The sequence below is a fragment of the Hyperolius riggenbachi genome, chromosome 1, assembly GCF_040937935.1.
Source record: "Hyperolius riggenbachi isolate aHypRig1 chromosome 1, aHypRig1.pri, whole genome shotgun sequence".
NCBI lineage: Eukaryota > Metazoa > Chordata > Amphibia > Anura > Hyperoliidae > Hyperolius > Hyperolius riggenbachi.
Genome location: NC_090646.1, coordinates 274,151,846 through 274,208,078, shown reverse-complemented (window position 1 = coordinate 274,208,078; position 56,233 = coordinate 274,151,846). Strand labels below are relative to the sequence as shown.

At 45.3% G+C, this 56,233-nt stretch overlaps 1 protein-coding gene across 1 annotated transcript; it reads right to left on the bottom strand.

Moving 5' to 3' along the window:
* Positions 1-4,766: 4,766 nt before the first annotated feature.
* Positions 4,767-24,214, bottom strand: MBOAT4 (membrane bound O-acyltransferase domain containing 4). The gene is made up of 4 exons (XM_068233281.1): positions 24,201-24,214; positions 22,215-22,439; positions 7,685-8,594; positions 4,767-4,823 (listed from the first exon to the last, which is right to left on the bottom strand). Exons 1-4 carry the CDS (start codon positions 24,212-24,214, stop codon positions 4,767-4,769), a joined length of 1,206 nt encoding a protein of 401 aa, XP_068089382.1.
* Between the last annotated feature and the right edge of the window lie 32,019 nt (positions 24,215-56,233).

Sequence of the window (56,233 nt, the reverse complement as noted above, 5' to 3'; positions counted from 1 at the left end):
GCCCCCCTCCGCGGCGAAATCCTCCCCCTCCCTCTCCTACCTGGCCCCCTCCTGGAGATCCGGCTGCACAGGACGCTATCCGTCCTGTGCAGCCAGTGACAGGCTGTCTCCTGTCACATGGCGGCGATCCCCGGCCGCTGATTGGCCGGGGATCGCCGATCTGCCTTACGGCGCTGCTGCGCAGCAGCGCCGTACAAATGTAAACAAAGCGGATTATTTCCGCTTGTGTTTACATCTAGCCTGCGAGCCGCCATCGGCGGCCCGCAGGCTATTCACGGAGCCCCCCGCCGTGATTTGACAGGAAGCAGCCGCTCGTACGAGCGGCTGCTTCCTGATTAATTAGGCTGCAGCTGGCGACGCAGTACTGCGTCGCTGGTCCTGCAGCTGCCACTTTGCCGACGCACGTTATGAGTGTGCGGTCGGCAAGTGGTTAAACACTAACAATATTATTCTCATAATGTATTTCTATAGCACTGACACCTCCTTCAGCACTTTACAAAGTACATAGTCATGTGACTAATAGTCCATCAGAGGAGCTCAAATAATAGTCTACGGCCAATTTTGGGGCATCAATCAATTTACCAATATGTTTATGGAATGTGGGAGGAAAGAGGAGTGTCCAGAGGAAGCCCAAGAAAACATGGGGAAAACATATAAACTCTATGTAAGTACTGTCCTGGTCAATATTCACACCTGTGAGCTTGTCATTTGACGGTTAGTGTTAACCACAGTATTCGCGGTAGACGTGGAAAACGAACTCTTTTTGGCAAACCAGTAAAGTGAGTGAAAGTCTGTATCTCAAAACAATGAAATGCTAATCCGCCAAGTTGCCTTACCACATCCGCTTAGTTAAAATAATCATTTGTGTAGTCAAGTTTGGCGGGCATGCTGGCCAACTCATATATCCAGGCTTGTGTACGAGGAAGCCAGTAACAATGGAACTCTGGCAGCCAATGTGTGGAATGACACAGAGTATCTAGCTGAGTAATCACCATACAGGGCCTTATCCTGCATTGTCTTTAATTGTTGAAAGATGAGTCTGAACAAAAAGAATGAAGAAAATGATTTTTTCTAAAGTGCGAAGAATTAGTAAGGGACCAGAAAGGGTGACCTATTGAGAAAAGAACGCAGTTTCCTTTAGAAATTGAATGCCACTTAATTTAGGCTTTACTTAGACACTACTGACCATGCACTGGTAGGATGTGTAACCGCACACACTATGTGCTCTTCAGACTGAAAGAAAAATATTTTAAGAAGTAAACCTTATGGTAGTACCACAAAAATGACACACATGCATATTTTATTAACAACACAAAAACAATAAAGCCAACACAATGGTATACATTTTATTGGTTTTATTCTTTACATTAGTAGGGAATTACTCATTTACAATGGCATAACTACCATGGAAGCAGCTCCTACAGCTGCTGGGGGGCCACAGTGCTGGAGCAAGTAAACTGGCCATCTCTTTTATTCCCCAATTGAGGGGAAGGAGGAGTAGCAGAACTTTAACTTTGGAAACGGGGAAGGAGAGAATAACGGTGACAGTACTTTTTTGATAAGGAGGGGAGCATACTTGCTAGGGTGGGGGGATGGTTGCTATATTTGTCATGGGGGTAGGGAGGGGAGAAGCTTGCTGCACAATCATGTAATTAAGGCGCTGGGAAATTTGGGCACAGGGCAAAGCCAACAAACCGCTCCTGCAAAAGTTTGGGCGCTGACTTATGATGGCGGCCAAATTACTATCTGTGCACTGCTATAACCATAATTCACAATACAGTCTCTGGCACCGCACGGTGCACCCAAATTTTCCAGGCCCTTTTACTAGTCACTGCTTAAATATGAGGTGAGAGGGGGACTGTTCTTGGTACATAAGAAAGGAGGCTACAGTTGCTCCACCTGTTATGAAGGAAATAGTGACTGCACTTGGTATGAGGCAGATGGTGGTCACACTTGTGGGGGGTGGAATTGTTGTTGCGATTGCATGGAGGAAAGTGCAGTTGCAGTGGTTGCCCATGTTATGAGGGACATGTTATGAGTTACAGTGGAACTCAGATGTGACTCGGGGGACGCCTATCCACCTCCAGTACCGAGTGCTAACAAGTACCCAGACGGTGCAAGAGAGTTGCTGACGGGGTGAATTCACCACCTTCAGCTGCCAGTGTGTAATGGCCCGTACTCACGGGCTGCAGAAGTGGCCTGTCGCCAGCACACGTGAGCGTGTGGGCGACAGGCCGGCGACAGCTCCTCGCCAGGTCCCTCCACGTACACACGCGGAAGAGGGACCAGCGGCGAGACGGAAGCTGTCGCCGACGTTCCTCCTCCCCCCGCCAGAAGCTCCATTTACCACAATGGAGGTTGCTGTCGCTAGTCCGCGTACTCACGCGGACTAGCGACAGTTGCGGGGGAGGTGCGGCGGCGACTGTCGCCATGCGATTGAAACTTTCAATCGCATGGCGACATGAGCGACGGGCGACAGTTCGGGGTGCGCGCGCACGCGACGGCCCATACTCACGGGCGACCTGTCGCCGCAACACGCGCGCGCCGCGTGTTGAGGCGACAAAAGTCCCTCGTGAGTATGGGCCATTAGAGCCCTTATGGTGGTCGCACATTATGAGGAAAATGGAAGTTACAGTGGCTGCACATGTTATGAAGGAAAGGGGAGTTAGGCTTCCTTCAAGTGAACCTCCGGACTAAAAATCTACTCAGCAGCACTGAAAAGGCTTGGTGTTTCTTTAACAGTTTCACAGCATCAGAATTTTGTTTCTCTTATACAAGCCTCATTTTTAGCTGCACAGAAGAAAACTGCCTGGGCTTTTTTCCCCTGATGCTGTGCAAAGCATGATGGGATTTCTGATTTTGTGGTTCTCGTTCTGCTGTTTTGGTGCAATTTTTTTTTTTTTACATTTTGAATTTGACATTTGAAGCCTAGTGTGTGCAGCTGGGAGGGGTTATCAGGACACAGGACAGTTGGAACTGTGTCTCCTGCTCTTTGTCACCTCCTTTCAAACAAAAAGATGGCTGCCCCCATGACAAAGATGGCAGCCCCCATGAATCACAAACATTTGCCTGTTCTTTTAAAACAGGGTGGGTAAGAGATTATATTACCTATTTATTCTAATTAACATAACTAATGTAACTTGATGACAGTATGTTTGTTTAGGCTGAAGTTCCCCTTTCACATTGTCCAATGCAGATATCCATGCATTTACAAAAAGAGGTGGGGACCCCATAATTTACAGTTATGCCCTTTGATATTTTGTGTAATATATTTATGGTGTCATCCTTAGGATTTTCTTACTTACTAAAGAAATTAGAATCTATTAAATTAAATGTAAACTTAACTATCTGTGACATGCTAATTTATTTATACCTTTATTAGATCAAATAATGGCTAGAAAGTTAGAACTGTCGCTTTTTAATGTTACAAGCAAGGCGTGGTCTGCTGTTACTTATGAGATAGATCCAGGAACGTATTTACGAAAGTTGCTGTAGATATTATCTAAGCTATTTCATGCTGGCTTTTGCTGCTTCAAGGCATCTTTGTCAGGTCTGATGTAAATGGCTTGAAGCACCCAAAAGCCAGCAAGGAAACTCTGTAGTTAGTCTAGAAAGATATTATCTACTGCAGCTTGCTCTCTCGCCTTGCAGCTCTGGGTCCCTGTTTTGAATCCCAGCCAGGGCATTATCTGCAAGGAGTTTGTATGTTTTCCTCGTGTCTTGGTGGGCACTCCAGTTTTCTCCCACATCCCAAAACCATACAGATAAGTTAATTGGTTTCCCCCTTAATTGGCCCTAGACTATGATACATATGGGGGCCACATTTGTTATAAGGGGAGGGTGGGGAGATATGCTAGCCATACATGTTATCAGGGGGAAGGGGATGCAGGCCACAGTTGCGAATGGAGAAACATACTGGCTACACTGGTTATTGGAGGAGGGAGATATGGTGACAGGCAGGTGCTGAGGTAAAGGTGACCTAATAGGCACTTTGCTACAGTGTACCCAGTGAGTGTCTCTCTCTCCTCCATCTCTCTCTCTCTCTTCTATTAAAAGGTATGAGGGGTTTTTTTTTGTCTTCTGTTTTAGTTTGATGCACCAACATTTGTATAAAACAAATGTATATACTGTAAAAAAAATGTGATCTTAAGCAAGGTTAAAAAACAAAAGGAACACAGTTATTACAAAACAGAGTATCAACGTAATGCACTGCAAATGGAAACGCTAAAAGCAAAGTAAATAAACATTTAATAATTCAAAACCGAGCATGCATCTGCACCTGCATTTATCCCATCAGATGTCTTGTTTGTAAGTTATTGATATGTATAATCTCGGATCTATTTACAGCATTCGTTATAGCATAACTCCACATTTGTATATTTTAAAGAAATATATTATATTGTACACCAAACCTTTAACACACAAACTGCATTAAAAAAAATTAAAAGTGCACCTCTGCTCCCTAAAAAAAAAAAAAAAAAAAAAAGGCTAAGTGGACGAAGCAGGTCATTTAGGAACCAGAGGCGCCGGAGAAGTTTGGGCACTGCCAAAGGTGCCCATGTTTATTACAGTTGGCAGCTATAACTGGTAATTGGGCGCCTCTGGTGCTGGCGCCCCTTATTTATTTTAGCTTTGCATTATTTTTCATAGGAAATAGTAAGCACCATATCAAAATTTTCCCTAACACTTCCAAAAATTTCTGTTATCACTGTAGTGTGCCGGCTTTCTCAAGGCCCTGCCAACACTGCGGTAGTCTGGGACATATTCTACCTATGAGGCAGTGTATGTTTGGGTGCAGCACCTTTCTTCTCAGGCAACAGGAAGTGGCCAGCAGTCACATGACCAGGGTGTCAAGGGATTCTAAAAGGCATTTTATAGCAGATTTGAATATGAAAAATTAGCTGATATTGGTTTTGGAGCAGCCTTTGAATTATATGCAGTTCAAACAACATAAATAGCAAATTATATTACCATAGAAAAATATTTAAAAAATATGATTAATATAAATAAAGCTGAACACTTTTTCATTAATTTCTGTAGATGCGTATGTAGACCACAGCAAGCTTTTGACAATGATATAACACTACAGGTAAATTAAATGCCATATTTCAGAAGTATGACTTCTCGCCTCATAGGACAAGTTTTATGATTCAAATTTACTGACCTGACTTCATGCACATCTTCTAGCACTGAAGGGATTTTAAAAATAACGAAACTATTTAAGCTCTCATCTATGGCCAGAACGTGAAAGACAAAATTAACTAGCTTTTAACAGTAGAGTTATTATATTCCACATAAACCCTCCATAAAGCATTATTCTATACGAAAAAAATGTAGCTGTTTGCTCAATAGAACCAGGATATGAAAACTAAAGCATGATTTATTAATGAGAGCAAAGGTTAAACTAATAACACCATACTCAACAAATGTGTTATTTCAAGTCAAATGCTTCATAAAGTTAAACAATCATCAAACATGTTTCTGAACTTGTAGTGTTCCCCCCAAGCACATCTTGGCAATGTCTCATTGGTATCAAATGTTACCGATGTTTATCTAGCAAATAGCAGCTGGGTAACAAACTAATTTCATTGTTTGCCATTGACTTTTAGCCTTTCTAAAGCATAACCGAGTAAGTTGAAATATTATAATATGAATTTGTTAGAATTAGGAATCTGGGGTCTGTTAGATTTTCAGGTTTATTTAACCCCTTCATGTTTGCTCACTTTACCAGGAGGTGTTCAAATGATGTAAGGCCTAGTTCATAGTGCTCAGTTGCATGGCAGAATAATTTTGCATGTCAACTCACTGCCCATACAATTCTATGGGCCTGTTCACAGTACTGTGTTGTAACGGATCGCGTTATTTTAACTCGCTGCATGCAGGCTTTGTATTAAAGTCTATGTCCAGTCTCCATTGTTTTCACGCTCATTATAACGCGTGCGTTATGCAGCTGACCACTGTGAATCCAGGCTCAACGTATTAATAACGACAGAACAGGACTATCCAGCCTAACATAAACAGCCCACTGTATTAGCAAAAACTTCCCTTGGTGAACATACAGTATGTCTGCAAATTAGGACATAGCCCACATTTATTTCGGTAGTGGATGTTGAGGGCACTGACATGGTAAGTGGCCTAATGCTATTACTGCCCAATAAGGATGAGCGGGCAAACATAAAAAACTGAGCATTTGTGCAAACAGGCCGCTGCAAAGTAGGGTGAAGTGGTTAAATATTGGCAGTGTTGTTTACGAACATAAAATATACAGACAGGCAGTTCCAAAACCTGCCACCTGTCAACCTGTGATGTATTTAGATTTAGATATTTCTGTCGTTTCGCTAGTATGTGTTTATTTATTGCTTTAGGTTTATATTATATGTTTGTTATAGTTTACCAGCCAAGTACTGTATTTTTCAGAATATAAAATGCACTTTTTCTTCCCCAGAACTGTGTGTGTTTGTGTGTGTGTGTGTGGGGGGGGGGGGGGAGTGGGCGTGCCTTATATAGCAGATATATGGTAAAACGTTGTGCAATGCACGTTCAGGTCTTTCCCATCTATTGTGGCGCCCTACTCAATTCCCTGTGACCTCCATACATTTCCACATTTGTCCAGCTACTGAAATGCAAGTGGCACACATGCCCCCGGGTAATCACAAATACGGTACATTTTTAAACTTAACTATCCTATGGATCATGTAGGAAGAGGTTAGCTCTTTGTGAAATCTCTGCTAAACACATCACAATATCTGGACACTATATAGGCGGCATTTAAGAACTGCAGCAAGATTGTGATGCAAAAGCAAGAGTATCCCCAGTATAGTAGGAACCAGGAGTATTTGGCATAAACTAACAGGTTGCAGCTACCCTAGTATCAAACTGTGGATGCAAAGATCTATAATGCACTTGTATGATATAACTGATCAGGATCCCATTATTTTAGATAGATAGATAGATACATAGATAGATAGATACATAGATAGATAGTGAGACTATGTCTTCTATTAATTTTTGCACCAAAAGATGTGCTAGGGTGTATTTTCAAGGGAAGTCTTATATTTTTATGAACACACAAGTTCCTGTGCAGTGTATCCTCCTGCCTTTCCCACTGTGCTGCCTCTTCCTTTGCTGGATCCACCTCTTGTGTGCCCGTGTGTCTACCTTGTACTTTTAGTATCCTCCTGGTTACCCCCTCTATACCCATGTCCTCTTCTATCCCCTGTCCTCCTGTGTCCTCCGTTGTGTCCCCATGTCCTCCTGGTGTTCCCTGTGTCCTCCAATGTCCTCCTACATCCAGTTCCATGCCACGCTGTCCCCTGTGTCCTCCAATGTTCCCATGCACCCTCTTCTTTCCCCAAGCTCCATGCCGCTGTCTTGCCATACTTCAGCCTATGAGGAAGAAGTACGGCAACTTGTGTTTCTACTGGAGCCGATGGTCTGGACCATGGCCCATGAGTGGGCGATTCACTGCAGTTGCTGAGTAGCAGCGAGTGCAGCGATTGGCCCAATGATGGCGCCATGGTCCCGTCTGTGAGACTATGGGTTCCTGTAATTTCCAAAATACATTTACAGTTTAGGATAGTTTTATGTTCTGCTCTGCAAAATATTGATTAAAGGTATAGCTTATTAGCAAATGTATATTGAACTGGAAACAAAACTATTGTTTCTTTATATTTCCTATAAATATAAGTAATATACAATAGATAGCAGGAAATATAGTATTGTAAGAAAAGCAGAGGGCCAGCATAAAAGCCAAATTCTTCATTTCAACAGCTAGCATAATATATGCAATAATAAGCTGGGTCTGCAGCCAGGTAAGTGTATTGTACAGAACTCGGGGGAAGAAAGGTTTTGATCCATAGTACTTATGTATTCTGTAGTCAGCCTCAAGCATTACAGCCCAGCACAAGAAGCCAAAGATCTGTCCAGGGTGAAGCCCGTGCCACCAAGCCGAGAAGGCAAATGTGTACAGTGTGCGTCTTCTCTGGCAGTTTTGGAAGATGAGCCTTCTTAGCCACTTTGCAGTGCTTTTGTTCCATGTCCTGGCAAACACTGAGATTTTATTGGTTGTCTCCAAGGTGAAGATATTGCCATCGCAAACACTCATGTGAGAATATAATTCTGTGGAAAATCCAGCAGTGTGAAATAAGGCTTCATCCAGTAGCCAGTGGGAGTAATATGTCAGTTTAAATAACAGTGCTGTGCTCCACATTACATACACACATTGGAGGTTCTTGCAGTCCATGAGATTGCCTTCAAAGTTCACTTTCTTAATTAGAACAACTTGCAATGCCTGAAGCAACATGAATAACATGCAGCCTCTGGTGACTGTCCAGGCACGCCTTAGGTTGGTGCACATGGAAGCTCTACTAACCTGTTGCTGGAATTCTACAAATGAACACAGTGGACCGCCCAGAAGAGCTGGGAAAAACATTAAATAAGAAAGGGTGTAGAGAACATTGTTCTTCCATGGGATATGGGAACTCTTCTTCATACAGCCATCTGCTGTAAGTGCCACCTTCCTTTCATGGAGATCCATAGCAAGGGATGTGACTTTCTGAGTCAAGAGCATAAGAGATGAAATTGTGATGGTTAACCTAGAGAGAATGTACTTTGAGAGTATACAAGTACTGCATGATGTTTAAGCTGGTTTGAGCTCTATTTAGTTTACAACTCTATAAGTTTGATCGTGGAAGACGTTACTTTCTCAAAGTTTCACTTGATCATCTGTTTTATAATTTATGAATATTAAAACAAGATCAAACCTTTTGTCACGTTATGCTATAGATGATTCCTTACTGCTTAAAAACTCCTGGTAGGGGGTCTGAGTCAATGTTAATTAGTGCTAGCAATAAAGAGACACTGAAGCGAAAAAAAAAAATATGATATAGTGAATTGGTTGTGTACTATGAATAATTACTAGAAGATTAGCAGCAAAGAAAATTTTCTCATACTTTTATTTTCAGGTATATAGTGTTTTTTCTAACATTGCATCATTCTATAATATGTGCAGATTACACAACACTCAGCATTCAAAATGAGTCTTTCAGAGCAGTCTGTGAAGTAATGACATCTCCTCTAGCAGAGGAAAAGTAAATAGTCCAATAACACTTGAGATAATAAAAGTCAGATAACAGCCCTCTCCACAACTAAAGGCTCATACACACATCAGACTATAGTCTTTGGAAAATGAAAGATCACAGACCAATCTTACCACCCTTCATGTAGTATGAGAGCCATACTCTACACAGTCTTTTCTATGGAGCTGAACTCCACAACAAAAAAATCTTTGCAAGATGCTGCACACACAGATGCTGTACAGACACAATAGATCAGTATCTGCAAAAGATCCGTTCCTGCCAAAAATCCATTCCTGCAAATCGCAATGATAGTGTATGAGATCTGCAGATCATCATACACACATAATTTAACTGACATTCATCTGCAGATCAAGCAATCATCTGCAGATCTGAAAATCCATCCTGGTGGATCTGATCTGCAGATGAATGTCAGTAAAATCATGTGTATGATGATCTGCAGATCTCATAGACTATCATTGCAATTTGCAGGAATGGATTTTTGGCAGGAACAGATCTTTTGCAGATACTGATCTTTTGTGTCTGTACAGCATCTGTGTGTGCAGCATCTTGCAAAGATTTTTTTTCTGATGTGGAGTTCAGCTCCATAGAAAAGACTGTGTAGAGTATGGCTCTCATACTACATGAAGGGTGGTAAGATTGGTCTGTGATCTTTAATTTTCAAAAGACTATGGTCTGATGTGTGTATATGGCCTAAAACTTAGTCGGAGAGTTAATGGCTTGTTTGCATAGAGATAACAACTGGAGTTTCTTAACTCTTCCTGTACTGGAAACAATTAGACTGATGTATCTGATCTTAATGTTTTATTTCTTAGCTGTACTACACATACAAATCATAATATCATAATTTTTTTTTTCGTTTCAGTGTCTCTTTAAAGAGACACTGAAGCGAAAAAAAATATATGATATAGTGAATTGGTTGTGTACTATGAATAATTACTAGAAGATTAGCAGCAAAGAAAATATTCTCATACTTTTATTTTCAGGTATATAGTGTTTTTTCTAACATTGCATCATTCCATAATATGTGCAGATTACACAACACTCAGCATTCAAAATGAGTCTTTCAGAGCAGTCTGTGAAGTAATGACCTCTCCTCTAGCAGAGGAAAAGTAAATAGTCCAGGAACAGTTGAGGTAAAAAAAAAGTCAGATAACAGCCCTCTCCACGACTAACTTAGTCCTAGAGCTTAATGGCTTGTTTGCATCTAGATAACAACTGGAGTTTCTGAACTCTTCCTGTACTGGAAACAATTACACTGATGTATCTGATCTTAATGTTTTATTTCTTAGCTGTGCTACACATACAAATCATAATATCATCATTTTTTTTCTCGCTTCAGTGTCTCTTTAAGGGCTAGCAAAAGCCTTGTACAGAATGTTGGACTCCTGTCATCTGGCAGAGATTGGTACTGGATCCCTTGGGTGACAGTCCTGAGCCAACACTGTACAGGTGTACCACTAGCCTCTAGGCTAGCAACGCATATTTTGCTATGAAGGGAAGCGGAGAGACAACAAGCGGTGCACGATATAGCAGTTTTTGGTGGGCAATGCTAGTCTTCAGGGCCAGCATTCTATAAAGGCAAAAGGGGAAATTGCCCCAGAGCCTGCAGGGGCCCCCAAGGTGCCCCCCCAACTTATCTGGGCCCCTGAAATGTCTTTGGCAGAGAAGCGCCTCACCTGTCCTGGCTGGCGCACTCTTCTGTCATTCTGTGGCTCTGTGCTCCCTATCTTCATCCACCGCTGGATGTGCCCCACAGCATGTTATTACATAATAACATGCACCACGTCAAGAGAGGTGCTCCTGTGAGGATGGATATGGGTGTGTATGGAGCCATGGACTGACAAAGGAGTGTGCCCGCCAGGACAGTTGAGTCACTACTTTGCCAAAGACATTGCAGGGGTGCGCAGCTACGTTGGAGGTGGGGGAGGTGATGGGGGAAGGCTGTAGCTGGCACAGGGGCCCCAGGGATAAATTTGTTTGCAGCAAAGGGCACCTAATGCCACTTTTTGGTGGGGGAGTTATCTGTCAGGGGGGCCCTCCAGTTTAATCTTGCCCGGGGCCCCATTGTTACTAGAAACGACCTTACTAGTCTTGCGTTGAGGATTGCTAAAGATCCGGGAACTCAACCGAGGCTGCTGTTCAGGGCCTTCTTGGCTAACAATCTAGCGTATTTACAGCGCAGGGCAATGCCGATAAACCCAAATTACACTGTGTGCACCTCTATAGCCACTCATTTCATAGTGGCCTATAGTGGTGCCCAAATTAATAGACTTGTCTCACACTGTTTATACCCACTTCACTTTTCTCTTTATTCAATTGCTGAATTTATGCTTGGGTGGCATTTTTTAGACCAAAAATACCTCTCGCTAAGAAAGCGGTGCTAAATATAATTTTTCATTCTGAAAACAAGGTATTTGCAATAAATAATATGCAAATGATCTCTTTATGGCCCTGTATCAAGGCTGCACATCCAGAACTGCTGGTGTATAGTGAGCCTATGTATGCATACACCACTGTTTCGTACACAGCGCTGTATGCATATTCGATTGATGTATTATAAAAGAAGGATTTGCATATTCAGGAGTGATGTATCAAGGAAACACCACACTTGCTCACTTAAAGATTAACTATTGCAAATACCTTCTGTTTTAAGAAGGAAAAATTATATTATTCAAACCGCACATTAGCAGGCGCTGCAAAAGGGAGGAACAGCTACACTGTTGCTTTTGTTAAATAATAATAATATTAAAAAAAAAAATAAATAATATATATATATATATATATATATATATATATATATATATATATATATATATATATATATATATATATATATATATATATATATATATATTAGTTAAACACGAAATGATAAGTGAAAGTGATGTTTGTTGCTGAAAACCAATATAAATTATCCACCAATATGCCTAAATCACAGGGGCACCGCCAGCGTACAGGGGAGCTACCTATCTAACCTATACTGCATGCACTTACCTATCTAACCTATACTGGGGGCAGCTACATATCTAACCTATACTGGGAGTATCTACCTATCTAACCTATACTGAGGGGTACCTACCTATCTAACCTATAATACGTGCACTTACCTATATAATCTATACTGGGGGCATCTACTTATCTAACCTATACTGGGGAAAATATACTGGCTACCTATATTGGAGGCACCTACCTATCTAACCTATATGGGAGCACCTACCTATCGAACCTATATTGGAGGCACCTACCTATCTAACCTATACTGGAGCACCTACCTATCAAACCTATATGGAGGCACCTACCTATCTAACCTATACTGGGGCAACTATACGGGCTACCTATACTGGGGGGACCTATAGCTGACTACCTATACTGGGAGCAGCTAGATCTGGCTAATCTATACTGCGGGCACCTATACCTGTCTCCACTTTCGGGGGACGCATTTTACGCCCTCACCTTGGGTGCAATTTAATCTAGAAACTGCTAGTATTTGGCTCCACGTACATCGTGTTTTGGCCACGCCCATTTTTCCACAGCGGCGTCGCCGCTTTGTTTTGTGGTGTGGCTACCCATGCTTCTTTTATGGATGGGGGCCTCAAGTTATGGACTGCTTGGGGCCACCAAAAAACTCTGCACCCCTGCTAAATCAGATTCTGTTTTAAGGGCCTGTTTCCAGTGGCGTATCTAGGCAAGACAGCGCCCATGGCAAATAGTAAAATTGCGCCCCCCAGCCACCCCCCCCCACACACACACACCTACAATCAACAGCATCCTGTCTAACCTTTTTGGACAGGGTAACCCCATCATGCATTCAGAACACACACGCACAGTGTTGCCAACTCATCCCTTTAATTACTGACACATCTAAGTCATACAGGTTCTGGGGCAACTTACACATAATCAGTGCCTTACCTGCATCTACCTAGCCACGAAACCTGTATAATTCATATGTGTCAGTAATTAAAGGGATGAGTTGGCAACACTGCACAAGCACACACAAATACCAGAATGTATCAGTCACTATGAAATAAATGAGGCTATCCTTCTGATCCTCTGCCTCTAATACTTTAAGGCAGGGAACATACTTGACTGTTTTCATACGCGTTTTCTGCACAGAAGAACTGAAAACTCATGTTAATCAAGGGGCTAGTTCACACTTAATGTGTTTTTCTTGCAATGAAAAAAAAACTGACATTCTGCATGATAATTCTGCTCATTTTGTCAGTTTTCTGTATCAATTACATTAACTGTTGTGAAAAAAGCACACGTTTTTCTGCATAGAAACACACTTGGTGTGCAGAAAATGTGCGCAGAAAAAGCTGAGTTGAAAACTGAAAAACAAGTGTGATCCCTGCCTTAGCCATAGACCCTGAACAAGCATGCAGATCAAATGTCTATAACACATCTGACAAGATTAGCTGCATGCATGTTTCAGGTGTGTGATTTAGACCCTAGTGACCAGAAGGATCAGCAGGATTTCCATGCAACCAGTATTGTTTAAAAGGAAATAAATATGGCAGCCACCACTCTCATATGAATGAAAGCAATGAAACATTTGCAGTGACAATTATAACATAATAAAAGGCTGACAACCTATTAAATATCAGTAGATAGGTACTGAGCTAGAATATAATGCTTTTTAACCACTTGAGGACCGTGGGCTTTACCCCCTTTAAGGACCGGCCACTTTTTTTCCATTCAGACCACTGCAGCTTTCACGGTTTATTGCTCGCTCATACAACCTACCACCTAAATGAATTTTGGCTCCTTTTCTTGTCACTAATAAAGCTTTCTTTTGGTGCTATTTGATTGCTCCTGCGATTTTTACTTTTTATTATATTCATCAAAAAAGACATGAATTTTGGCAAAAAAATAATTTTTTTAACTTTCTGTGCTGACATTTTTCAAATAAAGTAAAATTTCTGTATACATGCAGCGCGAAAAATGTGGACAAACATGTTTTTGATAAAAAAAAACCCATTCAGTGTATATTTATTGGTTTGGGTAAAAGTTATAGCGTTTACAAACTATGGTGCAAAAAGTGAATTTTCCCATTTTCAAGCATCTATGACTTTTCTGACCACCTGACATGTTTCATGAGGGGCTAGAATTCCAGGATAGTATAAATACCGCCCAAATGACCCCATTTTGGAAAGAAGACATTCCAAAGTATTCACTGAGAGGCATAGTGAGTTCATAGAAGATATTAATTTTTGTCACAAGTAAGCGGAAAATGACACTTTGTGACAAAAAAAAAAAGTTTCCATTTCTTCTAACTTGCGACAAAAAAAAATGAAATCTGCCACGGACTCACCATGCCCCTCTCTGAATACCTTGAAGTGTCTACTTTCCAAAATGGGGTCATTTGTGGGGTGTGTTTACTGTCCTCGCATTTTGGGGGGTGCTAATTTGAAAGCACCCCTGTAAAGCCTAAAGGTGCTCATTGGACTTTGGGCCCCTTAGCGCAGTTAGGCTGCAAAAAAGTGCCACACATGTGGTATTGCCGTACTCAGGAGAAGTAGTATAATGTGTTTTGGGGTGTATTTTTACACATACCGATGCTGGGTGGGAGAAATATCTCTGTAAATGACAATTTTTAATTTTTTTTACACACAATTGTCCATTTACAGAGATCTTTCTCCCACTCAGCATGGGTATGTGTAAAAATACACCCCAAAACACATTATACTACTTCTCCTGAGTACGGCGATACCACATGTGTGGCACTTTTTTGCACCCTAACTGCGCTAAGGGGCCCAAAGTCCAATGAGTACCTTTAGGATTTCACAGGTCATTTTGAGAAATTTCGTTTCAAGACTATTCCTCACGGTTTAGGGCCCCTAAAATGCCAGGACAGTATAGGAACCCCACAAATGACCCCATTTTAGAAAGAAGACACCCCAAGGTATTCCGTTAGTAGTACGGTGAGTTCATAGAAGATTTTATTTTTTGTCACAAGTTAGCGGAAAATGACACTTTGTGAAAAAAACCAATAAAAATCAATTTCCGCTAACTTGTGACAAAAAATAAAATCTTCTATGAACTCACCGTACTACTAACAGAATACCTTGGGGTGTCTTCTTTCTAAAATGGAGTCATTTGTGGGGTTCCTATACTGTCCTGGCATTTTAGGGGCCCTAAACCGTGAGGAGTAGTCTTGAAACAAAATTTCTCAAAATGACCTGTGAAATCCTAAAGGTACTCATTGGACTTTGGGCCCCTTAGCGCAGTTAGGGTGCAAAAAAGTGCCACACATGTGGTATCGCCGTACTCGGGAGAAGGAGTACAATGTGTTTTGGGGTGTATTTTTACACATACCCATGCTGGGTGGGAGAAATAACTCTGTAAATGAACAATTGTGTGTAAAAAAATCAAAAGATTGTCATTTACAGAGGTATTTCTCCCACCCAGCATGGATATGTGTAAAAATACACCCCAAAACACATTATACTACTTCTCCCGAGTACGGCGATACCACATGATTGGCACTTTTTTGCAGCCTAACTGCGCTAAGGGGCCCAAAGTCCAATGAGTACCTTTAGGATTTCACAGGTCATTTTTGTTTCAAGACTACTCCTCACGGTTTAGGGCCCCTAAAATGCCAGGGCAGTATAGGAACCCCACTAATGACCCCATTTTAGAAAGAAGACACCCCAAGGTATTCCGTTAGGAGTATGGTGAGTTCATAGAAGTTTATATTTTTTTGTCACAAGTTAGCGGAAATTGATTTTAATTGGCTTTTTTTTCACAAAGTGTCATTTTCCGCTAACTTGTGACAAAAAATAAAATCTTCTATGAACTCACCATACTCCTAACGGAATACCTTTGGGTGTCTTCTTTCTAGAATGGGGTCATTTGTGGGGTTCCTATACTGCCCTGGCATTTTAGGGGCCCTAAACCGTGAGGAGTAGTCTTGAAACCAACAATGTCGCAAAATGACCTGTGAAATCCTAAAGGTACTCATTGGACTTTGGGCCCCTTAGCGTACTTAGGGTGTAAAAAAGTGCCACATATGTGGTACCGCCGTACTCAGGAGAAGTAGTATAATGTGTTTTGGGGTGTATTTTTACACATACCCATGCTGGGTGGGAGAAATATCTCTGTAAATGACAATTGTTTGATTTTTTTTTACACACAATTGTCCATTTACAAAGAGATTTCTCCCACCCAGCATGGGTATGTGTAAAAATACACCCCAAAACACATTATACTACTTCTTCTGAGTACGGCGATACCACATGTGTGACACTTTTTTGCAGCCTAGTTGCGCTAAGGGGCCCAACGTCCTAATCACAGGTCATTTTGAGGCATTTGTTTTCTAGACTACTCCTCACGGTTTAGGGCCCATAAAATGCCAGGGCAGTATAGGAACCCCACAAGTGACCCCATTTTAGAAAGAAGACACCCCAAGGTATTCTGTTAGGTGTATGGCGAGTTCATAGAAGATTTTATTTTTTGTCACAAGTTAGTGAAAAATGACACTTTGTGAAAAAAAAACAATAAAAATCAATTTCCGCTAACTTTTGACAAAAAATAAAATCTTCTATGAACTCGTCATACACCTAACAGAATACATTGGGGTGTCTTTTTTCTAAAATGGGGTCAGTTTGTGGGGTTCCTATACCGCCCTGGCATTTTACGGGCCCAAAACCGTGAGTAGTCTGGATACCAAATGTCTCAAAATGACTGTTCAGGGGTATAAGCATCTGAAAATTTTGATGACAGGTGGTCTATGAGGGGGCGAATTTTGTGGAACCGGTCATAAGCAGGGTGGCCTTTTAGATGACAGGTTGTATTGGGCCTGATCTGATGGATAGGAGTGCTAGGGGGTGACAGGAGGTGATTAATGGGTGTCTCAGGGGGTGGTTAGAGGGGAAAATAGATGCAATCAATGCACTGGGGAGGTGATCGGAAGGGGGTCTGAGGGGGATCTGAGGGTTTGGCCGAGTGATCAGGAGCCCACACGGGGCAAATTAGGGCCTGATCTGATGGGTAGGTGTGCTAGAGGGTGACAGGAGGTGATTGATGGGTGTCTCAAGGTGTGATTAGAGGGGGGAATAGATGCAAGCAATGCACTGGCGAGGTGATCAGGGCTGGGGTCTGAGGGCGTTCTGAGGGTATGGGCGGGTGATTGAGTGCCCTAGGGGCAGATAGGGGTCTAATCTGATGGGTAGCAGTGACAGGGGGTGATTGATGGGTAATTAGTAGGTGTTTGGAGGAGAGAACAGATGTAAACACTGCACTTGGGAGGTGATCTGATGTCGGATCTGCGGGCGATCTATTGGTGTGGGTGGGTGATCAGATTGCCCGCAAGGGGCAGGTTAGGGGCTGATTGATGGGTTGCAGTGACAGGGGGTGATTGATGGGTGGCAGTGACAGGGGGTGATTGATGGGTGATTGACAGGTGATTGACAGGTGATCAGTGGGTTATTACAGGGAAACACAGATGTAAATATTGCACTGGCGAATTGATAAGGGGGGGTCTGAGGGCAATCTGAGCGTGTAGGCGGGTGATTGTGTGCCCGCAAGGGGCAGATTAGGGTCTGATCTGATGGGTAACAGTGACAGGTGGTGATAGGGGGTGATTGATGGGTGATTGATGGGTAATTAGTGGGTGTTTAGAGGAGAGAATAGATGTAAACACTGCGCTTGGGTGGTGATCTGATGTCGGATCTGCGGGCGATCTATTGGTGTGGGTGGGTGATCTGATTGCACGCAAGGGGCAGGTTAGGGGCTGATTGATGGGTGGCAGTGACAGGGGGTGATTGATGGGTGGCAGTGACAGGGGGTGATTGATGGGTGATTGACAGGTGATCAGTGGGTTATTACAGGGAAGGACAGATGTAAATAATGCCCTGGCGAATTGATAAGGGGGGGTCTGAGGGCAATCTGAGCGTGTAGGCGGGTGATTGGGTGCCCGCAAGGGGCAGATTAGGGTCTGATCTGATGGGTAACAGTGACAGGTGGTGATAGGGGGTGATTGATGGGTAATTAGTGGGTGTTTAGAGGAGAGAATAGATGTAAACACTGCGCTTGGGTGTTGATCTGATGTCGGATCTGCGGGCGATCTATCGGTGTGGGTGGGTGATCAGATTGCCCGCAAGGGGCAGGTTAGGGGCTGATTGATGGGTGGCAGTGACAGGGGGTGATTGATGGGTGATTGACAGGTGATTGACAGGTGATCAGGGGGGATAGATGCATACAGTACACAGAGGGGGGGGGGGTCTGGGGAGAATCTGAGGGGTGGGGGGGTGATCAGGAGGGGGCAGGGGGGGGGTAAAAAAGAAATAGCGTTGACAGATAGTGACAGGGAGTGATTGATGGGTGATTAGGGGGGTGATTGGGTGCAAACAGGGGTCTGGGGGGTGGGCAGGGGGGGGTCTGAGGGGTGCTGTGGGCGATCTGGGGCAGGGGGGGGAGAAATCAGTGTGCTTGGGTGCGACATAGGGTGGCTGCAGCCTGCCCTGGTGGTCCCTCGGACACTGGGACCACCAGGGCAGGAGGCAGCCTGTATAATACACTTTGTAAACATTACAAAGTGTATTATACACTTTGTATGCGGCGATCGTCGGGTTAACATCCCGCCGGCGCTTTCGTATGGCCGGCGGGATGTTGCGGCGGGTGAGCGGAGACAGGCGCCGGCGGAGGATCGCGTCACGGATGACGCGAACGCTCCGCCCATGCCCCTACAAGGACCGCAGCCATTTGTCAATACGGCGGTCCTTGCGCAGTCCACTTCCCGGCCGCCAATTGTCAATACGGCGGTCGGGAAGTGGTTAACAACTGAGGTACACTGTACAAGAGAGAGGTTGTTAAAGAGAACCCGAGGTGTGTTTAAAGAATGTTATCTGCATACAGAGGCTGGATCTGCCTATACAGCCCAGCCTCTGTTGGTATTCCAAACCCCCCTAATGTCCCCCTGCACTCTGCAATCAGTCATAGATCACAGCCGCGCTGTGCGTGCTGTGTTTACATCTGTAGTGTCAGTCTCGGCTGCTCCCCCGCCTCCTGCATAGCTCCGGTCCCTGCCCCCATCCCTTCCCTCCAATCAGCAGGGAGGGAAGGGATGCAGGCGGGGACCTGAGTTCTGCAGGAGGCGGGGAGAGCAGCAGACTGACACTATAGAGATAAACACAGCCAGCTCTGACAAGCTGTTTGTCAGCAGCGTGGCTGCGATTTATGAGGGATTGCAGAGTGCAGGGGGACCTTAGGGGGGTTTGGGATAGCAACAGAGGCTGGGCTGTATAGGCAGATCCAGCCTCTGTATGCAGATAACATTCTTCAAACCCACCTCGGGTTCTCATTAAATCTGGCCACAGAGATGCCAGCAGTGTAATGGTTAAAGTGCAGAGAGTGTCATAAATAAAAGTAAGTAAACAGCACACTGAGATAAGGCTGAGGAATGAGATACGCGTCTGCCTGTTTCCACTACACGCAGATTGGATGCAGAATGGATGCAGAAAAACTGACTCCAATGTATGTCTATGGGAAAATCTGCATCAGAAAAATCGCGTTTAGTGGAAACAGGCCCATAGGCATTCATTGGAGTCAGTTTTTCTGCATTCATTCTCCATCCAATCTGCGTGTAGTGGAAGCAGGCTAACCAAATATGTCAATGTGCCTAGCAAAGTCATTATCACACCAGCATTGCAAGTCTTAGTTTGTTACTCATTTTTTTTTATTCCTTGAATTCAAAATGTATATAGTGAAGTATTTGGTGCAAATTGTACATCAAATAAAATGACAGTCAACGTATTACCATTGTTTGATGCATTTACAGCCTTAAAGTGAACCTGAGACGATCAAATAAAAAAGTTTTATACCTACTTAGGGGCTTCCTTCAGTCCCCTTTGCGCTGACTAGTCCCTTGTCATCCTCCTCCACTGCCTGCAGCCTCCGCAATCCGGGCCAATAATCGCAGGAGTTGGGGACTTACTGTGCATGCGCGGCCCGGCCGCACACACTCGCCCATCGCGCTCCGGTCCCCAGGAGAGTTCTACGCAGGTGCAGAAGGCTTCCAGACGGGGTAGCATTCTTGGCCGAACTGTGCCTGCACTGACTGTCTCCGAGTTGCTGAATTACCGGGCTGGATTGTGGAGGCTGAAGGTGGCGGAGGAACGCGATGAGGGAGGAGGGAGCGATCAGGCCGAAGGGGGCTGGAGGAAGCCCCAGGTATGTATAAAACTTTTTTTTCCCCTTGTCTCAGGTACACTTTAAAGGAATACTGTAGGGGGGTCGGGGGAAAATGAGTTGAACTTACCCGGGCCTTCTAATGGTCCCCCGCAGACATCCTGTGCCCGCGCAGCCACTCACCGATGCTCCGTCCCCACCTCCGGTTCACTTCTGGAATTTCAGACTTTAATGTCTGAAAATGACTGCGCCTGTGTTGCCGTGTCCTCGATCCCGCTGATGTCAACGACCATACTGGGCTTGTGCTATACACACCAGGTGACGTCAGTGAGATCGAGGACACGGCAACGCAGGCGCAGTGGTTTTCAGACTTTAAAGTCTGAAATTCCAGAAGTGAACCGGAGGAGGGACCGGAGCATTGATGAGTGGCTGCGCGGGCCCAGGATGTCTGTGGGGGACCATTAGAAGCCCAGGGTAAGTTCAACTCATTTTCTCCCGACCACGTACAGTATTCCTTTAAGTCTTGTACACACGTTGGATAAAAGCTATTTGAAACACATTGCTATTGCGTGTTCTACTGGATCCAACTGTTGGATCAATTCAGACTACTATTAGCAGATATCGTGCAGTAGCACAGTGTGTATACTGCCTTTTAAAATTAAATTGTTCCGGAGCATGCGAGCATACAGTATGTCGTGAGAAATGTCCCTTCTGCTTGCGCACACCGTATTCGAACAACATAATCATTTGCAAAGTGGGTGTCTGTGAAAAATGTAATTTAAACTACTTGTTGTTTTTTTCTGCTGGGAAATGTTGATGGAGTCATATCGCTGGTTTGTATACACCGACTTCTAATCTAGTGTTTTAGGAGCAATTGGTGAATTTTAAATGTTTTGTTTAGCAAAAAAAAAAATTTGCAGTTTGCTTCATGACCTATCAAATTCGTGCCCTTTCTCAGGTGAAGATAAGTGTACAGTATATTTCTGAGAGACATTGAATTTTGCCTTGCAAGTCCATCCCACTAACAAGTTCATAGAAGCAAGGTAGATAGAAATGTGCCCCCTTGAATATAAAATGGTGTAACATGATCCTGTTTGACTTGCTAATTCCCTCTGATTCTCTGCCCAAATCCTTCCTGTCATGTAAAGTAAACCTGTAGAAACATTATGCTTGTTAGTGTCTTATAACTGCTCTATATCTGGTTTCACATTATATCTTGAAATTGCCATTATGAGATGAGATTTTAGCCCTGAATTGTAGTTTGTGCCCAGCTGTTCCTCTCTCGCTAAGCTGTTTCCATTGGCCATCTGTCTCCATCTCTAGTCTTGTGATCTTAGGGAACAGGATTGGTGGGCTCCAGTGATCATTTAAAGGAACACTATCGGAAAAAAATAGGCAGTTAAAATCTGACAGAGCCGACAGGTTTTGGGCCAGTCCATCTCCTCAAGGGGATGTTTTCTACAGCATTTCTTGAACAGCAGTTTACCTGCCAAAATAGCAAGTTACCACCCAGCCTCCCTACTCACTTGCACACTATTTTGTCAGTTAGACTTTGCAACTGCTGTTCATGAAATGCTGTTGAAAACAAAGAAAACCCTGAGAATACCCCATGAGGAGATAGACTGGCCCAAAACCTGTTGGTTCTGTCAGATTTTAACTGCCTCCTTTTTTCGCGATAATGGTCCTTTAGCGTAGAAAAGCTTCATGTGTGGGAAGTATTTATGATTTTTGACATTAGCAACCATCATCTTTCTTGTTTTATGTGCAAATCAGCAGTGTAAAAGTAGCAGTTGGAAGCAGGACAAATGTATCTGAAGGACCCAGCCGCCCTTGTCGCATACACTGAGGAAGGCAAATCCAGGGATCTGACTTCAGGAAGGAGAGATTTAAAACGAGAACTTCCTGTGCAACTTTAGTCCATCTGTATTTATAGAAAAAAAATGTAAACCAGTAAAAATGTTTCTGTAATGATTGCTCCTTCATACTTACTTTATAGGCAGGGTCTCCTCTAAGTAGTGTTGTCTGTACATAAGCCATAGATGACAACCTGTTTGCCATGCCATCTGTAGCAGAAATGTCCACACATGGACAGACTGCCAGCTAACTGTATAAAGCAGTACCAGAGAGCCAAGAGCAGGGATGAAGATCAATACTGCATACTGCCCCATGGAAACACAAGCTAAAATAACTCCTCCAACTAAGAGATATGCCAGTCTGAAAAACAAACAAAAAGCAAATTCAAAGTTTAGTTAAATACTCGAAAGGATTTGCTAATGCCCATTAGATTTATGTCCATTCGAATTACGCCCATTACTCTATGTGGCCACATATGGTGCTTAAAAGTTTTGGATAAGAAAATGCACAATTGCCATAGCTGTCCCATTTTATTAGAAATCTGTACTTTGAATAAAGAGAACTACCAGCTTTTTAAAGTGTACCGAACCGAAGTTCAGGACCACAAAATCAGAAACTTGCCTAAAGAGAGGGAAGCCTGAGGATCCTATTGAGGCTTCCCTCTCTATTCTAACGTCCCCTGTCGCTGATCGCGGCCACCTGGAAAATTAGCGACAAGGCATTGTCAGTTTACGTTGCAAATTTTCAATATTCAAATTTTCCTTTTTAAAAATGCAAGTGGGTTGGCGATAGATATCCTTACTTTCAGGCATTACAGTAAACCCGAGGTGAAAGCTGCAAGAAGAAAACAGATCCTTACCTATGAAAAGGGAAGTCCTTGGTTCCTCCAGCCCATGTGAATGTTATTTGCGATGCGGTATTCACCCCCCTAGTATAAGTAAAGTATACGGTACAGGTGCCCCAGTATAGGCAGCCAGGCATAGGTGCCTCCAGTACAGGCAGCCAGGCATATGTGAATTCAGTATAGGTAGCCAGGCATAGGTGCCCCCAGACCCCAGTATTAACCAGGCATAGGCACTGCCTGTACAGGTTAGCCAGGCATATGTGCTCCAAGTATAGATCATAGAGGGGGGAGCCGTGGCCACACTGGTACTCAGCCACGTGGAGGGGGGCCCGAGTTCTCCATCCCTCCCTCTCACTGGGGAAGTAGTGAGAGTATAAGCAGCTATGCATACAGAGGAGACCAGCAGCAAGTGATCGTCACTTGGAGTTGGGAAGGAGGCGAGCTGTTCCTATGGGTCTTCAGCTGCGCTTACTCTGCCATGGAGGAGGCCCCCCAAAGAAAGGAAAGGAGGGAGAACTCAAGCCCCCCTCACAGCGACTTAGTCCCAATGTAGCCGCAGCTGCCACCTCCATCACTGCGACCCCATCCCTCACTGCACTCTGGGTAGACACCAACCTCGCCTGCCCCTTAAGGTGGCCATACACTGGTCGATGTGCCATTAGATCGACCAGCTGACAGATCCCTATCTGATCGAATCTGATCAGAGAGGGATCGTATGGCTGCCTTTACTGCAAACAGATTGTGAATCGATTTCAGCCTGAAACCGATTCACCATCTGCTGAGCTGCTCCTGCCGCCTGTCCCCCCCCCCTGTATACATTACCTGATGCTGGCTCCGGGTCCTCTTCTCCGCATTGCACGGCTCTGTTCCGGCTCCATTACGGCGCTTCCTGTGTTACTCCGTGACCGGGAAGTTCAAATAGAGCGCCCTCTATTTGAACTCCCTGGTCACTGCAGTGACACAGGAAGCGCCGGGATGGAGCCGGAACAGAGCGGTGCAGCGCGAAGAAGACGCCCGGGAGCCAGCCTCAGGTAATGTATACTTGATCGGATCGGCCGCCGCTAGCGACGCGCACTTTACCCGCGGGCGATCGAGGGTAATTTCCCGCACGGCGCGATCGACGGACCGATCCGATTTCGGGAGGAAATCGGATTGGCGGCTGCGTTTACCGCGAACGATTGGCAGCAGATTCGATCCCAGAATCGAATCTGCTGTCGAAACGGCCGGGAATCGAGCCAGTGTATGGCCTGCTTTAGTAGGTAACCCCACTTACCTACTTGCACTCCCGCATCCAGAATTTCTCATGTGCTTCTGTTTTGTTATGCAACTTCCTCCCTAAATCAGTTTGACACTCTCCATCTTTAGTTTTATTCACATGTGGCCAGTTTTAGAGAAAATAAATGTATTCCTTTCGCCAGAGTATCAGTGTTTAGTTAACAAAACTTATTCAGTACTTATCAGTTCCCTGGGTACGCTCCAAGCACAACAAAATATATGAAATGCCCGTCTGTAAATGAGTGCAGCCACACTGCACAGGGGCAGAATACCTTGCTCCTGTGCAGTAGCACAAAGTCAATCAGGATTGGCTTTTTCTGCTGAGACCAAGCAACTCTGTGCTACTGCGCAGGTGCATAGTTTACTGTTACACAGAGAACTGAATGTGTGCATTAAACACCAAGTGAACACCTCACATATCTGGCTAAGCAAATTTGGCCTAATTGGCTATTCATGAGGCAATGCTCATGCAAATATGCATTCGCTTTCGCATGCCAGCTTATGCAGGGTCAAAAACCAATGCCGCAAAGCGGTTGCCCTGCGGGAATTAGTTCATGCTGCAATAGCACTATCCAGGAACGCCACGGGGAGGCTTCCCAATGCCCCCATACAACCGGGGGGACCGCGGGGTCCCAGGCTCTCTCACTGCCTGGGAACCACAGCGGCACCCCGGAGGGGGAGGCTGGGTGGCGCAGGCGACCCCCCCCCCCCCAAGCGTGGCCAGCGCTGGGGAGAGCGTCCGCACCCACCTCCTAATATTTAAAAACAGGCACTTAACTTAACGTCCATTGCGTTCTGCTACTGAGCATAGCTTGGGTGCAACACATTTGAAAAGGAAAGGAATGAAGCATAGGTCGCACTGAGCTTTGGAGCTCAGGGCTGGCTCACACACAGCACTCCAATGGGGGGGGGGACAATTCTTTGTGTAATGGTTCATTTTGTATCCCCCCTTTGGAGGCGGGTGGTGGATGGCTCATTCCAGGTGGTGAGAGCCCTGGAGTGGGCCGTCTGCGCCTGTCCTCCCCCCCCCCCCTTTGGAGTGCAGTGTGTGAGCCAGCCCTGAGCTCCAAAGCTCGGGGTGACCCATGCTTCATTCCTTTCCTTTTCAAATGTGTTGCACCCAAGCTATGCTCAGTAGCAGAACGCAATGGACGTTATGGTAAGTGCCTGTTTTTAAATATTGGGAGGTGGGTGCGGACGGCTCTCCCCGGCGCTGGCCACGCTTGGGGGGGTCACCTGCGCCACCCAGCCTCCCCCTCCGGGGTGCCGCTGTGGTTCCCAGGCAGTTAGAGTGCCTGGGACCCCGCGGTCCCCCCGGTTGTATGGGGGCATTGGGAAGCCTCCCCGTGGCGCTCCTGGATAGTGCTATTGCAGCATGAACTAATGCCCGCAGGGCGACCGCTTTGCGGCATTGGTTTTTGACCCTGCATAAGTTGGCATGCGAAAGCGAATGCATATTTGCATGAGCATTGCCTCATGAATAGCCAATTAGGCCAAATTTGCTTAGCCAGATATGTGAGGTGTTCACTTGGTGTTTAATGCACACATTCAATTCTTTGTGTAATGGTTCATTTTGTATACCCCCTTTGGAGGCGGGTGGTGGATGGCTCATTCCAGGTGGTGTGAGCCCTGGAGTGGGCCGCCTGTGCCTGTCCTTCCCCCCCTTGGTGTGCTGTGTGTGAGCCAGCCCTGAGCTCCAAAGCTCAGTGCGACCCATGCTTCATTCCTTTCCTTTTTAAATGTGTTGCACCCAAGCTATGCTCAGCAGCAGAACGCAATGGCATTAAGGTAAGTGCCTGTTTTAAAATATAGGGAGGTGGGTGCGGACGGTTCTCCCCGACGCTGGCCACGCTTGGGGGGGTCGCCTGCGCCACCCAGCCTCCCCCACCGGAGTGCCGCTGTGGTTCCCAGGAAGTGAGAGAGCCTGGGACCCCGCGGTCCCCCCGGTTGTATGGGGGCATTGGGAAGCCTCCACGTGGCGCTTCTGGATAGTGCTATTATAGCATGAACAAATTCCCGCAGGGCAACCGCTTTGCGGCATTGGTTTTTGACCCTGCAAAAGTTGGCATGCGAAAGCGAATGCATATTTGCATGAGCATTGCCTCATGAATAGCCAATTAGGCCACATTTGCTTAGCCAGATAGGTCAGGTGTTCACTTGGTGTTTAACCACTTCCCGACCGCCGTATTGACAATTGGCGGCCAGGAAGTGGACCCCGCAAGGACCGCCGTATTGACAAATGGCGGCGGTCCTTGTAGGGGCATGGGCGGAGCGATCGCGTCATCCATGACGCGATCCTCCGCCGCCGCCTGGCTCCGCTCAACCGCCGCAACATCCCGCCGGCCATACGAAAGCGCCGGCGGGATGTTAACCCGACGATCGCCGCATACAAAGTGTATAATACACTTTGTAATGTTTACAAAGTGTATTATACAGGCTGCCTCCTGCCCTGGTGGTCCTAGTGTCCGAGGGACCACCAGGGCAGGCTGCAGCCACCCTAGTCTGCACCCAAGCACACTGATTTATCCCCCCCCCTGCCCCAGATCGCCCACAGCACCCATCAGACCCCCCCCTGCCCACCCCCCAGACCACTGTTTGCACCCAGTCACCCCCCTAATCACCCATCAATCACTCCCTGTCACCATCTAAAAACGCTATTTTTTTTTATCCCCCCCCCTGCCCCCTCCTGATCACCCCCCACCCCTCAGATACTCCCCAGACCCCCCCCCCCGACCCCCCCCCCCCCCCGTGTACTGTATGCATCTATCCCCCTGATCACCTGTCAATCACCCATCAATCACCCATCAATCACCCCCTGTCACTGCCACCCATCAATCAGCCCCTAACCTGCCCCTTGCGGGCAATCTGATCACCCACCCACACAAATAGATTGCCCGCAGATCCGACGTCAGATCACCTCCCAAGTGCAGTGTTTACATCTATTCTCTACCCTAAACACCCACTAATTACCCATCAATCACCCCCTATCACCACCTGTCACTGTTACCCATCAGATTAGACCCTAATCTGCCCCTTGCGGGCACCCAATCACCCGCCCACACGCTCAGATTGCCCTCAGACCCCCCCCTTATCAATTCACCAGCGCATTACTTACATCTGTTCTCCCCTGTAATAACCCACTGATCACCTGTCAATCACCTGTCAATCACCCATCAATCACCCCCTGTCACTGCCACCCATCAATCACCCCCTGTCACTGCCACCCATCAATCAGCCCCTAACCTGCCCCTTGCGGGCAATCTGATCACCCACCCACACCAATAGATTGCCCGCAGATCCGACGTCAGATCACCTCCCAAGTGCAGTGTTTACATCTATTCTCTACCCTAAACACCCACTAATTACCCATCAATCACCCCCTATTACCACCTGTCACTGTTACCCATCAGATCAGACCCTAATCAGCCCCTTGCGAGCACCCAATCACCCGCCTACACGCTCAGATTGCCCTCAGACCCCCCCCTTATCAATTCGCCAGTGCAATATTTACATCTGTTCTCCCCTGTAATAACCCACTGATTACCTGTCAATCACCTGTCAATCACCTATCAATCACCCATCAATCACCCCCTGTCACTGCCACCCATCAATCACCCCCTGTCACTGCCACCCATCAATCAGCCCCTAACCTGCCCCTTGCGGGCAATCTGATCACCCACCCACACCAATAGATCGCCCGCAGATCCGACGTCCGATCACCTCCCAAGTGCAGTGTTTACATTTGTTCTCTACCCTAAACACCCACTAATTACCTATCAATCACCCCCTGTCACTGCTACCTATCAGATTAGACCCCTATCTGCCCCTAGGGCACTCAATCACCCGCCCACACCCTCAAAACGCCCTCAGACCCCAGCCCTGATCACCTCGCCAGTGCATTGCTTGCATCTATTCCCCCCTCTAATCACACCTTGAGACACCCATCAATCACCTCCTGTCACCCCCTAGCACACCTACCCATCAGATCAGGCCCTAATTTGCCCCGTGTGGGCTCCTGATTACTCGGCCAAACCCTCCGATCCCCCTCAGACCCCCTTCCGATCACCTCCCCAGTGCATTGATTGCATCTATTTTCCCCTCTAACCACCCCCTGAGACACCCATCAATCACCTCCTGTCACCCCCCTAGCACTCCTATCCATCAGATCAGGCCCAATACAACCTGTCATCTAAAAGGCCACCCTGCTTATGACCGGTTCCACAAAATTCGCCCCCTCATAGACCACCTGTCATCAAAATTTGCAGATGCTTATACCCCTGAACAGTCATTTTGAGACATTTGGTTTCCAGACTACTCACGGTTTTGGGCCCGTAAAATGCCAGGGCGGTATAGGAACCCCACAAGTGACCCCATTTTAGAAAAAAAGACACCCCAAGGTATTCTGTTAGGTGTATGACGAGTTCATAGAAGATTTTATTTTTTGTCAAAAGTTAGCGGAAATTGATTTTTATTGTTTTTTTTTTCACAAAGTGTCATTTTTCACTAACTTGTGACAAAAAATAAAATCTTCTATGAACTCGCCATACACCTAATGGAATACCTTGGGGTGTCTTCTTTCTAAAATGGGGTCACTTGTGGGGTTCCTATACTGCCCTGGCATTTTAGGGGCCCTAAACCGCGAGGAGTAGTCTAGAAAACAAATGCCTCAAAATGACCTGTGAATAGGACGTTGGGCCCCTTAGCGCACCTAGGCTGCAAAAAAGTGTCACACATGTGGTACCGCCGTACTCAGGAAAAGTAGTATAATGTGTTTTGGGGTGTATTTTTACACATACCCATGCTGGGTGGGAGAAATCTCTCTGTAAATGGACAATTGTGTGTAAAGAAAATCAAACAATTGTCATTTACAGAGATATTTCTCCCACCCAGCATGGGTATGTGTAAAAATACACCCCAAAACACATTATACTACTTCTCCTGAGTACGGCGGTACCACATGTGTGGCACTTTTTTACACCCTAAGTACGCTAAGGGGCCCAAAGTCCAATGAGTACCTTTAGGATTTCACAGGTCATTTTGCGACATTTGGTTTCTAGACTACTCCTCACGGTTTAGGGCCCCTAAAATGCCAGGGCAGTATAGGAACCCCACAAATGACCCCATTCTAGAAAGAAGACACCCAAAGGTATTCCGTTAGGAGTATGGTGAGTTCATAGAAGATTTTATTTTTTGTCACAAGTTAGCGGAAAATGACACTTTGTGAAAAAAAAAAACAATTAAAATCAATTTCCGCTAACTAGTGACAAAAAAATAAAAACTTCTATGAACTCACCATACTCCTAACGGAATACCTTGGGGTGTCTTCTTTCTAAAATGGGGTCATTAGTGGGGTTCCTATACTGCCCTGGCATTTTAGGGGCCCTAAACCGTGAGGAGTAGTCTTGAAACAAAAATGACCTGTGAAATCCTAAAGGTACTCATTGGACTTTGGGCCCCTTAGCACAGTTAGGGTGCAAAAAAGTGCCACACATGTGGTATCGCCGTACTCGGGAGAAGTAGTATAATGTGTTTTGGGGTGTATTTTTACACATACCCATGCTGGGTGGGAGAAATACCTCTGTAAATGACAATCTTTTGATTTTTTTACACACAATTGTCCATTTACAGAGTTATTTCTCCCACCCAGCATGGGTATGTGTAAAAATACACCCCAAAACACATTGTACTACTTCTCCCGAGTACGGCAATACCACATGTGTGGCACTTTTTTGCACCCTAACTGCGCTAAGGGGCCCAAAGTCCAATGAGTACCTTTAGGATTTCACAGGTCATTTTGAGAAATTTTGTTTCAAGACTACTCCTCACGGTTTAGGGCCCCTAAAATGCCAGGACAGTATAGGAACCCCACAAATGACTCAATTTTAGAAAGAAGACACCCCAAGGTATTCTGTTAGTAGTACGGTGAGTTCATAGAAGATTTTATTTTTTGTCACAAGTTAGCGGAAACTGATTTTTATTGGTTTTTTTCACAAAGTGTCATTTTCCGCTAACTTGTGACAAAAAATAAAATCTTCTATGAACTCACCATACTCCTAACGGAATACCTTGGGGTGTCTTCTTTCTAAAATGGGGTCATTTGTGGGGTTCCTATACTGTCCTGGCATTTTAGGGGCCCTAAACCGTAAGGAGTAGTCTTGAAACTAAATTTCTCAAAATGACCTGTGAAATCCTAAAGGTACTCATTGGACTTTGGGCCCCTTAGCGCATTTAGGGTGCAAAAAGTGCCACACATGTGGTATCGCCGTACTCAGGAGAAGTAGTATAATGTGTTTTGGGGTGTATTTTTACACATACCCATGCTGAGTGGGAGAAATCTCTCTGTAAATGGACAATTGTGTGTAAAAAAAATGAAAAAATTGTCATTTACAGAGATATTTCTCCCACCCAGCATCGGTATGTGTAAAAATACACCCCAAAACACATTATACTACTTCTACTGAGTACGGCAATACCACATGTGTGGCACTTTTTTGCAGCCTAACTGCGCTAAGGGGCCCAAAGTCCAATGAGCACCTTTAGGCTTTACAGGGGTGCTTACAAATTAGCACCCCCCCAAAATGCGAGGACAGTAAACACACCCCACAAATGACCTCATTTTGGAAAGTAGACACTTCAAGGTATTCAGAGAGGGGCATGGTGAGTCCGTGGCAGATTTCATTTTTTTTTTGTCGCAAGTTAGAAGAAATGGAAACTTTTTTTTTTTTTGTCACAAAGTGTCATTTTCCGCTTACTTGTGACAAAAAATAATATCTTCTATGAACTCACTATGCCTCTCAGTGAATACTTTTGGATGTCTTCTTTCCAAAATGGGGTCATTTGGGGGGTATTTATACTATCCTGGAATTCTAGCCCCTCATGAAACATGACAGGGGGTCAGAAAAGTCATAGATGCTTGAAAATGGGAAAATTCACTTTTTGCACCATAGTTTGTAAACGCTATAACTTTTACCCAAACCAATAAATATAGGCTGAATGGGTTTTTTTTAATCAAAAACATGTTTGTCCACATTTTTCGCGCTGCTTGTATACAGCACAGAAAGTAAAAAAAATCATTTTTTTGATAAAATTCATGTCTTTTTTGATGAATATAATAAAAAGTAAAAATCGCAGCAGCAATCAAATAGCACTAAAAGAAAGCTTTATTAGTGACAAGAAAAGGAGCCAAAATTCGTTTAGGTGGTAGGTTGTATGAGCGAACAATAAACCGTGAAAGCTGCAGTGGTCTGAATGGAAAAAAGTGCCTGGTCCTTAAGGGGGTTAAAGCCCACGGTCCTCAAGTGGATAATGCACACATTCAATTCTTTGTGTAGTGGCAAAGTTTACTGTGACTGCAGTGCAGCTGCACTTGTTCGCTGATGGGAGTGAGACTGTGAACGGTCAGAGGGTCCCAGTGTTGGATCATTGGTCTGAAGGAGGACTGTGGCTTACCTCTACCAAGATAAGTATCTGACTTTAAAATTACAGGCATACCGGTCACCCATAGTATACATTGACTGCTATGGGGACAGTTCACGGCAGGGGTATACGGAAACAACGCTTGACTATAGCTGAGTGACATGTACTATTCAGTGGAGAGAGGAGAAGAGACAATGGGGTGGTACATGAGCACGTGGGTTCCAACAGACAGTTAAGGTGCCCATACACTCGTCAGATTGGCAGCAGATAGATAAGAAATGCATCTGATGATCTATCTGATGCGTTTTTAGAACATTTTTTACCAGGATAGAATTCCAATAGATTTCAGTTTGAAATCTATTGAAATTCGATCTGATGGCATTTTTTTGCCATCAGATTTCCATTAAGGCCAATGCAAACTGATAAGCAATCTCATCAGATCGACCTAAATTTTCCACCCTGCAAGTTCGATGGAAATCCATCGAAATCGGCCGTCGATCGGTCGATTGGCCAACCGATTTGCAATCGATTGATCGATCGATCGATCGATCGGGATCGATCGGTCGGCCAAAAAAACCGGCTGAGTGTATGGGCTGCTTTAAGCAGGAAAATAATATGCTCATTCATCACTCCCTCAATTGTTGTCCTTTAGAGATCTGACATGCTAGATCACTAAACAACGTTAGGCAGCTGTACACACACTAGACTCTCTGCAGAAAGGGCATCAGATGATCACCTCAGCTGTGGATCGCCTAGCGTAACAAGGCTTTTAGTATGTGCATATAGAATCAGCAACTGTCATATTCTACCTGTAAGCAGCTTTAGTGTATTGGTGAGGTAAGAAAGTTTATATTTTATATCAACAGGACAGCAATGATAGAAGCAGACTCCATTACTATAATTATTGATATAGTGCTGACATTTTCCTTGGTGACGTACAGAGTACAAAAAAACAGACAATAGTGGGGACCATAGGTACATAAATAGTTCACACACACAGTACAACTTAAACACACAACAATAAACAAGCAACAACAGAAGTACAAAATACATAAGGGCTCTTTTACATTAGACAACGGGTGCAGGAGCCGATTCCTGTACTCGTTGAATAGGCTGCGGCGTGTCGTCTGGAGTCTGCGGTGCGACGCAGAGTAGTGGCGGTAGTGATTAATTAACCCGATGGGAAAATGCAGATTCCCAACAATAAAATGCTCCGGGGGCGTTGTACCGCAACGCATCGAAACGCAGCATCAGGTGTGAAAGGTAAAAGGTAAAATGAAAGTCTATGGACTTTCGCCTTACCTTGGCCAACGCAAAGTTTCGACTTTGCGTTGAAACGCTGAAAAAGGGCTCTAGTGTTAAAGAGCCCTAAATAAGTAAATGGTGATTGATGGTCTGAGATCTATCTATCTATCATATATATATATATATATATATATATATATATATATATATATATATATATATATATAATATATATATATATATATATATACAGTGGAGGAAATAATTATTTGACCCCTCACTGATTTTGTAAGTTTGTCCAATGACAAAGAAATGAAAAGTCTCAGAACAGTATAATTTCAATGGTAGGTTTATTTTAACAGTGGCAGATAGCACATCAAAAGGAAAATCGAAAAAATAACCTTAAATAAAAGATAGCAACTGATTTGCATTTCATTGAGTGAAATAAGTTTTTGAACCCTCTAACAATAAAAGACTTAATACTTAGTGGAAAAACCCTTGTTTGCAAGCACAGAGGTCAAACATTTCTTGTAATTGATGACCAAGTTTGCACACATTTTAGGAGGAATGTTGGTCCACTCCTCTTTGCAGATCATCTCTAAATCCCTGAGGTTTCGAGGCTGTCTCTGTGCAACTCTGAGCTTGAGCTCCCTCCATAGGTTTTCTATTGGATTAAGGTCCGGAGACTGACTAGGCCACTCCATGACCTTAATGTGCTTCTTCTTGAGCCACTCCTTTGTTGCCTTTGCTGTATGTTTTGGGTCATTGTCATGCTGGAACACCCATCCACGACCCATTTTCAGTTTCCTGGCAGAGGGAAGGAGGTTGTCGTTCAGGATTTCACAATACATGGCTCCGTCCATTTTCCCGTTAATGCGATTAAGTTGTCCTGTGCCCTTAGCAGAAAAACACCCCCAAAGCAAAATGTTTCCACCCCCATGCTTGACGGTGGGGACGGTGTTTTGGGGGTCATACGCAGCATTTTTCTTCCTCCAAACACAGCGAGTTGAGTTAATGCCAAAGAGCTCTATTTTGGTCTCATCAGACCACAGCACCTTCTCCCAGTCACTCATAGAATCATTCAGGTGTTCATTGGCAAACTTCAGACGGGCCTGAACATGTGCCTTCTTGAGCAGGGGGACCTTGCGAGCCCTGCAGGATTTTAATCCATTGCGGTGTAATGTGTTTCCAATGGTTTTCTTGGTGACTGTGGTCCCTGCTAATTTGAGGTCATTCACTAACTCCTCCCGTGTAGTTCTAGGATGCTTTTTCACCTTTCTCAGAACCATTGACACCCCACGAAGTGGGGAGCCCCAGAGCGAGGTCGATTGATGCGAACAATCGCACCAACAGTTGTCACCTTCTCTCCCAGCTTCTTGCTAATGGTTTTGTAGCCCATTCCAGCCTTCTGCAGGTCTACAATTTTGTCTCTGACATCCTTGGACAGCTCTTTGGTCTTTCCCATGTTGGAGAGTTTGGAGTCTGCTTGATTGATTGATTCTGTGGACAGGTGTCTTTTATACAGGTGACTAGTTAAGACAGGTGTCCTTAATGAGGGTGACTAATTGAGTAGAAGTGTCTAACCACTCTGTGGGAGCCAGAACTCTTAATGGTTGGTAGGGGTTCAAAAACTTATTTCACTCAATGAAATGCAAATCAGTTGATATCTTTTATTTAAGGTTATTTTTTCGATTTTCCTTTTGATGTGCTATCTGCCACTGTTAAAATAAACCTACCTTTGAAATGATACTGTTCTGAGACTTTTCATTTCTTTGTCATTGGACAAACTTATATATATAAAAATATATATCTGCAAAAGAGAAGTGAACAAACAAATGACTAATCAGGCATATGGTTGCATTACTAGTTTTGCTCAGCCAAGTGATGTAGCAGCAAACACACAGATCTGTCTTTCCTTAAAATGAATGTCACATAAGACAACTTATATCACAACAACATTAAAAAGGACAGCGAATACCTCAAACTTAGCACATCAAAGCATACCTGAATGTAACTGGCAAAAGGCCAGCAGAGCAGAGATAGCCATAGAGGAAAGCACAAGGGAAGGCAGCCATCTGGTACAGAGCAACTGGATGAAATGTAACCTGAATGTAATCCATTAAAGTGCTTCTATTAGCCTATATGTGACAGGTAGGTTGTCTGACAAGGATGACCCTCATCACCACTGTGAGGCATGCTCTGTCTTCATCCTTTATAGTGACACATGTCACACAAGGCACTAGTGAAAATAAACACTGCAGGCATTCACTGGAACAGATAACCAAGGTAACTATGTTATCCTAAACAGGATTTATTTATGCACATCAATGCAGAGCAGTGAGTGTTTGTTATTCCAGGAGCTGTTTCCAGCACTTCTCTTTGTCTTCAGGAGGATAATGAATGTGAAATCTGTGAAATGCTAAGCTTGCTAGGTTTACCAAAAATCCCACACAGCTCTGATCAAGTGGCAGATAATGAAGAGAGGGAAATTGGAGATATCTTAATCTTTTTAGCAGGTGGCCATAGTCTGCTAAAAGTCTAATGGAAAATGAAGAATAGTCAGTCTTGGTAATTTCCTGTGAATAATGATCCGTATCTGATGGAAAATTAAAATATGTTTATCACCTACCATTCAAGTTTCCATTAGGGATGGACAATGATATGGTTTATGTGACTGGTCAATTTCCAAGCTGCAAATATTTGCATAATATTAAAATAGTATTTGCATCAACTTTAAAATTATTAAAGTGGACCTGACCATGGTCCTGACATCCCACTGTGGGAGGGGTTTCACCACAATATCAGCCATATAGAGCCCCCTGATGATCCAAATGAGAAAAGGAAAAGATTTCTCATAGGAAAGGGGGTATCAGCTACTGATTGGGATGAAGTTAAATTCTTGGTCACGGTTTCTCTGAGTAATACAAAAAAAGGTTTCCCTTACCTGGGGCTTCCCCCAGCCCCCTGCAGATGTCCTGTGCCTGCCCCATCACTCACTGATCATCCAGTCCCCGTGGCTCAGTTTCATTTTCATCGGCTTGTCAGTCACCGAGTCAGTGCACCTGCGCAGTCCGCAGTTCCTCAATCGCGCTCCTGTCCATGTGGCCAACCTGCACATGCGCAGTACACGTACTACGCATATGCATGTACGTATGTAGTACGTGTACTGCGCATGACCAGGAAGGCCACAGGGACGGGAGGACGCACACAACCAGGGTCGCACAGGTCACTGGCTCGGCATCTGCCCAGTCGCCAAAATCTAGACTGAGCCACGGCAGGGGACCGGATGATCAGTGAGTGAAACATTTTTTTTTTGATTACTCAGTTAAGGTTCACTGTACAGATTCAGTAGGGTTATTCTGCACAAGCAGATTTAAAGTGGACCTATAAGCAGGCATCAACATCCATATTCTAAATTTGTTTGTGAGCTGGCCATCTCTCTCCTCTACCTCATATGATGTGTAATTCTGTTTGTCCAGTAACGTAATTTGAATAACATGGGCAGATAACACAATCCCGGATTTCACTTAATTTTACTCTACTATAGTGAAGCAATTTGCAAACTCACAGTGTGAGATTTTATGATAATGTGCAATAACACCAGTCAGAGTCCATCTCAAAACCTTTTGAAACAGAGCCTTCTGTCACGCTGCTTCTACACTTTGGAACTCTTTGCCACACCCAATCCATCCTTGAAAGCATCTAATACTGCCTATACGTGGTACAATTTTTTCATTGTTTTCCGAGACTTGGGTGCAGGATACAGCGGTTTATGGCTGATCCTGCTGCTGCACAAGTTCCCGGCCGTGTTAAATACTATTCCCCCTCCAGGCCACCATGGATGGTGAGGAATGAAATAATTTGGCTTCCAGCAATTGCTGGAGGACGAATTATTGTGTTTTAAAAGTAACTTCAGCTCCGTCTTCTGACGGCGCCGAAGTTACTCCCTGTGCGCTGCTATAGCCGTAATTCCCATTACGTCCTATGGTGGCGCCAGCTGCACCCAAGTCTCTTGCGCTGGATTCACTGTGTTCGAGATTAGATCACATAGACATGAGGTGTGGAGTTATGACATCAATCCCCCAGCATCCTTTGCACCTATGGTTCGGAAAGAAAAAAAAATCGCTCCCGCCTCCTGCCATTACTTCCCATTCACCGATCTAAGTCCCCCACAGAAAAACCGATGGTTTCTCATCAGGGACCGCGGTATTTCTGCAAAAAAAAAGGTTCCCCATCTTCATTCTAGTTCCTGGAAGCGTCATCGCACGCATTATTTAAAAACTATAATGGCCGAAAACTGAAAAATAATGATTTTTTTCCCACATTTTTCCTATTTTCCCATTAAAACATATTTAGAATAAAATAATTCTTGGCATAATGTCCCACCTAAAGAAAGCCTAATTGGTGACTAACAAAAACAAGATATAGTTCATTTCATTGTGATAAGTAATAATAAAGTTATAGACAAATTAATGGAAGGAGCGCTTTAACCCCTTAGTGGTGAAGTGGTTAAAGGACTTACAAGGTGAATTGCTTAAAAAAAAGTTATGTACCTCATTGCTAAAGCAGACTTCAGGACAGCACCTTCCTTTTCACTATCAGGTGCTTTATCAGCCTAATCCACGTTTCATTGTGGCCACAGGGTTGCCTTATCAGAATCGCCGCTTTAAAAATTTACCTCCTGCGCAGCTCGCATAGCCGTGGCTGCGCAGGATTACAGCCCTGCCCGTGGCCGCCCTCACTCGGTTCGCTCCGTTATACGTCATGTGGGCGGCTCCACATGACCAGTGACATGACTAACTACGCTGCCAGCCAGCCGCGCCCCCTCAGCAGAGAATACAAGTGCTGAGCGAGTGATGACTCGCTCGCTCAGCGCTTGTATTCTCTGCTGAGGGGGCACGGCTGGCTGGCAGTGTAGTTAGTCATGTGGGTGGTCATGTGGAGCCGCCCACATGACGTATAACCAGAGCCGGATTAAGGCTAAATGGGGCCCTAAGCAAAGTAACTGATTTGGGCCCCCCCATCATGTTGTAATAGAATCAGAAGATGCAGCTGCACAGCAACATGCCGCACACACTGGGGCAGCCGAGCTACTGGTTGCTATGGGCAACAGCCCGCTTTCCTCTGTGGGTGCACAATGCAGGGAATAGCAGCGGCAAAATGCAGCATGAGAGATGAATGGCTGGGACATTTGCACTCAGGGGCTGGGGCACCCCTGTGAAGAGGGCACCAGATATCACAGCAGCAGCACTTTCCCCCTGCATCTCCAGCCTGGCAATAGCAGAAAGCTCTGGACACCACCAAACCGGAAGCCGTTCCCCAGACATAATTACATAACCACCCCCACCACCGAACAACCGATTTCCTCCCAAACTAGACAGCCACCATGCGGCCTCCATCCCAGTGAATACAATAGTCCAGCAGAGAAGGCAGCCGCAGCGGGCGAGAATGACAGCACCAGATGACTCACATTCACCTATTGCGATCCAAGCAATAGAGGTCCCGTCATCCGGAGCCCATCTGTCTCCTCTAGAGTGCTGCCGCTCTGTTACTACTACTATTACTACTTCCTACTTCCTGTCTGATCTGAGAATCAGGATGTTCAGAGCGAGCGGCTGCACTGTAGAAGAGACAGATGGGTTTCAGATGATGAGATCTCTATCGTTTGGATCATGGATAGGTAAGTGAATGTTTGCCATCTGCTGCTATCATTCTTGCTGCAGCTGTGGTTCTCTGTGAGAAGGGAGGGAGGAGTGGGCAGTGGCAGAGCGCACAGTAGCAGGAGGGGGACCTAGGAGGAGAGCCTGGATCTGAAGACAATCAACAGCGCACGGCATCATTTGACAAGACAAGACAAGACAAATAACATTTATATTGCGCTTTTCTCCTGGCGGACTCAAAGCGCCAGAGCTGCAGACACTAGGACGCGCCCTATAGGCAGTAGCAGTGTTAGAGAGACTTGCCTAAGGTCTCCTACTGAATAGGTGCTGGCTTACTGAACAGGCAGAGCCGAGATTCGAACCCTGGTCTCCTGTGTCAGAGGCAGAGCCCTTAAAGGGACTCCGAGCAGTGCCTGTGGGTATGCCTTTAAGCATACCCACAACTAATTAATTACATCCTCACACCTACCAGCATGATGTTTGTAATTATATCCCCCTGGGTTCCTTATATTTCATTGCATTGTGCTGAATCGAGCTGCCGATTTTGGAGAAAAGTCGTCCTGTGTAATACAATGTAACTATGGAAAGATGCATATCATTTTGAAGCTCTCTTTCTCCTCTTTCCAATGATAGATAAACAGCCACCCTACGACTTTTAGTTTTCGCTATTTTCGCGATCGAAATTGCCGTGGCCGCGATTTCGATCATGAAAATAGCGAAAACTAAAAGGCATAGGGCGGTGGTTTATATATCATTGGAAAGAGGAGAAAGAGAGCTTTAAAATGATATGCATCTTTCCATAGTTACTGGACTGCTCAGAGTCCCTTTAACCATTATACCTTCCAGCCACCGCTGACAGGATGGCGAGGGCTGGATTATATGCTGATGGGGCCCCTTTGACTCTGAATGGGGGGCCCCAAGCGACTGCTTTTGTTGCCTGGTTGGTAATCCGGCCCTGCGTATAACGGAGCGAATGGAGTGAGGGCTGCCACGGGTAGGGCTGTAATCCTGCGCAGCCACGGCTATGCGAGCTGCGCAGGAGGTAGATTTTTAAAGCGGCGATTCTGATAAGGCGAACCTGTGGCTACAATGAAACGTGGATTAGGCTGATAAAGCACCTGATAGTGAAAAGGAAGGTGCTGTTCGTCTGCCCTGTGGTCTGCTTAAGCAATGAGGTACATAACTTTTTTTAAGCAATTCACCTCGTAAGTCCTTTAAGTGGTTAAGGGACTGTCAGGGTCATTGAAAACCAGCATGCAATACTCACTGCCGACTTTACAGGACAAGCGGAGGAGAGCGGCATGGGAGCGATCCGTGCGTATGGGGCTGGAGGAAGCCCCAGGTATGTATAAAATCTTCTTTCTGGGGCCTCTTGTTCCCTTTAAGGGCAGATTGTAGGCCTGACACGCGTTAGTTGATCCTGTGATTTTATTGCACCATTTTTTTGTCATGTGGAATTTTCTAATAAAGAACAGACATTTTTCGCCAAGTCTGGTTTGCGGAACCTTTCCCTATATATCGGCGGGAAAATCGTTAGGTGTATGGGCCCCTTTAGACTATCAGTACTGAGCCCCGCCAGCAATGGGCTTGTACAGGCAGTGTATTGACATTTTAGCTGTTAATCTCTGGCACATATGTTTTTGCAGTTCTCGCACAGGCATGTGTAAAACCTGAGCTATGGTCAATTTTATTGTACCTTTCTTTTAACAAATAGTCCTGAGGTGAACAAATAAACAAATTAGTTCAAAACATGCTATTTTTTTTATTAGCATTAAGAAAAATAACTTTCCCTTTTTTTAATATCAGTCAGGCCTTTTTTTTGCCTATGCAGGCAGAATCAGGCACAATGACAGTTAACCAAGAGGCGGCATGGTTTCTTGTAAGCATTTAAAAGCAGGTGAGGTCTGCAGTAAGGAGAATTTCAGCTGGAAGCATGGATCAGTTCACATCATCCACCCCTGATCCTGAGGTGTCTCCCAGTGTGGCAACTCATGGTGTCACCCGCCTCCACCAGAACCACCTCCGTCCTAGCAGTAGATAGCCTTAGGTTTTTGCAACCCTTCCTGATTCCGTTCCATCAATTATTTTGAGCTGTGCCAAAAATGTGTGAAGACCTCAGCCGATGAGGACTGAAGTGGGACATCCCTGCCATGGGCGTAACAATCACCCCTGCCATCGCGGGGGGGGGGGGGGGGGGCCCAGAGGCTTGGGGGGCCCACCTCCCTCTCCCCAAACGCAAGTGCAGCCAATTAGCAAAAAATCCTCACAAAAACTGTCCCTGCCACCTTCTCACACCATGCAGAGTAGCAAGTAGTGAGTCTGTAATTTTTTTCCTGCTTCCAGACACTGCTGCACAGCAGAACACTCTCTGTTGCCATTTGCCGACTCCCAATCATGTGACCCTCATGGTGTTTGGGTGACCTAGGGGGCATGTTTGCAGGGGGGTCCTATTAAGTCTAGTTATGCCACTGATCCCAGCCAAAAGATGTGAGAGGGCACAGCCCCCCTTCCCCCCACCCCATCAAAAAAAAATCTTGCGACCCATCCACATCCCTAACTTAACCCCACCCCCTTATGCATTATCTTTAGTGCCAGGGAGAGGGGATCTGACTTGTTCCCTCCCTCCCTCTCCTAGGGTCTCCCTCCTTTGATCCCTTAGTACTAAGCAGACACTACTTCAGCATCTTCAGTGCCATATTTCCCAACTATTCTCCACTTTAATCTCCTATTCTTTACTTTCTGCTTCTAGTGCATGTCATGTGACATGATGCGCAATAAAACTAGATGGTAGAGAGTGAGTGGCCACAGTGGAGGATGTTCAGGACTTGGGACACATGGTGCTGGAGATAGTAAGGTTGCAAAGGACATCCATTGCTTTGCCAGTCTCTGTTGATAAGACAGCAAAAGGGAGGCCCTAGGAAAGGGAGGAATTAAGTCAGGCCCTCCTTCCTGCATCCCTTCCTAAATTGTGGCCAGAGGCTGGAGTCTCAATCCCCTCTAGGCTAAATAGCTCTCATGGGACATTGTAAATTGAGGTTAGCCAAAGAGGCCACAACCAGTATTAGGTAGCCAGAGTGTGCTCCCAGTATAGGTATCCAGATTCCCCTCTCCCCAGTATGGGCAGCCATATGTTCCTCATATAAGGAGGTTAGTAATGTTTCCTTTTTTGTACTTCTTTTTTCTTTGTAGAAAACTATTGAAAAAGTTCCCCTCCACTTAAGCAGAATTCCAAAATTGAAAAGATGTCACCCCAGTACTATTAAACTCCTTCCTACTTGGCCACAGGAAGTCTGCCAGAAACACATACATAGTAGTACTCCAGACACATGTAAACTTATTGAAGAACTAATGGGTACAGTTAAAAAGGAAATGCATTCCATTTTTTCAGTCTTTAGAGAGGCAACTGTGAACCATTTTTGCAGCTCCCTAGAGGTTTAAGCAAGGATATTGAGTCATTTGCCGACTTCTCCAACAATGAGTCTTTAGAGGAAGGGAAACAAGATAGTTAAGAGGATTTTGCTTCAGAAGGAAAACCTTCTAGAATTCCAACATTTCCTGCAGAAGAAACTGCAAAATTCCTTACTGCCTTTTGCTACTCAACAGATCTCTGAACCCACCCATTAGTTTCAGTTCAGGATGAGATTTAGAAAGACCTCCAGACCGAAGCTCACAGTGCTTCCCCATTCACCAATGTGTTAAAAATATTGCTAAGGTGTAATGGGAAGAGCTTGACAAAAACCCTTTAAACTTTGATCCTTTAAAGGAGGTTCCCCTTTAAAGATGAGGACAAGAAGGACTGGGCCAAGGTCCCTAAATTGGACGCTGCCTTATCTCAATATGCATAGGAAACAAATCTTTTCTTTGAGGATTGCTTGTAAATAAAGGAACTTGCTGTTTCATGGAGCTCACAGTCACATTTGATATGCAGGGTGCCTACCTACAGTACATTTTTCAGTACACTAGTCTTTGCCCTAGATATCTTGAAGGAACCCTCTATTATCAGTTTGTTTGGGCTGGCTTCTCACATCTGTACAGCCTTAAGCAGGGCCGGGTTTACCATAAGGCCAGGGCAGTTTGTAGGCTAAATTTCACCCAGTTCGAGAGTCAAAAAATATGCCTCCCCTCCCCAAAATCAAAGCTGCTAAGTGAAATCATGTCAAAAGGCTTCTTGAAACCAACTCACCATTTTTATTTATTTATTTTTTTACTACCCCTCTTCCATGGGCTTGCTCCTGGCTGGCTTTGGCTGCCTGCGAGTCTGCTAGTCTCTGGACTGACTCAGGCTGAGAGGCTCTGCGAGTGCAACGCAGTCACACACTGCGTATTTATGGCTGCATGCGGCCACCCTACTGTTGCTCGCTGTCGTCGGCTCCTCCCCCAGCCAAGCCCAAGCGTGAGGTGGGCTGCCTGTATCTTTCCCGTTGCGCCGCACAGCCTGCCAGTGTTGCCAACCTTTCACGTTATTTTTTACTGACAAATACCTAAAAAATTACTGACAAAAGATTTTTACTGACAAAATTTCTCCACTAAATGCACATAAGAGACCGCTTTTCACCAGTAAATGCACATAAGAGACAGCTTTTCACCAGTAAATGCACATAACAAGAGACCGCTTTTCACCAGTAAATGCACATAAGAGACAGCTTTTCACCAGTAAATGCACATAACAAGAGACCGCTTTTCACCAGTAAATGCACTTAACAAGAGACCGCTTTTCACCAGTAAATGCACTTAACAAGAGACCGCTTTTCACCAGCAAATGCACTTAACAAGAGACCGCTTTTCACCAGTAAATGAACTTAACAAGAGACCGCTTTTCACCAGTAAATGCACTTAACAAGAGACCGCTTTTCACCAGTAAATGCACATAATGACAAACAGCCAGTGTCCCCAGTATATGGAGCCAGGGGGTATATGTGCCCAGTATATGGAGCCAGGGGGTATATGTGCCCAGTATATGGAGCCAGGGGGTATATGTGCCCAGTATATGGAGCCAGGGGGTATATGTACCCAGTATATGGAGCCAGGGGGTATATGTGCCCAGTATATGTAGCCAGGGGGTATATGTGCCCAGTATATGTAGCCAGGGGGTATATGTGCCCAGTATATGGAGCCAGGGGTATATGTGCCCAGTATATGGAGCCAGGGGTATATGTGCCCAGTATATGGAGCCAGGGGGTATATGTGCCCAGTATATGGAGCCAGAGGTATATGTGCCCAGTATATGGCGCCAAGGGGTATATGTGCCCAGTATATGGAGCCAGGGGTATATGTGCCCAGTATATGTAGCCAGGGGGTATATGTGCCCAGTATATGGAGCCAGGGGGTATATGTGCCCAGTATATGGAGCCAGGGGTATAGGGACCCGAGTGAGTGAGTGAAAGGGGACCCCCCTCTAGCCGCCACCGCTACCCCCTCACCTTGCAGCAGCGTCAGACCTCGATCAGCGGGCGACCCGACCAGTAAGAGGGCGCCGGACGCACACGCTCTATAAGCAGAAGTGATGTCACTTCCGCATATCAGTGCGGCGTGCTAAGTCCTTGCGCCCGCACTACTGGTCACCGCCTGATCGAGGTCTGACGTGGCGGCGCCCCCGGCTAGAGGGAGGGAGAGAGCGGCGGCCACAGGGGGAGAGCGTCCGCCCAGGCTCGGCCCTGCGCAGGAGCGCCCAGAAGGATCTAGGAAGCCGGTGATCGCGCTAGTGCACAGCTCCTCCTGCCTCTCGCTGCACTGTGTCTGCGTGTCACCAGCTCCTAGCAGTGACGTGACGTCACATCCTTCTGCCTGGCGCCCCCCAATCAGTCACTCTCATTGGCGCCCCGTTCAGCAGAACCGGCTGAACGGGGCAAGAAACGGCCCTGCATACGGCACTGTAGGCACGTGCCTACAGGCGCCTGATGATGGAAAGGCGGCTCACTCCCCTCCCAGAGCACCTCCCTTCCTTCCCTATGCAAAGTCCTGAGCAGATCATAAATGAGAGGTTACACACCCTCCACTCTGCATTCCACTGACCAGATCTCCCTTCAGTCAGAGGCACCACTAGCTACTTAATACTGAGGATAGCTCTTGCTACCTAATGCTAAGGGACACCTGTAGCTACCTATGACCTAAGTGACTGCTGGGCTAGCCAACACACTTGCGGTTCAGTTCAGCTGGGGTTTGTAGGTTCATGGAGAGTGAAATCTTGGGTGCCAGGACACCTGTGCCTATATGCTCCAGTGATGTAAATCCGGGCCTGGCCTTAAAGGGACACTTAAGTCAAACCAAAAAAAATGAGTTTTACTCACCTGGGGCTTCCAATAGCCCCCTGCAGCTGTCCGGTGCCCTCGCCGTCTCCCTCCGATCCTCCTGGCCCCGCCGGCAGCCACTTCCTGTTTCGGTGACAGGAGCTGACAGGCTGGGGACGCGCGTTCCTGGCCACAATAGCGCCATCTTTGCTGCTATAGCATATATCATATACCATATAGCAGCATAAAGGGTGCTAATGTGTCTGGGAACGCGAAGAATCACTCGCGTCCCCAGCCTGTCAGCTCCTGTCACCGAAACAGGAAGTGGCTGCCGGTGGGGCCAGGAGGATCGGAAGGAGACGGCGAGGGTACCGGACAGCTGCAGGGGGCTATTGGAAGCCCTAGGTGCGTAAAACTCATTTTTTTTGTTTGACTTAAGTGTCCCTTTAAGGTAGCCACAGACCATGCTATTGCTTAAAATTTATTTTCTATTCAACAGTTGCAACCAATTGTTCTGACTGATTGTAACCTTTCAAAAATCTGACCAATGTATCACACACATTCTCATAAAAGTTGATCAGAAAAATCCACTACTCCTGATTTTCTTTTATCAAACAAAAACTGGAAATTTTATCATATTTCTTGAACGAATTAATAAAAAAAGCTTTCCATTTTTCTATACAATTGATCGTTTTGTATCGAACTGCTGTAAAATTGGATCATTTTATTGTATTGTGTGTGGCCACAATTTCGCCAGACTGATCGGCTCCCGATCCCCTCAGGCAACAAGCCTCGTACTTGTGGAACTTGCTTGATTAAAGTTGGCTGAGGTGGCCATTAACGACAGCCTCAAGGTGGCCACACACCATACAATTTTTTAAATATCTGTTCAATTCAAGAATAGCAATCAATATTTCTGACTGATTGTAACAATTCAAAAATCTGACTAATGTGCCACACACCTATGTTTAATGTTCCCCAATCATGAATAAGTAATTGAAAGCTCAGAAAAAAATTATTGGAACTGTACATCAAGTAATTGGCAATCAATCACACACCATACAATTTTGATAAAGTTGGTCTGAAATTTCCAACATGTCCAATCTCCAAAAATTGGAGAGAAAAAAATGGAAAATCGATCAGATTTATCTATTGAAAACAAAGACAAGCTCTAGATTTTTCGGGAAAACCGGGAAATTATCGAATTGGTGAAAAATTGTATGGTGTGTGGCCACCTTTAGCCTATAATCTGGCGTGTGTACAGTAGCCCCAACTGCCGCCTTGCAGGTGAGCCATCGGGCAGATTAACCTGATTGAGCGACGGACGACTCCTCTGTGCCACCACTTACCCTGCCCGCGGCTTGAGATCATGCACACGCCACTCTGTTTGCCCCCCCTCGCATAGCAACAGAGCATGTTGTCAGCTACACAGCTGACTTTGCGTCTGCACAGTCTTGGCCGATTGATATCACCAATGGGATTGGGTCCCGATCCCCGACAGCCGACATCAGTCACTGGTGTTTACGGGCTTTCAGATAAAAATGATTACATTAAAGGTACCCATACACTTACACGATTTCCCACCGATATACAGCAGATTCGATCACTGATCGAATCTGCTGTGAAATCATTGCGCAAACGCTGACCTAACGATCGATTTCCGTCCGAAATCGATTATTCCCATCGATCTGTCTGCGTGGAAGATTTCCCTCGATCGCCGGCGGGTCGGGGGTGCGTCGATAGCGGCGTTCAGATGTCCAACGACCGACGCTAGCGGCAATACATTACCTGTTATTATTATTATTTAGTATTTATATAGCGCCAACATATTACGCAGCGCTGTACAGTGTATATATATATTGTCTTGTCACTAACTGTCCCTCAAAGGAGCTCACAATCTAATCCCTACCATTGCCATATGTCTATATTATGTAGTGTAAGTACTGTAGTCTAGGGCCAATTTTTAGGGGGAGCCAATTAACTTATCTGTATGTTTTTGGAATGTGGGAGGAAACCGGAGTGCCCGGAGGAAACCCACACAGACACGGAGAGAACATACAAACTCTTTGCAGATAGTGCCCTGGCTGGGATTCGAACCAGGGACCCAGCGCTGCAAGGCGAGAGAGCTAACCACGATGCCACCGTGCTGTCACTGCGTTCCCTTCTCCGCGCTGGGCTCCGGCTGGCTTCCCTTCTTCCTGTCCCAACACGAAGTTTAAACATTACAGCGCCCTCTACTGTTTAAACTTCAGAGAAGCTTGAGCCCTGGAGCCCAGAGCGGATAAGAGACAGTGGAGACCGGGGGACTCGCATCGGCCGGATCAGGTAATGTATGCAAGGGGGGGGGGGGGGGGGCAGCGGCAGCTCCACAGATTGTAAATCGGTTTCATAGTGAAATCGATTCAAAATCTGTTTGCAGTGTAGGCAGCCAATAGGTCCCTCTTTGATCAGATTCGATCACAGAGGGATCTATCTGCTGGTCGATCTGGTGGAAATTGATCAGTGTATGGCAGCCTTAAAGAGACTCCGTAACAAAAATTGCATCCTGTTTTTTATCATCCTACAAGTTCCAAAAGCTATTCTAAGGTGTTCTGGCTTACTGCAGCACGTTCTACTATCACCATCTCTGTAATAAATCAACTTATCTCTCTCTTGTCAGACTTGTCAGCCTGTGTCTGGAAGGCTGCCAAGTTCTTCAGTGTTGTGGTTCTGTGATGCATCTCCCCCCTCCAGGCCCCTCTCTGCACACTGCCTGTGTATTATTTAGATTAGAGCAGCTTCTCTCTTCTCTCTTATCTTTTACAAGCTGGATAAATCCTCCTCTGAGCTGGCTGGGAGTTCACATACTGAGGAATTACATACAGGCAGAGCTGTCTGCACGCTGCAGGAAGAAACAGTCTGACACTTCAGTGGAAGATAGCTGCAGGGGGAAAGAAACACACAAATGATCTCTTGAGATTCAAAAGGAAGGGTGTATACAGCCTGCTTGTGTATGGATGTATTTTCTATGTGTGGACATACTGTACATCAACCTACTTCCTGTTTTGGTGGCCATTTTGTTTGTTTATAAACAAACTTTTTAAAACTGTTTTTAACCACTTTTAATGCGGCGAGGAGCGGCGAAATTGTGACAGAGGTTAATAGGAGATGTCCCCTAACGCATTGGTATGTTTACTTTTGTGCGATTTTAACAATACAGATTCTCTTTAAGAGGTGACAAAGAGGGATAGTGCAGAACGAATGCTGCTGTTGTGAGAATATCTGATGAATTGGGATGCTAAGAGGCAAAACACTGCTTTAGGTATAATCAGAGGAGAATGTACAATACATTTTATTGAAAAAAACAAACAAACATAGATTTCAGGTATACATTAATGCAAACTATAGTTTGACTGAGTAATAGAGATGCCCCGGAGCATCTCAGTTCCACTTTGCTTCATTACATTTATTCACATCTATGAAGCAGCAATAAATAAGGCACATCATTCTGACAACAACAACTTTTCTTAACATTTTTTTTAAAGGTTTTGTTTTTATTATCTTGATTTGCTTCAGATTTGTTTTATGACCTCCTTAAAAAATATTCCCAGCACCAGCATTACTTCTAGACCTCATATGAATTATGGATAATGCGTGTTGCATATACTGACACTACATACTCTCATGATATAACAAAGCATGAGATGGCTCCTGCCTGTTTTGGTCATTCACTGTTATTTCCCATCTGATAAGCTGGTGCCAGTGTTGTCTGTGTGCAGATCTTCCATTCCCCTAGCCATAGAACTGAAAGCAACCCCTGGCTAAGCTGAACATTTCTAATGATTTGACAGTGAAAAGATCAAAAGCTCCGAAGTTGCTTAGATCATGCTACATGATTAACTGCCATCTGATTTCTATGGGCTGCTCAGATACAGAGACTAATGACTGATACAAGCCAATGTACAAGCTAATTAATTGTGCTTTTGTAGTTGATGTTTGCAGCTGGCTCTCAGTGTAAGGTCAGAGTGACCCAGAAACAAAATGTGTTCTGTGAATCAGACTGTACAGTGTAAATAAGATATTTTCACTAATTCTGACAAGTAAATGTAGGGTGACCATACATTACTCTATTTGCGGCATCTATATCTGGCAGATTTGATCTTAATGACTGAATCTGAAAGAGATCTCAATGCCACAATGTGGCCGCACAATCATCATTTTAATTTCCGGGCAGGTAGACAGAGGTGGCTGCACAGATTTCCTATAGATTTGATGCTGAAACCTATTGGAAATCCTTTTGCACTTTACTGGCAGCAATAAATCCCTCTCTGATCAGTTTCCATCAGGTCTCCAGCGGTTGCCGAAGAGATACGTAGAGGGTGCACTTCTTTTGTGCAGACTGGCCGATACTGGCTGAAGTTACGGGACCCGATACCGGAGAGGGAGAAGTCTGAGGATAGTGGCATGGGAGCGATCCGTGCGCAAGGGGCTAGAGGAAGCCCCAGGTATGTATAAAAATTTTATTTTAGTTCAGCTCTAGTACACTTTAAGGTCTCTCTTTAATGATAGTGGACAAAAATATAGTACTACGTTTATCATTCATTCTCTTTACAGGAAACCTGAGATGTGAATTATTGGAGTATTAATACTTAGCTGGCGCTTCCTTCTGGCCCATGAGGTGAGTGGGCTCCTTCTCCATCCTTTCTGGCTGCTCCATTCTCTTGCCCCTCCCCCCCCCCCTCACCCCGAGTAATCTGGCCAACCCCACCACTGTACTGCACATTCGCGGCTCAGCCGCACATGCACCCCCTTTGCACTCCTGTAGCAAGGGGTGTTCTGTGCCTGCGCAGTAGTACTGCAGCAGGCGCAGAATACTCCTGGGAACGGGAGTTTGAAGCAGAACGGCACGACTGGCCAGATTAATGGCGAGAAAACAAGGAATTGGAGTAGCTGGAGACAAGGGCAAGGGAGCCCACCCACCTCGTGGGGCTGGAAGCAGCCCCAGGTAAGTATAAATACACCAATAATTCACATCTCAGGTACACTTTAAAGGGATTTCAGTATGGTTTTCATAAAATATATAAAACAATCCTCCCCCTGATGGAGGTTAATAAACACAGTAGTGTGGGCAGTTCAGCGGCTGGCAAGCATTACTAACCTTCAGGGGGTTGCTACTTTATCTCTCCCCCCCCCCCCCCCCCATCTGGCTGGGCTCCAATAAATGGCGTAACTGAGGAGCTTGGGCCCCAGAGTGACTTTTACATGGGGCCCCAAGCACTCTATGGATATCTATTGACTCTATTGATATGATGCCCCAAAACCTATCAAGGACATCTGCAGTGCCAGAGAGGTGTATTTAGAGTAAGGAAACAGTCAAGGATTACTACTATTCAATGCACATATAGAGGTGTTCAATACCAGCATTGCACCAATGAAAATCAAATGAAATGGATGAAGGTGGACCCCTAATGGGCCCCTCTGGTCCAAATGCAATCACAACCTCTGCATCCCCTATTGCTACGCCACTGGCTCCGCTGTCTTCTCCATCCAGAGCCCCAAGTGCCACAGTTTGACTCACCCACAGCAGTAGCATGCATCCCCATCCGCCTTTGTTATAAAACTGACATTGATAAAATTGGGGAGGAGGCCCCACGAAATGCATTGATCCTATTAATAAAGAACTTATACTTTAATTACCCTGGTGGGTTGATTGATCCATCATTGTCTTCCACCCTGTCAGTTCTGAATATGGGTTTACAGGCTACAATTGAATCATTCTGCAAGCGCCTGTAATGTCCTCTCCATTGTGTTACCCTATTCCTAGTGGCTGATGCTCTACATCCCACTGTTTAGTCAAGGTGAATAACTCCTTTATTTTATCCTAGGCAATAAGGCCCATTTCAAAAATGTGTGCATGATACAGTTACAGTGACTGCCGCACGCATGGTGGCATCCACCCGCATGCACCCAGAAGCACAAATGGCAACAGCTCCATGACTGTGTACTCGGGGCTGGACACGGACACAGCCCATGGAGGCAGGTCCCAGGGCTTTTATTAGGTAAGATTCTACTAATTCTCCTCTATGGGTATTATACAGAGAGCACTTCTCTTTGTCTTTTCCTACAGAGCTTTCCCATGAAGCTACACACTGTGAAGTGCTTGGTAATCATCCACTTGAAAGCCTCAAGTCCCTTTGCTATAGAGGTTCTTGGTATTTGATGAACAGGCAAATAAAAAATCCTGAACAAGTCCACAGACAAGTTTAGTCCCTCTAGGCATAATGCAGTACAGGGTAAAACTTTGCTGTACTTATACTTTAACCTTCAACTTGTATGGATTGTAGGGATGTTGAAATGAGTTCTACAAGGAATGGTCATTGATTTACCATCGATATAGCTGAGCTATGCTATGTCTATTCTGTGACCGGGTGATCTGTCTAGGCTGAGAAAAGTTGTAGATATGACATGTTATATTGCTTATAACTGTGCAGACTTCATGTAACTCTGTCTCCCTATCACTCACTACATCACTTTGATACATGTTCTACCACTGGATATATACAGAAGATAGTGATCTAATGGGATGGTGAATATATTATCTTTTATCAGAGCAGTGGCATAATAGCTAGTGGTGACAGTTGCTTTGGTTTTATAATGGTTTGGTGATTTGATCAATGGGATTCATATGTGAGTTTGTGATACTATGATAAATAGGGGCTATCTATCTCTGCAAATCTCTTCAAGCAAGTTTGTTCAGAAAAAAAATCATTCTAGCAATAGTGTTTGAATTTAAACTTAACTATAAAAAGCTTTCCTGGGCTTTCCAAATAACTGTTGTGATTACTACCATGCAAGTAAGAAAGTAAGCATGTTAAACATAAAAGGCCAACAAGTTTCATCACTAGCCTTCTTAGCATCTAAGCTTAAAGGAATACTGTAGGGGAGTCAGAGGAAAATGTGTTGAACTTACCCGGGGCTTCTAATGGTCCTCCACAGCCACTCACCGATGCTCTGGCCCCGCCTCCGGGTCACTTCTGGAATTTCAGTCTTTAACCACTTGAGGACCCACCCTTTACCCCCCCTTAAGGACCAGCGTTGAATTCTGTGATCTGTGCTGGGTGGGCTCTACAGCCCCCAGCACAGATCAAACACCAGGCAGAGAGATCAGATCACCCCCCTTTTTTCCCCACTAAGGGGATGATGTGCTGGGGGGGTCCGATCTCTCCTGCCTGCGTGTGGCTGGCGGGGGGGCACCTCAAAGCCCCCCCCCTGCGGCGAAAATCCGCTTCCCCCTCTCCTACCTGGCAGCCCTGGTGATCGGGGCTGCACAGGACGCTATCCGTCCTGTGCAGCCTGTGACAGGACGTCCCCTGTCACATGGCGGTGATCCCCGGCCGCTGATTGGGCGGGGATCGCCGATCTGCCTTAGGGCGCTGCTGTGCAGCAGCGCCGTACAATGTAAACAAAGCGGATTATTTTCGCTTGTGTTTACATTTAGCCTGCGAGCCGCGATCGGCGGCCCGCAGGCTATTCACGGAGCCCCCCGCCGTGAATTGACAGGAAGCAGCCGCTCGCGCGAGCGGTTGCTTCCTGATTAATTAGCCTGCAGCCGGCGACGCAAAAGTGCGTCGCTGGTCCTGCAGCTGCCACTTTGCCGACGCGCGGTATGAGTGCGCGGTCGGCAAGTGGTTAAAGTCTGAAAACCACTGCGCCTGCGTTGCTGTGTCCTCGCTCCCGCTGATGTCACCAGGAGCATACTGCGCAGGCCCAGTATGGTCTGTGCCTGCGCAATACACTCCTGGTGACCTCAGCGGGAGGGAGGGCGCAGCTGCGCAGGCGCAGTGGTTTTCAGACTTTAAAGTTTGAAATTCCAGAAGTGAATCGGAGGCGGGGCCGGAGCATCGGTGAGTGGCTGTGCGGGCACAGGATGTCTGCGGGGGACCATTAGAAGCCCCTGGTAAGTTCAATTCATTTTCCCCCGACCCCCCTACAGTATTCCTTTAACCACTTGAGGACCTAGGGCTTTCTACCCCTTAAGGACCGGCCACTTTTTTTCCATTCAGACCACTGCAGCTTTCACGGTTTATTGCTCGCTCATACAACCTACCACCTAAATGAATTTTGGCTCCTTTTCTTGTCACTAATAAAGCTTTCTTTTGGTGCTATTTGATTGGTCCTGCGATTTTTACTTTTTATTATATTCATCAAAAAAGACATGAATTTTGGCAAAAAAATGATTTTTTTAACTTTCTGTGCTGACATTTTTCAAATAAAGTAAAATTTCTGTATACATGCAGCGCGAAAAATGTGGACAAACATGTTTTTGATAAAAAAAACCCATTCAGTGTATATTTATTGGTTTGGGTAAAAGTTATAGCGTTTACAAACTATGGTGCAAAAAGTGAATTTTCCCATTTTCAAGCATCTATGACTTTTCTGACCCCCTGTCATGTTTCATGAGGGGCTAGAATTCCAGGATAGTATAAATACCCCCCAAATGACCCCATTTTGGAAAGAAGACATCCCAAAGTATTCACTGAGAGGCATAGTGAGTTCATAGAAGATATTATTTTTTGTCACAAGTAAGCGGAAAATGACACTTTGTGAAAAAAAAAAAAAAAAGTTTCCATTTCTTCTAACTTGCGACAAAAAAAAATGTAATCTGCCACGGACTCACCATGCCCCTCTCTGAATACCTTGAAGGGTCTACTTTCCAAAATGGGGTCATTTGTGGGGTGTGTTTACTGTCCTGACATTTTGGGGGGTGCTAAATTGTAAGCACCGCTGTAAAGCCTAAAGGTGCTCATTGGACTTTGGACCCCTTAGCGCAGTTAGGCTGCAAAAAAGTGCCACACATGTGGTATTGCCGTACTCAGGAGAAGTAGTATAATGTGTTTTGGGGTGTATTTTTACACATACCCATGCTGGGTGGGAGAAATATCTCTGTAAATGACAATTTGTTAATTTTTTTTACACACAATTGTCCATTTACAGAGATCTTTCTCCCACTCAGCATGGGTATGTGTAAAAATACACCCCAAAACACATTATACTACTTCTCCTGAGTACGGCGGTACCACATGTGTGGCACTTTTTTGCACCCTAACTGCGCTAAAGGGCCCAAAGTCCAATGAGTACCTTTAGGATTTCACAGGTCATTTTGAGAAATTTTCGTTTCAAGACTACTCCTCACGGTTTAGGGCCCCTAAAATGCCAGGGCAGTATAGGAACCCCACAAATGACCCCATTTTAGAAAGAAGACACCCCAAGGTATTCCGTTAGGAGTGTGGTGAGTTCATAGAAGATTTTATTTTTTGTCACAAGTTAGCGGAAAATGACACTTTGTGAAAAAACACAATTAAAATCAATTTCCGCTAACTTGTGACAAAAAATAAAATCTTCTATGAACTCGCCATACTACTAACGGAATACCTTGGGGTGTCTTCTTTCTAAAATGGGGTCATTTGTGGGGTTCCTATACTGCCCTGGCATTTTAGGGGCCCTAAACCGTGAGGAGTAGTCTTGAAACGAAATTTCTCAAAATGACCTGTGAAATCCTAAAGGTACTCATTGGACTTTGGGCCCTTTAGCGCAGTTAGGTTGCAAAAAAGTGCCACACATGTGGTATCACCGTACTTGGGAGAAGTAGTACAATGTGTTTTGGGGTGTATCTTTACACATACCCATGCTGGGTGGGAGAAACACCTCTGTAAATGACAATCTTTTGATTTTTTTACACACAATTGTCCATTTACAGCGGTATTTCTCCCACCCAGCATGGGTATGTGTAAAAATACACCCCAAAACACATTGTACTACTTCTCCCGAGTACGGCGATACCACATGTGTGGCACTTTTTTGCACCCTAACTGCGCTAAGGGGCCCAACGTCCTAATCACAGGTCATTTTGAGGCATTTGTTTTCTAGACTACTCCTCACGGTTTAGGGCCCCTAAAATGCCAGGGCAGTATAGGAACCCCACAAGTGACCCCATTTTAGAAAGAAGACACCCCAAGGTATTCCGTTAGGTGTATGGCGAGTTCATAGAAGATTTTATTTTTTTGTCACAAGTTAGTGAAAAATGACACTTTGTGAAAAAAAAACAAAAATCAATTTCAGCTAACTTTTGACAAAAAATAAAATCTTCTATGAACTCGTCATACACCTAACAGAATACATTGGGGTGTCTTTTTTCTAAAATGGGGTCCGTTTCTGGGGTTCCTATACCGCCCTGGCATTTTACGGGCCCAAAACCGTGAGTAGTCTGGAAACCAAATGTCTCAAATTGACTGTTCAGGGGTATAAGCATCTGCAAATTTTGATGACAGGTGGTCTATGAGGGGGCGAATTTTGTGGAACCGGTCATATGCAGAGTGGCCTTTTAGATGACAGGTTGTATTGGGCCTGATCTGATGGATAGGAGTGCTAGGGGGGTGACAGGAGGTGATTGATGGGTGTCTCAGGGGGTGGTTAGAGGGGAAAATAGATGCAATCAATGCACTGGGGAGGTGATCGGAAGGGGGTCTGAGGGGGATCCGAGGGTTTGGCCGAGTGATCAGGAGCCCACACGGGGCAAATTAGGGCCTGATCTGATGGGTAGGTGTGCTAGGGGGTGACAGGAGGTGATTGATGGGTGTCTCAAGGTGTGATTAGAGGGGGGAATAGATGCAAGCAATGCACTGGCGAGGTGATCAGGGCTGGGGCCTGAGGGCATTCTGAGGGTGTGGGCGGGTGATTGAGTGCCCTAGGGGCAGATAGGGGTCTAATCTGATAGGTAGCAGTAACAGGGGGTGATTGATGGGTAATTAGTGGGTGTTTAGGGTAGAGAACAGATATAAACACTGCCCTTGGGAGGTGATCTGATGTCGGATCTGCGGGCGAACTATTGGTGTGGGTGGGTGATCAGATTGCCCGCAAGGGGCAGGTTAGGGGCTGATTGATGAGTGGCAGTGACAGGGGGTGATTGATGGGTGGCAGTGCCAGGGGGTGATTGATGGGTGGCAGTGACAGGGGGTGATTGATGGGTGATTGAAAGGTGATTGACAGGTGATCAGTGGGTTATTACAGGGAAGAACAGATGTAACTAATGCACTGGCGAATTGATAAAAGGGGGTCTGAGGGCAATCTGAGCGTGTAGGCGGGTGATTGGGTGCCCGCAAGGGGCAGATTAGGGTCTGATCTGATGGGTAACAGTGACAGGTGGTGATAGGGGGTGATTGAAGGGTGATTGATGGGTAATTAGTGGGTGTTTAGAGGAGAGAATAGATGTAAACACTGCGCTTGGGGTGGTGATCTGATGTCGGATCTGCGGGCGATCTATTGGTGTGGGTGGGTGATCAGATTGCCCGCAAGGGGCAGGTTAGGGGCTGATTGATGGGTGGCAGTGACAGGGGCTGATTGATGGGTGGCAGTGACAGGGGGTGATTGATGGGTGATTGACAGGTGATCAGTGGGTTATTACAGGGAAGGACAGATGTAAATAATGCCCTGGCGAATTGATAAGGGGGG

Coding starts and splice junctions, on each gene's coding strand:
- MBOAT4 (XM_068233281.1), bottom strand. Junction 8,595..22,214: donor GAGGAGACCCTGCCTATAAA/GTAAGTATGAAG, acceptor CATTCTCTCTAG/GTTAACCATCACAATTTCAT. Junction 4,824..7,684: donor CTATCTATTGTATATTACTT/ATATTTATAGGA, acceptor ACTGCTGGCCAC/TTCCTGTTGCCTGAGAAGAA.